Source organism: Theobroma cacao, chromosome 10 (genome assembly GCF_000208745.1).
Source record: "Theobroma cacao cultivar B97-61/B2 chromosome 10, Criollo_cocoa_genome_V2, whole genome shotgun sequence".
Classification (NCBI taxonomy): Eukaryota; Viridiplantae; Streptophyta; class Magnoliopsida; order Malvales; family Malvaceae; genus Theobroma; species Theobroma cacao.
The window spans coordinates 10,617,505-10,689,593 of NC_030859.1; the positions used below are offsets into that span (position 1 = coordinate 10,617,505).

The following is a 72,089-nucleotide window of genomic DNA, read 5'->3' on the forward strand; positions in this document are numbered from 1 at the left end:
TTAAATTATAAATAAAATATTAATATTTAAATTATTAATGATTAATATTTTAAATAAATTATAAATTATAAATATTTAAAAAATAAAATAAAATAAAAATAAATAGTCATAATAACATTTGAATTATAATAAAATATTAATATTTTATAATGTTACTTATCAAATTATAAATAAGATATTAATATTTAAATGATCAACTATTAAAACTTTAAATGGATTATAAATTATTAATATTTAAAACATAAAATAAAATAAAAATAAATAATCATAATAACATTTAAATTATAAATAAAATATTAATATTGCGTAATTTTAATGAATACATTATAAATAATATATTTTTATTTAAATTATCAATTATTAATATTTTAAATAAATTATAAATTATTAATATTAAAAAATAAAATAAAAATAAATAATCTCATATATATAAAATAAAATGTATTTTTTATCTTCAATTCTTTTTTTTATTCCAAAGTTATTTTTTACCAACCAAATACTGCAATAAATAATAATAACTATTCTTACTTTATTTTATTCATCGTATTAAATTACGTAATAACTATTTTATTCTATTCTTATAAAATAATTATTTTATTTTATTTTTATCTATTCCATGAAGTAAATATATTTTAAAAGAATACAACTAAATTGCAATGCCCATTCCATTATACCAAATATGCAATGCTTGTGTTGAGGCTGTTGAGCCTATTGAGGGTGAGCCTCTTTGACCAGTTGATGCACCAGGATTTTCTTGGACAGCTAAGGCTTTTTTGCCTCTTAAGGCACTTGGCCTATTGGACCTCTTTGGCAAGTTCTACCTCTTGAACCTCTTGGTGTCCACCTTGCATGAGCTCCACTTGTAGAGTCTTCTGCCATACTAATACCTATCTTGTACCTCAAAACTGGGCAACCACGAGGAATGTGCTTGACCATAAAGAGCTAAATCTTGATGCAAGTTTCGCACTTTGTGCATCTTTCGGATGCTAGGGGTTGAGATTTGTCAAGTTGTTTTAACAATATTTTAATAATTGATGTAATTATCATCTTGTTGCCATATACATCTTATAATATATATTATTTATTTAATTATATTGAAAAGAATTTTAGAAGTCGTAGTTTTGTATAATGCATCTTTATAAGTTTTTCCACTTATTAATATATGTTTCTGCAGATGATTACTTACCATTCTTGTGATTAAGTTGTTAAACATAGTGCAAGACATTGGCAAAAGAAAAACCAAATTCAAAAAAGTTATATATTCTCCTCTCAACAAAAAGAAGAAAAGAAAGAAAGATTGTGAACATTTTGAAAGGAGATGCTTCTCTTTGATGATAATTCATTCATTGCTTGTTGGTTGGGAAATGCTTTAGAGCAATGATAAAAGGGGAAGAAAGTAAAAGGGTTTAGATTGAGTTTTACTCTCCAATGAAGAAATCCAAAAAGCAAATTTATAGCTCAACACAATTAGATAATGCTGCAACTATGTACAATTAGAGAATAAAGTAATCCTTCTTTTCTTTTTCTTTTAATCCATTGCTTGTTTTGGATGTAAATGTTTCTGAGAAAAGATAAAAAAAAAAGAAAGAATAAAGTAAAATTCTTTCCTTCAAGGTGATCCATCCATTTAGAAAATTGTATATAGTAATAGATGTTAAGTAAACTTTGAATATACTTATCTTAGTATATACTGATGTTAAGGAAAGGACTATATATTATCATTATTTAGTCCACTTCCAAAAACCTTAGAAATATTACTTTAAGCATATTAGAATATAAAAAAAGAATTTTAAATAATAAAAAATAAAAATAAATGCTTTAAGCCATTACATTACTTTTATGCAAAAATTAAATATAATCATTCATTAAAATTTATTTTTGTGAGGATTATTTTACAACTTAGAAAAAGGAAAACAAAAGAAAAGCCTAAGTAAGTAGGAGTCATTCGCATTAATATTTATTAGTGTTGGTGTTGCAAAGTTTGGATTGTTAACACACACAAGAAAAGAATAAAGAGAAAGAAAAAAGAATAACAAGTTTTTTTCTTTGGTTATAAATGTTGATCAATAGCCTAATCTTTCTTTCTATGTCTTTCCTTGCCATCTCAAATTTATTATTTACTTATGGAGAAGGAGAAAGAGAGTGAGAGAGTTGAGGAAATTCAACATTTTAGCCATCCACATTCCTTGGTAGTGTTCAATGATGAAGAGCAGAGTGAAAAAAGTAAAGAAGCTCATTGCTCGGCATGTTTGGAATTGTTATTGGGCTGCCCAAGTTTTGGCTGTGGAGAATGCAAGTTTTACCTCCACAAAAAATGTGCCGAGGCACCCTCCAAAATTAGTGGTTCCCCTTTTCATCGTAAGCATCCTACTCTTACTCTTAGGTTGTCCTCCATTAGTTGCGATTTGTGCAAGCAAACACGTAAAATGTTTAAATATTGTTGCACTTCTTGCTCTGCTGCCCTTGACATCAAATGTGCTTTACTATTGCATAACATGGTTGAAGATTTTCGTGAGTTCAAATATATTGGTCATGAACATCCATTGACCTTCTTTGAAAATCTCAAAGATGAACTCAAAAGAGTCGATTGTCACTGGTGTCAAAAACCTGTGATAGATTCCGTGTATGTTTGTCTTAATTGTAGATTTTACCTTCATAAGCAATGTGTTCGGTTACCCACTCAACTTTATCACCCTTGTCATCGCAAACACCTTCTTTATCTTGAAGATGATCACCTTGTTTGTAGGCTATGCCAGTGGGGCCATTGGAGTTTGTTTTATCAATGTCTTCCTTGTAAGCTTGATATTGACATTGAATGCGTTCGGTCAAGGCCAGGGTCTATTATTGAATATAATAGTGATCATGAGCATTCATTCACTCTACTTGTAAGGAATGATCCGTTCATTTGTGATGCATGTGGTACTGAGGGAAATTATTTTTCCCGTATATGTTCTACATGCCACATTATGATCCATGAAAAATGTATTTCACTGCCACGCATCATCAAAATCACACGGCATCATCATTATATTTTTCACAACTATTTCTTTCAGAAACAAGATCTTGAAAGTCATGGTTGTGGAATTTGTCTTAGTGAAGTGAAAATAGAGTATGGCAGTTACAAGTGTTTCAAGCAAGATTGCAATTATGTTGTCCATGTGAATTGTGCGTTGGAGATGGAGATGTATGATATAATTGATCAAGTAAATGATGAAGATGAAGAGTCTATTGAAAATTTAGCTGTGAATTCTTCCATCACTTGTGTCATTGAAATGAACCAAGAAGGAGAAGCCGCAAAGGTAAAACACTTTAGCCATGATCATGACTTAACATTAGGCAACAAGATCAAGGAAGATGATGATCAACGTTGTGATGCGTGCATGCTATCCATCTCAACTTCCTTTTACTACTGTTCACAATGCAACTTCCTTCTCCATAAAACCTGTGCTGAATTACCCAGGAAAAAGCATCATTGGTTTCATCGATCTCTCACCACTCTCAATTTAGTGGACATTTACAAATGTGATCGGTGTATGCGTCTCTGCAGTGGTTTTGTTTACAAGGATGACAAAGGATATGCATTCTGTCTAAGGTGTGCTGGAACTTCTCATACTCTAATATGTCAAGGACACGAACACTTTCTCTTTTTTGATTTTAAATTCAGGGGGCAATGCAGCGGTTGTGGTGCCACTTGCGAAAATGGTGGATACAAATGTAAAGATTGCAGTACTTTTGCTTTGGATGTTGCTTGCATTACACTACCACAAGCAACTCGCTACAAGGGTGATAAACATTTTTTAAAACTTAGTTTTCATGATGAGCTTGATGATCCAGAACAATATTACTGTGACATATGTGAAGAAAAAAGAAATCCAAACTATTGGTTTTATCATTGTACAGTTTGCAATAACTCTGCTCATCCAAAATGTGCTCTTGGAAGATATCCATATATGAAGATCAAGAGAGGGATCACTTTCCCATATCACCATCATCTACACTATCATCCTCTCTTTTTTGTCAAAAAAAGTTATGACACCTGCTCTTATTGTCATCAACTTTGTCAAGATGTAGCTCTTGAATGTACAGTTTGTACACCCAACTTAACCATCCACTACGATTGTTGGGACCGCTACACTCACCGAGTTTGTTAGCTTTCGTATAAAGTGGGGGTTGCATTTGAAAAGAGTGCTTGATTGTTTTTCATTGTATGGGTTTATATTTTCCATTGTTAAATGAGCTTTTGTAGCAATAATATCGAACTTTAAATTTGTTTTGAAAGGAATTTGTTATTGAGCCATAGCCGTTTGGGCTATCATTGTTGGTTTTGCTGGCATTTAGGAAACTATATATATTCTCATTCCGAGTCTGCTCCTACATGTCTTACAATTCCTAGAGGCTCTCTCAAACAGGTTGCTTCAACCTCAGTCCCACTCTTGTTTTGCTGCATTTGAACAGAGCCGTGATAAAAAAACTTACATTTCTGTACAAGGATCACATACACATTTTCTAATTTGAATAGTAAAATTAAGAAAGCACAAAATGAAACAATATATTTTGCAAAGACTAAAGCTATCTTATCCCATTTGAAAGTTAGTTCCTGATAGGTTTCTTAGTGGAATTTCCTCTTAAAGTTACCTTTTAATAAATCCATTCTTACAATGACTAACGCTAACAAGGAAGTTGATAGTCTTTAGCTTCAAAATGAAACTAGTTCATTGGCAACCAAGGGAAACGGTAAAGAAAAATGGAAGCAAGAAAAACCAAAAGCTTTCAAGATTAAAGATTGAAGATTAAAGTAAAATTTTCTTCTTCCTTTTGTCAAGTTTCAAGATTAAAGTTCAAGGTGCATCCATCCATTTAGAAATCTTATTTTCTTATATTTGTTTTCAGGCTTATTATGAACACCATCCATTTCCATTTGTAATTCACTTGATTTATAAAATTAAATTATTTTTTTATCATGATCATCCAATTCTGAAAAATATCTTTTTAGTCATTATCGTTGAATTATAGGTTTTAGTAATTTAACAACTTAACAATTAGATAAAAAAATCTCCACTTGTGTGACATTTAAACTTGAGTTACCCTAACCACGTGAACATGTCTTTTTCATAAAAAATATTATTATTTTTAAATTCTTTTTTTAAAATCATTTTTTAATTTTTTTAACTTGGCAAGAATAACTGACATGGATGATATTCGCATGGCAAGAGCAGCTAACGAGGTCAGTGATGTGAAATACCACGTGAAAGCTTGTCATTTTTTAATAATAACATTTATTATCGCTGGCGATTACAATGATGTTTTCTAAATTTTGGGTTATCAAAACAGAAAATTTTTTAAAACTTAAGTGATTGAAAAAATGTAATTTACTCTTTTATATACATTATAATTGTAAATTGATTACAAAAAAAATATAAATGGTAATTCCAATTTCATTTTCATTAATTTCAATTTGTTGCCTTAATAAAAACATATAAATATTTCAATTCATTTTCATTACTCTTCTAATATCACATGAGAATAAAAATGTTTTTATCAAAATTTAGTTTTTGTTGCCAGAATCAAAATTTGTTTCTAAAGGATTGCACATAATGATATTAAAGAAGAGAATTATTACAATTATCTTGTGTACTTTCAGAAACCTTAGAAAGACTATTTCCATGACATTAAATTTGTAAATACTAGAAAATGCATATAATTGAGACTATTTATACGAACCCATCAATAAGAATTTGAGACTCTAATTTATTAAAATTTATTATTGTGAGTATTGCTTACAACTTAGCAGAACAAAAAAAAACATATAAAAAAAAGCCTAAGTGACTAAGAGTCATTATTATTAATGTAAAATACTAATGTGTTTGGAACACTTGATGCTGACTGGGAAATTATTATTTCATTGTGAATCAATAGTAAGTGTTTGGAACGAATTCCAATGTCTTGACTTGGAAATTATGGACTTTATTCTATTCTAGAAAGATGAAGAAAATAATTAATCCAACGATTTATGTTAAACATTTTACCTTAATAATATTTAATAGTATTTTTATCCATTGGTTGTTGGCTTTAATTATTTGTAAGGTGCAAATGTTTTAAAGGAAAGACCAAAGAGAATAAAGTAAATCTCTTTCCATTCTCATTTTTGTCAAATTTTTTTATAAATATATATTCTTGGTCAAAAAATAATTGTTTTTACAATTATAGCTTTTTAATTATGTACAATATATTAAAATCTAACCTATGCATTTTATTTAAGGTGATAATGACAAGTTCTTAAGAAAATTATACAAAAAGTTAATGATAAACACATGTTTGCCATTTTCCAAAGTTTAAGTTGTCAAGACCAAGTACTCATTTCGAACCCATGACAATCGCCGCGACGTCCCGATAGACATTCATTACACAGAATGCCAACCGAAACCTCGCAAGGCTTTAATATCAGTTTTCACACCTCCCTTGTGAGCAACAGTTGTTAAGTATCATGTTTTGAGAGATTACAAACTATTTCTAAATCAAAACAATAGAAAAATAATTTTTTTCTCACAAGGGCATTTTGGTTATTTTTTCTCAAAATCTCGAAACTAGCTAATAATGTAGTATGCGAGTGGAAAACACATATTTCATAATAAAAAATAAGTTTAGATGTCTAAAACATTCATTTGAAGTGAAACTATACCTATTTGAATATAATAAAAATATTCAATAAAATATTCTATTTTCTTATAAAACAATATTTATAGAGTTACCGGTAAATAATTTTTGTAGCGTAAAAGCTAAATAAATTTATACATACTGTAATACAGATAACTAAAGCATAAGATTTAATTTACAATAACAAGTGGGCCCCCGAATAACCAAAAGTAATAAAGGCTGTGAACTTACAGTTTGGAGGATGCAAATCCAATGGTAGCTCTCGATGAAATGAGCTATCTACCGATTATCCTAAGTCTGAAAGGGGTGGAAAGGAGGGTGATGAGATTATATAATCCCAGTAAGTAAACAAACATCATCCAAAATATCTAAAGTTGAGTAAATGGAGACGATTAAAATATTCCATCTCAATATGTATTTCATAACATAAATATTCATTTCATTTAAATAATCAACATGGTTTATGAGTATCTTAAAAGCTTGGCTCCTGCCAAAATCATTCTCGGGGATACCTTGGCCGAGGCATCTAACCGAGTCCGCCAAGGCTGTTAAAATTTTTGTATACCCGTAAACATATTTTTAATTTAAAAAAACACAGCCGTTCCTTGCCGTTAGCGGAGTTCATCATCACGAGGTGGTTCGGCATGATGTGAACTTTAACCATACCTTAAAAGATACCCTACGTGCCTCTCCGACCGAGGTATATATATATAATCAAATTCAGTGCCCTTCTAATAGGTTGGTCCACAGAACCCGCCCACTGCAGCAAGCTAAACCCACCATACAATAAAATTTTGACAGCATGACATGACTAATACAATACTATCCAGCCTGTAAAGGTAAAACAGAACAATTCATACAGTTCACAAAACCACAACCCAGCCAGTCATGCCAACACATTAACATAAGCCATAAATTCAAATCATAAATTTACAACACATCAAGGGGTCTCCAATTACTCTATTTTCAAAATCATCATTCAATTTCAAGATAATTTATAAGATCTTTTCATTTAAACACATTTTGTTTATCAAACATAAAGATTTACCATTTAAACTCATTTTCATAAAATTCACCAAAACTGAATAAAAACATACTTTAGATAATTAAAATGATGATAAGGTTACTCACTGTATCAAGAGTTTGAAATACTCATATTCTTAATCCTCTGACACAACTTATTTACCTTTGTTAGAGGGCTTACCACCTATATACAATACACGACACATAATTCAATATACTGTGTCATACCATTATAAATCTATTTCAGGCTCTTTACTAATGCATGAAATGGAATGCAAATTGTTCGGATTATCGTCTAAACACGGTATTCTACACAATTTCAATTGTGTACCTAAATAAAACGGTATTGGCCTAATTCGATCTATCACCCGATTAATTGGCCAATATGTCCAATTCAACACCAATTAACTCCATTTTTCTACCAATTAACTCCATTTTTCTTCCAATTCTCCAAACCATCAAACACAAGTCAAATAGCATAAAATTTAGCCAAAATCATCTTCACATTTTCTCTTGAGAATTTCGGCCACGGTAGGTGCATCAATACTATGATTTTTCCTACTTGATTTTCTCACCATAATTCATCATTTCCTAACCAATTCACTTGAAATAAAATCAAATCCACCATCAACACTCTACAAGAAAGATTCGGCCAATGATGAACTCATGAGGAATATGTGAATTTCAAGCTTAATTCTTACACTTAACACCATAAACAACTAAAAACATCCATATATCTTAAAAATCTATCTAAATCATCATCAAATTCTCTCTCCTAGGGTTTGATCAGCAAGATACCCATCATGAAATCATGTGATTCAACCATGGAAAATGCAAAAGAATGCATGGGAAAGGTAGATCACAAGTCAAAATCAAGAAATTTTACCTTTGATTGCTTGATTACTTGAAATCCACCAATTTTCTCTTGAATTTTCACTCTAGGGTTTTTGTTCTTCTTTTCTTCCTTTGTTCTTGCTATGGCCAGCCATAAGAATGATAAATGGGCTGATTTTGTGCTAATTCATAAGGAAAATAATAAAAAAATAAAAGCTTGACACTTGTCACCTTACCATTGGTCCATTTTTAAATTCTTAACTATTAAGCTTTCTTTCTCCACCACATAAAATCCTTCAATTATCCATGATAATATTGGGTAAAATCCATGTGCTGGACAATTGTTGGGTGGTGTAAAATTACAATTTTGCCCTTGGGGTGGCAAAATGACTATTTTGCCCTTTATGCTCAAAAAATGTCAGAATTAAAATTTTTCACTTCTCAAACTCAAATTATGTTCTAAATAGTCAATCTTAATCAAAAAATTCTTCCAACATTCCAATTTTAACCTCAAGTGATAAAATGACCATTTTACCCCTAGGTCATGAAAATTCTAATTTAACTCTAAATCGGTCCTCGAACTCCGAATCACCATTTTAAGTCATTTTGGGTTTTAAAATTCTCAATTTCATCTTAAAATCTCTATTTGGACTAGTTCGAGGTTTAATTCAACTTAATTGTACCATTTGGTATATTGTCGTCTTTTAACGATTTTCGAAGTATCCAAGTAAGCAAACATGCATTTTTATATAAGAATGGCATAATAAACATATTGTAGAGTCGTGCTTGACATAAGTATTTAGTTTTTGACATAATTTATGTTAACTAAAATCATAACAAGTATGAATGATTATAATTCCTTAATACCATTGTATGTAATTTTATTGCTAATTATTAAAGTCAAGTCCGATTTTGGACTTTAATGAATATAAAAGAAATTAGAAATAAAGCAATTAAACAACTTGAACACTCATAATATCCAAATATGGAGAGCACTTAATCATTTGGCTCATTGATTGGTGCATAATCCCTTCCTAGAAAGCATGGTTCGAATCCCTTTTCCCCCAATAAAAAAAAATCCAAATATGAAGAAATTGGATACAACAATACCACCTAACACAATTACAAATTCGGACCTTATCTTTTATTAATCTCATTTGACTTTCATGAAATTTTAAATAAAAATTTTATTTTTAATGTATTTTGTATTAAAATTAACTTTTTTTAAAAAATTCATGCCTTTTAATGTCGAAAAGTAAAAGAGAAATCTTGAAAAATAAACTTGAAATATATACCCAAAAATCCATGCTTTTTTGTCCCAAGTGCATCTATTTTTTTTTTCCTTTTCATTGATCTTGATTGGCATCATTGATTAAGTTGACTGTTTGTCTTGTTTGGGATTGGTGGTTTTGTTGAGGCTGTTAAGCTTATTAACCATGATAGGACAGTTGATGAAGGAAGAGGATCCTAATTCGGACAGTTGAGCACTTGGGCTATTGGACCTTTTTGGCAAACCTCTTAAAATCATTCTTGCTTTAAGATTCAATTGGAGTTTATTCTTTTTTACTTTCATTTAATTATTTAAAATAATATTGCTTGTTATATCAAATTTGTATAATTTTTTACTTCGTAATTAGTACCTTTCTTAAATTAAACTCTATTTTTTTTTGGACAAAAATGCACTGATATTAAGCATTAAATGTCGTCATCCACCAATCAAAGGTTACACCTAAATATTTGACTCATTAGTTGGTGCATGATCTCCTTGCTAAAAGTACAGGTTCGAATCTATGAGACCTAGATCTTTATAGACTCGTAACTAGGTATAGACGCGATGACACGGGTTAGGGGTAATTTCGTCATTTTCTTAGTGAGCCCCTAGAAGTAGACTTTCAAACAATATTGAGGCCTAAGTAGGCCTGAGGCATAGATGAATGATGAAAATAAGGCTAAAATGACGAAGGAAATAAAAATAATGATGATTTTCAAGGTAAGGGCAAAATGGTCATTTTTCATCTCAAGTCAAAATTTTTTTAAGTTTTCGTAAACCCGAGTATTTCTAGACTATTATGGACTTTGTCTTGATGTCAAAAGAGTAAAGAGATTGCATAAAGGATTTGAGGAAGATAAAGCTAACTTGTTAAAGGCATTTTCGTAATTTAAGAAGAGATTGGATAAGCTTGAGCTATAAATATCATTCTTTCCAGCAGCTTCTTCTTTTTCTTCTTTCCATCTCATGTTTGTTTCCCTCTCCATGGAAGTTTGTTATGAAACCTCCATAACCTCTCTCAAAATAGCTCCAATTTTCATGCTTTTGTGCACTTTTGCATAGAACCTTTGTGCTCTTTCACTCTCTCACTTTAAAACCCTTGAAGATCTTACTTCTATACTTTCACTCACTAGCTAGGTGTTTAGAGAGAGAAAGAGGGAACTTCTAAAATAGCTTGGAGGAATTTTAAAAAGGAATTTCATTATAATCCACCAAGGTGAGTGATGAATTAGGAGTGGTTTTAAGTTGTTGATAATGGCTAGTAATTGAAGTAATGAGTTATGTTATTGCTGAAGTTGTTTATCTATTTCTAGTGTTACTAGAGAAGAGAAACTAAAAAGCTAATCAAATGGTAATGGGAAGGTAGATAGAAAGGGCTATTGAAGTTTGATTTGGGAAATAGCTTTTGGAGCAATATTAATGTAAATTGGATTGGCTGTGATGTTTTTGGTGTGATAGGTTCCAACGAGGCCCCTCAACCCCAATTGGACCATTAGGGAAGTTAGAGTCGACTAAAGGTTCAACAAATATCGGTGAGTGAACTTGCATCAAAGTGTTTTTGGGAAATACATATGTGTTGGGATGAAACATTTAAATGATTTTACTTGGCTTTTCTTTAAATTATGCATGAGAATAAGCCTTTGATAAATTGTCTCTAAGTTTTGATATGTGGCTGTTATGGATTCATGTACTACTACATTATGTTGGTATATATATGTGTATATGTTGTGCATTAATGGTTGACATTGTGTGATAATCATAACCGTGAGTGTGCACGATGTGGGGGGATGCACATGCTGGTGATGACGGTGGTGAGGGAGATAGATGGTGATATTGCCCGTGTGCACGATGTGGGAGGATGTACACGATGGCATTAACTGTGCACGATGTGGGGGGATGCACGGGATGACTCCAACTAGGTGCACGATGTGGGGGGATGCACATGAGCTGGGTGAGATGGGATGGTGTACAAATTGATATATGTTTAGGTATATGTATATGCAATAGAAAGACCATGATTATAATATGTGATTGTATGGCATGATGAATCTTGAAAATTTCCCATTTACTTACAAATTGATTTTATTGCAGCATTAAATGGATGTTTAGTACAAAGGAGGTCCCTCATTATTTAGATTCCTTATTTCTCGTTGCAGCGAGAAACTTTCTATTTTGCCTCTTGAATTTTGCTGCAGCGAGACTGAGTTCTTGTTGCAGTGAAAAACTTTATGTTTTGTCGCTTGAATCTCGCTACAGTGAGAAACTTTCTATCCAGCATGCTACCTTGTTGGTTTTTGCCACATTTTCCATTTCTTTAACATCATGGTTGAGCATGGACTTCCAATATCAAGGAATAAATTAATTAAGTTCGAAATGAGGGGGTTTGGTGAGAAACCCTCGGCCACTTGAGAAACCCTCGGCCACTTGAGAAACCCTCAGCTAGTTGACAATTTGAGCCAAATTTCGCTGCAGCGTAAATTCATTCTCACTACAGCCTTTCAGCTGCAGCGAGGACCCGTTGTTTTACTTGACTGGACTTGCTTGAATACTATTAAAGTTTTCACTCTTCGAATCTTTTGTTGTGTATGGACCCTTTCCGTCAAGTAATTAATTCATTAAGGGTTTAATGAGGGGTTTTAATAAGAACTAAACTAAATTGCATTGCTTTTGAAAAATAAATGCATTATGATTTCTTTAAATTTTCCTTATCGTTTGCTTGTTCCCTTCCTTTGTTCACTCACTGGGTTTACACTCACCGTTTTCAACTTCATGTTTTCAGATCAAGAGGTAGTCGGTAACCAGGTCGAGGTATTCGTATCCTTGGAAGGTATCTTGGCATTCCGTAGCCGCACCTTCACCTTGGTCACTCTGCTGGAAGCCCAGAGTCATTTTTGTTTGTAAATTCGTACACGTGATGTAAAGTACTAAGATGTAGGCCTTAGACCATATATGTATATTTTGATTGGTAAAGCCACCATGAGTGGCAATAGTTAATGTTATTTTGGGCTAACATAAATGCAGTTTTTTGTTGTTATAATTTACTATTAAAGTATTTAAGGGTTGAGATTATGAGATGTAAATGTAAGAATAGTTGACGGTATGATGAGCAGGAGTATACAAATAGGCTTACTTGGGCTTAGCGGGCTACGTCCATTGGGCCCATGCACCGGTCATGGCCTGAATATTGGGTCGTGACAGAATCCCCTTTTCCTCAATTGTTTTAAAAAATCCACCAATTGAGGCTAGTAAAATGAAAGTTATAACAAAAAATACAACCTTATTTGTAGAAAAAAATATTCTAATATCCTCAAATTTTTGTTCAATAATGAGCTTATTCTCTTCGCCACCAGCTCTTCACTAGGTATTTTGTGCCTTAAAACTAGACAATTTAGGCATTAATTACAAGGAAAGTTCTTGAAATAATGGCCATTGACTAATATAGCCACTACTAAAAAATTAGGTTTTACTGACTGAAAATTTCGTCAATGAAGGTGTGCATCTGTCAATGATTAATAAAAAATACCCTTATTGGTAAAAATTTTTCATCAATATTTAAAATTCTGTCGGTAACTTCACCGACTAAATTTTTTGTCACTATTTTAGTTGGTAAAGAACTTGATCCGTTGGCTGAAAAATTCGTCAGTGATGTAAAAAATCCGTTGGTAAATTCCATCCGTAAAGTCATCGACTGATACTTTACTGTTAGTAAATCCGTTGGTTAGTTCTAGGGAATTCCTGATGGAATTAGTAACTAAAATTTGTTTTATGTTCCGTTGGTAATGTGCATTATTTTGTCGATAATGAAGTAAATTTTGTAGGTAATAAAAAGGGATATGTTGGTATTAAAAGAATTTCGTTGGTAATAATTAACTTTTTGTAATTTTTTTCGTGTTTCTTACATTTAATAAGAATAGTATTAATATATTAAAAGTAATAATTTTGTTTGGAAAATTACTCCAAATGTATTATATAATGGGAAAAACATACAAAATATTTTGCAAATTAAAAAACAAATGTTATCCCAAAATCAGTGAAAAATGTTAATAGAAGGAATTTATAGTACAACAAAAAAGAATTACAATTCTCCATTGGCCAAATCATTAGGAAAGGGAGATTGCCGTTGTGACTGTTAGGATGATGAAGACTCGCTAGTTGGACTTGGAAGCCTTTCAAGGATAACTTTCATGATGGACTTAATATCATGCATGTCAGTTTTCAACTCCTTTACATCGCTATTCATATCTTGATAGCCCTCAAGTTCAGATGCTAAAACTCATGTAGCAGCAGCAGAAGGCATTGGACCACAGGTAGACTCAGATGTCACAACTAGAGCAAATAATGTAGCAGGTCGCATCCTGGTGCTAAACCCGTAGACGTGGGTCTAAGTGGTTTGTAGCCTTCCAATTGCCTCGGACCATGCTACTGGATTGAACTTTGGCTCGGGAGATGGATCATCACCATACTTTTGCAATATAGCAGATGTATATGATTCTTACAAATAAAAAAGGAAACGACATTATATATTAATGAAATTCTTAAGTAACATATGCACATATTCAATGATATAATGAAAATAATCTGACTCATTCCTATTACTTGCACTAACAGTCTTCGATTTGTTGTCCACAAAATCTTTAGTACTTTGTTGTTGGTTGTGAGTGCACTCAAAAACCTCAAAGAATTTCACTAGTCTTTACAGCATCTCGGGTTGAAATCACAATAAGAGAAAAAATACATCATCACCAATATGCATGTTTCTGCAATCCTTAATAACATAATACAACATGTTTTAAAATCGTAAAACAACAACAACACTTAACACACTTAGAAGAAAAACAAATGCATCATCAGAACATATGCATGGATTTGGTTCGTTGTCATCAACAACACAATGAAAATAACAAAATGCTCACATTATTGACTTTACGAGTTAAGAACACGTACCGTTTTCTTCTGATGTAAAGAAAAAGGTAAAGAACTCCCTGTGTGCTTTGCTATACTACCGTCTTTTTCTGTCTGGCAATTTTGATGGGCCTTCGAGAATCGATGTTGCCACTTGAGCATGGCCTAGACATTATCGACTAGCTGGTCCCACACCTTTATAGTGATCTAAGTACGTGCCTTCCCTTTAGTCAAGAGGATATCGTGATGAGTGCTCGCATCCCTCTTGGCTTTCTCATGCTTGCCAGCTAATAAATCTTTTAACCGGTCTTTGCAAATCTTCTCCCATATGTTATGAACCGTTGAAGCATCAATATCAGCACATGTAAAAGACTCATGCATTTAAAATAAAGACCAAAGAGAATAAAGTAAACCTCTTTCCATTATCATTTTGCCAAATCTTTTATAAATTATAGTTTCTTACTAAAAAAAAAAGTAAAATAATTAGACGTCTAGAAGTTTTGATCAAAATTACACAGAGTTCCATTGATTTAAGAAATAAACACTCCGGCCCGAAAGCCTTAAGATCGTTAATAGAAACTGTGAAAAAGGCTAAAATACCCTTTATTTTTCATTTTTAATTTTTTTTCCTTAAAAAATTACTTCCAAGCCAGATTCGACTGGATATGGCATTCTTCGACCAGATCTGGCTGGATCTAAGGGAGCCTAAAAAATAATGCTCTACTAGGGAGGTTGAGGGAGCACGACAATGGCATTCCCCTAGAGGTCTACTTTCCCTCAACTAGATCCACTTAGAGAACGCTAGATCTGGTCGAATCTGGCTTGAAAGGTAAGTTTTTTAAGAAAAAAAATTTTAAAATGAAAAATAAAGGTTTGTATAGTATTGTAATTTTGAACATGTTCGAGGGTAAAATTGTTCGAAAAATATTACCATGTCAGTAAATTAACAAAAACCCTAACGATTTACTAACAATTAGACTTTTGAGTCCAAGAAAAGACATTCTTTTGAGACAGAGTGTCTATTTCTCAAACCAATAGACCTCCATGAAATTTTGATCAAAACTTAAGGGTGCTTGGCACCCAAGCATTTGGCTCATTGGTTACTGCATTATCCCCCTGTTAAACGAGCAGGGTTCAAATCCCCTCTCCTTCAAGTATTAAAAAAAAAAAACTTAGGGGTGTTTGGGTATTTTACCCAAAAAATATTATTTTTATCCAGTGGTTGTTAGCAATAACCTAGTCATGCATTAGCTCTACTTATTCATCCTATCTAGGATTTCTTTTTATTGAAAATATCTGAAAAAGCTTATCTCCCTTATTCGAAATTAATACATGATATTCTTTTTTACATATCATATATACTTTTGGAAACTATCTTGAAAAATATTTATTTCAAGGCTCAATCATTTCGTTCATAAGATAGCATGGCAATCATATAAAACTTGAACTCAATAAATCATGCTTAGTTTTTATATGTAGCAAATAGTTTGAAGTTGTTGCATCAACCTACTCCATTGAGTCGTTGACTGGCATACAAGCAAAACATCAATCCTAACTCCAGCTAAATCCTTGGAGATAGTAACAACACAATCATAACCATAACTTAGACTATCAATCTCATATTTGAATGCTATACTATCATTAACCAAACCAAATCTATATTAATCTAACTCTTAGTCGTTTATCAGTTATCAGTGTAATATAAATGATTTGTAGGCTTTCACCTACCATTCCTTTAACTTAGTGAGCTTGTAGGCTAGGAAAATTGATTTGGGTTCAAAATCCTTGGAGAAAGAAACATAAATATGTTGAAAAGCATAAATAAGAAGTTTGAAACCAAGCTTAAAGGGTTTAAAAGCTAGAATATTTACTTTTGTGTTTTTTAAAATTTGAAACCAACCAAAACCAAGCTTTAATCTATAAAAATGGAGTTTTCATGAACAAGAGAGCTTGAAAAGGGCTTAGAGCCTCTCAAAATGGTTAAGGGTGGCGAACTAAGGTTGAATAGGAGTTAACTTAATGAGGTAACTTTTAAGTAAGAAACTACTATTTTATCTTTTTTATTTTTCTAAAAATGACGTCAAGTATCGTTACTTTTGGGAGAGTATCACAAGGGATGGTTACTCATTCAATTCATGTCTAACTCCACCTTCACTTTTTATGGTTTAATCTTTTTTTTTCTCAATTAGCATCTTATGAATAAGTTATATTCCAATAAATGTTATTAGTTTATCTAATAAAATATTTTAAATTAAAATATCTTGATAGTTTGATTGGGTGAAATTAACGGTACAACCTTTTTGGAAATTGAAATTACCTATAAGGTGATAATCTATAACCCTAGCCCTAAAAAGACTCCCAAAATTGACCACGTAGCTATGTTGGATGAGTGCCACGTGGCTTCTAATTTAAGAGATCCATAAGATGACTTTGGTTTTTCTTTACAAGAGGTTATTTTAGGAATTCTCAAAAATTAGAATGGTATTTAGGGTGCGTTTGGTATAAGGGATATAAAGTCACATTCCCTGCGATGTGCCCAATTAAATTACATTGCAGTGTTTGTTTTGTAATAGACCACTGCAATGTAAGATTGCAATGCAATCACATTGCAGCCAATGGATGTAATGTGATTGTAGTCCAAAACCAATGCAATCACATTACATTGCACTCTGCAATGTCCTTAAGGACGTTTTTACCCATCATCTTTTAAAAAAATTACTCATAATCAGAAGCAACATCGTCATTTTTTGGGTTTAGGGTCTGCTGTTTCTTCTTCATTTTGCTAAAGTTGCTCCTCCTTCTTCTAGCTCTACTTCTTCATCATCTGAAATTGTGGGTTGAAATCTCCCATTCTTCTTTTTCTTTCTCCTTTTTTTATCTTCTTCTTGTATTCTTTAATCTGACTTTTTTCTGTTAATTTGGGTTTTCTTCATATTTATATTTTAGGGTTTATCACTAAAACAATTTGGCCCTTGATTGGCAAGAAAAGTTAGATTTCTGGGCTAATCTTTAACTAAAGGCAAAGGTAATTGTGATGAAATAAAACGTTGCGTGTTTGGTTGCAATTTTTGGTTTTTATTCCCTCAACAAAATATGGGTAATCAAATAGTTTTCAAGTTCTATCCAATTAGAACTTTTATCCAATTAGAAATGCAGAAAATAACAGAACTCGTACCTAGCATTGCCAAATCCATGATGTCATCAAGACATGGCCATCTTCTTTGTGCTTGGTTGGATCATGGCTTTGTAGTTTGACTGAAGATTTTAATGTCGGTGGTTGAGCTTGAAGTTAGAAGCCTGTCAATGCTCTTTTATGATTTTCGTTTCTCTCCCGAGGGAAATTTTAGTTTACTCTGACGTTCATATTTGTCCAACTATTGCTGATAATCTTCTGTGTGTTCTTTAGATGGGAAACAATTATTAGATTTGATTTCAGTGTGCTCCTTACTACTGAACCATAGATCTGATCTTTGGTCTCAGATTTACCATGCTTTCAAAAAAAATAGTTTTCAAGTTGTATGCCTAAAGGAATTGCTTTTACTTTTCCTCTTTGTCAAGGATTATCATTTTAATGACCTCGAATTTTCAACCATCCTTCTATTTCAAGGTTGTCTAAAACTAGTAAATTAGATAGATAAGCTAACCGTATACAATAATCTATGTATCCAACAAGACATTGAACATGGGAGTCTGTTTGGTCTCAATCTTTTATTTGTTGTTGTTCCCAACATCAGATTCTTTTGTTTATAACACCCTTTTTCTTATGTTACACACCTGTTTTGTCTACATCTTCCATGCAAAAACCTTTAATACTTTTTTCTTGTTAGTAGGTTTAAGAACCATTTGAAAATCTTCCTGTTTAAATTAACATTTACCAATTGTTTACAGTATCCCTTTCTAACATTGAACAGATGAACAAATCAACATCTTTTAAATTGTCTTAATATCTTTTGAAAAGCTAGCTTCATTACAGTAGCTAAATTTATTACTGCAAAGTATTTGGATACACTTGCGGAGATTGGCATTATAATAGCACCAAAATGGGTTTGGACAATTAACAAAAGGTACCAAAGAAACAAGCTAACCTAACCAACAGAAGAACAAGAAACAATAGGAATTGTCCAACCAGAAAATTCTGCAGCTTAGAAGAAGAAAGTAGTACAATTATTGAGCTAATAAACCTAAACTCGAATTCTAATCCTCTCATATGTAGATACTTGTAGGTTAATTAGTAATGTTTAAGTTGGATAAACATGATTAAAACTAGTAATAGTATCTAACTTTTAAAAATCCTTGTTCTGAGCTCATTAGCAATAATATGTCTCCTAAACATAAAAGTCCGTCTCGATAATGTTATTTATTTTCTTATGTGATGAATGAGTATATGTTTTTTCTTGTCTTTAAATTCTTGTTAATGTTCTTTTTTTTTTGAAATATCAAAACAAAAATGATTTCTATAATTGTTGAATCTCAAGTGACAGCTCAAAACCAGTATACATCCCATCAACTGCTGCACTTACAATCCCACCATCATAACCTACTCCTTCAGTTGTTAATGTTCTTTAATGTCATTGTTTAATCTGACAGTTTGGGTTTATTAATTGAACTTTATGCTGCTAACTCATTGTGATTTTGTGAACATATAACAATAATGTGGTGATGGTGGAGGTGTTATTTTAGCCATAATTATGTGTTATTGTTTAATTTGGATATTTGTGGAAAAATACTATTTGACCTTAGAATAGAATATTTGTAAGGTGGACATGAAAAGTTAACTTTGTGCTTACTATATGTTGTTTTTATATAATGTTTATATTTCATTATTTTAATTATTTTTTTATATTGTTAATTCACATAATCGAAGGGTTTTCTCAAGAGCAAACTGCAACGATCGTGTCTGCTATTGTATTTGCCATTGAGCTGTTCAACATGATAATTCAGCTAATACTTTGGTTTAAGGATGTTATCATATTTTAATGTATACTAGAAAGCGTAAAAGATCCAAAACTAGTACTTATAGGAGACATATTATTAGGCAATTGAATTTTAGGAGAATGGTGTTTGATTCTGATTTAACATACATTGAAAATTTTAGAATGGATAGAGCTGTATTTTATAAACTATGTAATATGCTTCAATGCATTGGTAGGCTTACACCAACAAAAAACATGAATGTTGAGGAAATTGTAGCTATCTTTTTGTACATCATTTCTCATCATGCAAAGAATAGGATCATAAAGAGAGAATTTGTTAGAAGTGGTGAGACAGTGAGTAGGCATTTTGGTTTAGTTTTGAATTTTGTTTTAAGATTGCAATCAATACTGCTAAAGAAGCCAGAGCTTGTACCCGAGAATTCAACTGACTTCAGATGGAAATGGTTTAAGGTAAACTAAAATTTCTTAAACATTTATAGCTTGAGTATAAGAATCTATTAAAAATGCAACTAAAGGATAATTTTTGTCATTATTCTATTGGAAACGATAGAATTGTTTAGGTGCTTTAGATGGAACTTACATTAAAGTCAATGCACTTGAAATTGATAAGCCTAGATACAGAACAAGGAAGAAAGAAATTGCTACAAATGTGTTAGGGGTATGTTCACAGGATATGCAATTCATATATATCTTACCTGGATGGGAGGGTACTCCAGGGTTTTTCGAGATGCAATATCTAGAAGAAATGGATTGAAAGTCCCAAAAGGTATGAGGAAAATATACATTAAATTATTAACTATTTTAGCTCGACATTGTTTAGAGTGATGTACTAAAAATAAATTTTTTATCATAGGTTTTTTCCACTTATGTGATGTTGGGTATACAAATGGAGAGGGATTTTTAACTCCATATAGAGGTCAGCGTTATCATTTGAATGAATGGAGGCAAAATCGCACTCCTTGTTCAAAAGAAGAACTGTTTAATTACAAACACTCTGGTGCTAGGAATGTTATTGAGAGATGTTTTGGATTCCTTAAGATGAGATGGGCAATACTTAGAGAGAAGTCTTGGTACCTAGTGAAAATAAAATGTAGAATTATCTCTGGTTGTGCATTGTTACACAATCACATTAGGAGAGAAATGACACATGATCCACTTGAGGATGAAATGGATGAAGAGTATATGGAATCAGAAGTGATGGAAAATGCAAATACGATCCAATACATTGAGACATCATATGCATGGACTACTTGGAGAAATAACTTGGCACAAGAAATGTGGAATGATTGGATAGCTTCTAGAAATGAAACTTAATTTTTTATTTGGTTCAACAGATGTTGTATGCTTTATTTGCAATAACTCAAATTTGTGTTGATTGAGACATATTTGTATTTGTTCTTAATTAGATAGGTTATGTTTCTTCTTTAATTTTTAATTAAATATTGTATACTATATATTTGTTATTATGCCGTTTCTATATTATGTTTTACACTTGTAGATGGAAGTTGTATCATCTCAAGGATTAGGGAGGACAAGCAAAAGATCCACCCATCAGTGGACACCTACTGAAGATGGAGTCTTAATTGACTGCTGCATTTGATCTTGTGAATGAAGGAAGTTGGGGTAGAGATAATGGGACATTCAAGCCTGGTTACTTGCAACAACTTGAGAAATGGATGAAAGAAAGGATCCCAAATTGTAACATAAAGGCTATCCCCATATTAACTCTAGAATGAGGTTGTTGAAGACACAATATAGGGAAATTGCTAAGATGATATCGCATTCCGCTTCTGGATTCGGTTGGGATGATGTCAAGAAATGTGTTACTTGTGATGATGATGTTTGGATTGGTTGGGTTAAGGTAATGATTCTAATTTATTTTACAACATTGTTATATTCTAAAGTAGGCATATATTTGTTTTGCATGGTTTTTTGATGCCTTATATTTGGTTATATATAGAGAGTCACCCAGCCGCTGCAGGACTTAGAAACAAGCCTTTCCCTTACTTTGATCAATTAGCCATTATATTTGGGAAGGATAGAGCTACTGGGGAAGGAGCAGAGTCACCAGCTGATGTAGTGGAGAACATAGAAACTGATGAAGTTGCATTTGCAGCAACAAGGGTAGCTTCAGAAGCTTTCAGTGCATTGAATGTTGATGAAGATGACAATGGTGATGATGATGTTTCTCCTGCTCAAGCTACCAATAGTGAGGGATCCACTGCTGTTGGAAGAAAAACTATAGAGCAAGGTGACAGAGAGGTGAGTCGCAAAAAAGCTAAGACAAAAAGTAATGGTGACAACATTGTTTATGCATTCCAATCTAGTGTGGATAAAATTGGAGAAATCTGTCAAGGTGCAAGGGAAGGAATTGATAAATTAGCAAGTTGTTTTCAATCATGGCTAAAGATGAGAGGTTGAAAAAGTGTGTAGTTGAGATAGTTCAGGGAGTTGAAGGTTTAACTCCTGAAGAAATTGTTAAGGCTGGACATATCATCTCTAGTGATATGTGGAAGATAAATTATCTATTTTCATTGTCAAAGGAGTTGCAGAAAATTTATATGAAGGCTTTGTTTAGTGGCTCAATCTAAAGCAATGATGGGTATTGTTATTGCAAAGAACTAGTTTGTGAGACCCTAACCTCTATAGACTTATAACTAAGCATAGATGTAATAATACGAGCTAGGGGTAGTTTCGTTATTTTCTCTAATAAGCTCCTAGAAGAAAGTTTTATGATATTTTATGGTCTAAATAGGTATAAGACTGCATAAATGATGTGTACTGATGAAAACACGAAGAAAACTAGAAGTTTCAACAATTTTCATAATAGGGGCAAAATGGTCATTTTTCACCTCGGGTTAAAATTTTAAGTTTTTATGAACCTGAGTATGTTTAGACCATTATGGACCTTGTCCTAGTGTTAAAAGAGCAAAAAGATTGCATAAAAGAATGGAGGAGAATAAGTTAATTGGTGGAAGGGCATTTTCGTAATTTTAAAGGAATGGATAAGATTGGCTATAAATATCTTGAATTTCCAGTAGCTTCTAGAGATTTTCCAGCAGCTTGTCTTCTTCTTCTTCTCCTCTCTCACGTTTCTTCAAAACTCCATGGAAGCTTGATATGGAGCTTGCATAATTTTCTCTCTATAGCTCTAGTTTTCATACCTTTGAAACATTTTGATTAGAACTCAAGTATTCTTTCACTCTCTCATTTCAAAACCCTTGATAAAGCTTATTTCCAGACTTTCTCTCACTAGTTGGGCATTCTAGAGAGAGAAAGAGAGAATTACCCTATTGATTTGGAAGCTATTGGAAGAGAATTCAACTACAAAGAAACCCAAGGGTGAGTGATGAACTAAATTCAGTTTTTAGTTATGAATAATGACTAGTAATTTAGATTAAGAATTGTTTTATTGTTGAGTATGTTCATTACTTTTTTAGTGATTAAGATAGTGAACATAGATAGTCATTTAATGTGGCAATTGAAAGCTAGCTAAGAGATACCTTTTAGGGTTCATAGTGTGTGAATTGACCTATTGTTTATGCTAATGTGATCCTAGGTTCTAATGAAGTCCCATCCTTCCAATTGGATCATTAGGGGAATTAGAGTTAACTAAAGGCTCAACAATAAATCGGTGAATGGACTGCCTTCAAAACTTGTTTTGGGAATATAATGTATTTGCCAAACATTTGAATGAATTATCAAGCTTTTCATGAAAACAAGTGCCTTGGGAACAAGCTTTTGATAGATTGACTCCATGTTGTGACATGTGACTATTATTGATTCATGCACTACCACATTGTGTTGATATATATATGTATGTGAATAAATTGTTGTTTAATGACATTGACTCGGCTATGTGCGAGTAGGGAGTGCGCATAAGCCAAGGATGACCCGGTTATGTGTGAGTAGGGAGTGCGCATAACCCGGTGATGACCCAGCCATGTGCGAGTAGGGAGTGTTCATGAGCTGGTGATGATGATGATGGGATGGCGTGCATGATGATGATGGGTATACGTATACATATATACATATGTAAATATGTGTGATATAGGAAATTAATGAGTAATGGTATATGGTTGTAATGCATGTGAAACTTGACATGTTAAACTGTGGAAAATTGTTATGCGTTTCATGTTGGTTTGGACATTCAGCAGGGTGGTTTTCCTTTGGGAAGAAGGGCATATTTTTCATTGGTGCCATGTTTCTCGTTGCAACGAGAATCATTTTTGCTGCAACGAGAAACTCTCGGGTTTGGAGGGGTAGACTGGTCGAAAACTCGCTGCAGCGAGTATGCATTTTCGCTGCAGCGAGAATGACACTGTAGCTTTTCATTGCAGCGAAATTCATTCTCGCTGTAGCGAGAAACTTTCTATTTTCTAGGTTGCAATTTTGCTGCAGCGAGAAATTTTCTGTTTTTGGGTTACAATTTCGCTGCAGCGAGATTCAATCTCACTACAGCAAAAAACTTTCTGTTTTGTCTCTTATCTTGTCCAATTGCTGCCCTATTTTTCACTTATTTGCTACCATATCTGAGCATGGACTTTCAACATTAAGGACTACATGAGTTAAGTTTAAAATGAGGAGGTTTAGTGAGAAACCCTCGGCCAGTTGAGAAACCCTCTTTTGGCTAATAACTAAATCCCAACGTCGCTGCAGCGAGAATGCCTTTTCGCTGCAGCGAAGATTCGTTGTTGTATTTGACTTGCTTTCGTATCATTGAGGCTTTCATTCTACAAATGGTTCGTTATGTATGAGTTCATGATTTCCAAATGATTAATCATTTAAGGGCTTGATGAAAGGTTTTTAATATGAATGGAACTAAATTGCATTGTTTTAAAACAAGTGCATCATTATTTTAAATTCTCCTTAATTGTTGCTTGTTCTTTTCCTTGTTCACTCACTAGGTTTATACTCACCATTTTCAAATTCATGTTTTCAGATCACAAGGCAGTCGGTAACTAGGACGCGGTGTCCTTGTAGACTTGTGTCCATATTTTGGTAGATGTCTCGGCATTCAGTAGCTGTACATTCGTTCGAGTCCCTCCGCTGGAAGTCGAGTATTATTTTGTGGTATATAGACGAACCTAATGTAAATTGTTAAGATGTATGTTGTAGACAATGTATATACACTTGGTTGGTATGCTAGCATGAGATGGCAATGTGTAGTAATATTTTGATTCTAAGTTATGANTTATCAATTTAGGGTAAATTTTAACAGTGTTATTAACTTTGAACTCTTTTGTTTTTTAACAATGGTGTGTCTATCCTTTAGGTGACTTCAACTTTGGTTTTATTAGAACTTTATGCTTTTGGTTTAGAGCATCAATCAAGGAACTTCATTTATGATTTTCAATTATATGGTTTTGGTGATGCTATGCTTGATATTTTGTTTTAGCTTGATAGCAAGTTATTTTGAATTTATGATATTTTCAGAAGAAATTAATTGGAGATTGAGAATTATGGATATTTTGTTGCCAATTTGCTATTGGTTAAAAGAGAGGAAGCTATCACATTAATATATACATATAAAACGTATTAAGAAATAAAATAAAATATTATCTTCTAAAGAAAAAATTTAAAATAAAATATAGAATATAAGAAATTATATTAAAAATAAAATATATACTTGTAATAAGAAATGAAAAATAAAATATATTTAATTAAAAATATATTTAAAAATGACATTATATAAAAATTAACAATAAAAAAATACATGTTAAACTTGTATTTTAATATATAAGGGTAGTTTTGGAAATTAACATTACATACCCTGTAAAGTACTTGTAAAACAAACACTGCAATGTTATCTTCTCTGCATTTTAATCATTACATCACTTATATACCAAACACTGTAATGTTATCTTCTCTACAATCACATTACTTGTAATCACATTATATTGTAAATTACCAAACGCTACCTAACTTCTTTCCATTCTTGTGCTTCCAAAGCTTTCCTTTTCCCTTGTGGTCTCTTCTCTATCTCTATTTTCTTCCTTTCCTTTTTCCCTTCTTGGATTTTACGACCTCTCTGTTTTTAATCTTTCTCTATTCTTTTATTTGCTTTCTTTTTCTTCTTGGATTTTCCGCTTTCTATCTTCTCTTTTTTTTTTTTTCTGTATTCTCTTCCTTTCTTTCTTTTCCTCTATGGCTTTTCTTCTCAGTTCTGAATTGATTTCCTTTCTTTTTTCATTTATTTTGGCGCATTTTTCTTGGCTTCCTTCGGTCTTTGATCTGTGCAGCTCCTATTTCCTTTCTTTTGATCCATTTTTCTTGGTTTTCTTTGGTGTTTGATCGATGCAAGTACTATTCTTTTTGGTTTCTTTGAACCCTAATTGTAAATGTGGTAGAATTTACCGTTCTTGGTGAGAAATAAGTTGATTGTTCAATTTTTTTTCATAAAGATCAGATATGAGGTACGCGAAGCCTCTAGAGGGGTTCCATTTTGCACAGCTTCGCTGGGTTCCAAGAGTTTTTTTATTTCCTTTTTCTTCAGCTTGGGGAGGGGAGAGAGACTTGTTTAGTTGTAAGCATAAAGCAGCTGCTTAGAATTTCATTTGGGCATCCTATTAAACAATTTAGATAAAGTCTTGAGATTGAAATGGGAAAATTATAGTGGTGCCACGGAGTAGATTAATCACCACTGACAAGCTTTTAGGCAAAATTGAGTAAGCAAAATGGTCATTGATATTTCGAGAATCATGTTGAAAGTAAAGCTCATGGAATTATGACGATTAAAGAAACAAAACTCCTTTTCGAGCATGGTGAATCTGTTGGTCTTATCCTACCAACATCTGTCATTAGGTTGACTATCCTATTTCATTTTTTTAATTTATTTATTTCTTTATTTTTTGTTTATTGATATTGTCTATTATGTCAAGTTAGTGCTGGGCTTTTTAGAAGATTAGTATAACATCTAAAAATGTGGGCATGCATTCGTTTACTTTCAAAACTACATGTGTCTACTTGGCATTTTGTTATCCTTAATGGCTGAAGGCCATTTACAGAAATTATATTTATAATGTACGAATTACAATGCATCACTTATAAATTTATGTCATAGCTTTTTCTTATCATCTGATTGTTAGATAGAATTGTTTTGTTTATTTAATGACAAAATCTCTTGATTACTAAATTCTGATCATGACTTTTTCTTATTATATGATTGTTAGATAAATCTGTTTCACATATTGTTTTTCTTGCTGAATTTGTTTGCTTTGTTTAATTGCTCTCTCTATAGTTGATTGAAAGCAATGTAGAAGATTAATGCCACTACACTTAATGGTATTTGTTTCTTGTTCATATATACTTTATAATTCATCAGCATCACTCTACACATGCATATATAAATCTCATGTACAAATTTTTATACGTACATATGCAACACTTCCTGTGCCTTCACCATTTACTCAAAAACAGTGACTGACTGTGATTGATTCATAAAATTCAATTTCTATTTTTTATAGAAATTATGTCTACTTGCACAATAATGCAACATTGATAATAAACTCTTTTGTTTGGATACAAGGATTACTCCAAACAAACACATTGCCTCCATAGCTCGACTGCAGACTTTTGCTCACCTTTTGTTCATGAACACGCCACTGAAATTCAATTACGAATTACATAACAGAATGTCTTATCCTTCTTGCATCAAGGCAACAGTATTTACCAGATGCTTTAATCATAACTTCTGTGTATAACTACAATACTGGCAATACATTAGCAAAATCACTAATCTTTGGTGCATATTTTTTGTAACAGAAAGCACTGTATGGATTCAAAATTAGTATCAAAACCTTTGTAGCAACAACAATATATGACACATAATAGTCTTAGTATCAAAGCCTTTGTGCAACAACATGTGATACGCAATAGTCCATGTACTTCTTTCATATCTTCTCCAACCCAAATCTATCTAATAATCAATGCTACGACTGGTCTCTTAAAAATATGAATTTTACCTTAACGCAATGCACGGGTGTTTTTCTAGTTAAAAGACAAGAAATGACGAGATATTGTGTGAAAAAAATTAAAATCACGGAGAAAGGGGTTGAAGTTTACTCTTAAAGACTATCAATCTTGTATTGCATAGAAAAAATATAAGCAAACCTCATGATTAACAATATGCTCCCAAGGTAAGTGAAAGAGAAACTAAAGTGAATTGTCAATTTATAACAATAATTAACAAAAACCAAAGAAAAGGCCAATGATTTTGTGACTGATACATCAAGATAAATTCATTGTTAGTTATGAACTTTAGTTTGATCTGTTTTCATGTTACCATACCATGAAGTGTGCAAGGTAGTGTAGGGCATTTGCAAGTCCCATGGCCACATCACAAAGGCGTCAAATACAGTTGGATTCTTCTTTTTTATTAGTTTAGTTTATTCATTTTTCTTGATTTATCCTTTTGTTTCTTTACCAAATATTGGTTACTTTATTCTATGGATATTAATCAGAATAATAAATTTATTCAATGGATTTCTGGCTTTTATTTGATGAAATTTTCCAATGAAACTACTGTAGCTGGAAATTGATTGATAAAAAAAATATGTTTTAGTTTGGACAATTATTTTTTGATAAAAATTTTCATCCAAATGTAATTTCTCGTCAATCATTTCCCTCCACTTGCTATCGCTCCCTCCCTTCCTCCTAGCAGTTGCCTTCGCCAACCTTGCTGACCTCCTCTTAGAGTCACCGATGCCACAGGCCTCTAGGACAGTCAAGGCACTGGGGCCATTGGACTTCTTTGGCAAAACCTCACATAACCAATCCATTCAATTGGAGTTTATTCTGTTTTACTTACTTTTAATTATTTTAAATAATAGTGCTTGTTATATCAAATTTGTATAATTTTTTATTCCATAACTGTTACACTTCTTAACTTGAACTCATTATTTAATATAAATTTTAGAATTGGTCAAGTTCTTTACTAATATTTTAGTGATTAATGTAATTATCATCTTTTACCATATACATGTCTTATAATATATATATATATATTTATATTAAAAAGAATTTTTTAGGTCTTAGTTTTGTACAGCCTTTACCATTTCTAAACCAAATAAGTGCTTGACTCACTGAGTTTTGCAATTAGACATATATTCCATAATATCTCTTTATTCCTTTGTTATTGGTTCATGCATTTTTAATTATCAGATTTTCCATTTATTTACTATGTGTATGCTGACGGTTACGTACCATTCTTGTGATTTAGTTCTGAAACATAGTACAAGACATTGGCAAAAGAGAAGCCAAATTAAAAAAAGTTATATAATTTCCTCTCAACAAAAAGAAGAAAAGAAAGAAAGATTGTAAACATTTTAAATGGAGATGCTTCTCTTTTGATAACAATTCATCCTTTGCTTGTTGCTTGGGAAATGCTTTAGAGAAATGATAGAAAAAGAGAATAAAGCAAAAGGGTTTAGAATGAGTTTTACTCTCCACTGAAGAAATCCAAAAAGCATATTCGTAGCTCAACACAATTAGATATTGATCCAAAGAAAATAAACTAATCCTTATTTACTTTTTGTTTTAATCCATTGCTTGCTTTGGATGTAAATGCTTCTGAGAAAAGATCAAAAAGAATAAAGTAAAATTCTTTCCTTCAAGGTGCATCCGTCTATCTAAAAAATCGCATATGCTGATAGATGTGAAGTAAAATTTGTATATACTTGACTTAGTATATTCTGATGTTAAGGAAAGGATTATATATTATCATTATTTAGTTCATTCCAAAAAACCTTAGAAATGCTACTTTAATCATATTAGAAAATCAAAAAACAGAATGTCAAATAAATACTTTAAGCCATTAGCATTATTTTTATGCAAAAATTAGAAATAATCATTTATTATTGTGAGTATTACTTTACAACTTAGCAAAAAGAAAACAAAAGAAAAGCCTAAGTAACTAAGGGACGTTATTATTAACGATTATTAATGTTGGTCTTCCAAAGTATTGCTTGTTAACAAATACAAGAAAAGAATAAAGAGAAAGAAAAAAAAATAACAAGATTTTTTCTTTGGTTATAAATATTGATCAATAGCCTAATCTTTCTTTTTGTGTCTTTCCTTACTATCTCAAATTTATTACTCACTTATGGAGAATCAAAGTGAAAGAATTGAGAAAATCCAACATTTTGGACATCCACATTCATTGGTGTTCTACGATGAAAAGCAGGGTGATCAAAGTAAAGAAGCTTGTTGCTCGGCATGCTTGGAATCGTTATTGGGTTGCCCAAGTTTCAGCTGTGGAGATTGCAAGTTTTACCTCCATAAAAAATGTGCCGAGGCACCTTCTGAAATTAGTCATTCCCCTTTTCATCGTAAGCACCCTACTCTTACTCTTAAGCTATCCTCCTCTCTTTGCGATATGTGCAAGGAAAAACGTTTGATGTTTTATTATTGCTGCACTTCTTGCCTTACTACCCTTGACATCAAATGTGCTTTACGATTGCATAACATGGATGAAAATTTTCATGAGCTCAGATATATTGGCCATGAACATCCATTGACTTTCATTGAAAATCCAAAAGATGAACTTAAAAGAGCCTATTGTCATTGGTGTCAAAAACCTATGGTTGACTCTGTATATGTTTGTTTTAATTGTAATTTTTACCTTCATAAGAAATGTGCTCAGTTTCCTCCTCAACTTCATCATCCTAGTGATCGCAAACACCTTCTTTATCTTGAAGATGATAGGCTTGTTTGTTCATTATGCCAAAGGCAACATTGGAGTTTGTTTTATCGTTGTCTTCCTTGCAATTTTGACATCGACATTGAATGTGTTCGATCAAGGTCAAGGTCCATTTTTGAATGTGAAAAGCACTCATTCACTCAATTGTTAAGGCATGACCCATTCATTTGTGATGCATGTGGTACAGAGGGAAATTATGTTTCCTATATATGTTCTACATGCCACATTATGATCCATGAAAAATGCATTTCATTGCCACGTGTCATCAAAACCACACGGCATCACCATAATATTATTCACAACTATTTCTTTCAAAAAAAAGATCTTGGAAAACATGATTGTGGAATTTGTCTCAGTGAAGTGAAAATAGAGTATGGAAATTATAAGTGTTTGAAGCAAGATTGTGATTACGTTTCCCATGTGAACTGTGCAAGGGAGATGGGGATGTATTATATAATTGATCAAGTAAATGATGAAGATGAGGAGTCTAGTGAAAAGTTAGCTACAAATTCTTCCATCACTTGTGTCATTGAAATGAACCAACATGAAGAAGCCACAAAGATAAAACACTTTAGGCATGACCATGTCTTAACACTAGGTAACAAGATCAAGGAAGATGATGATAAACATTGTGATGCGTGCATGCTATCAATCTCAACTCCCTTTTACTATTGTTCACAATGCGACTTCCTTCTCCACAAAACCTGTGCTGAATTACCTAGGAAAAAACACCATTGGTTTCATCAATCTCTTACCACCCTCGATTCTGGGGTCTTTTTCAAATGTGCTCAATGCAATCGTTTCTGCAGTGGATTTGTTTACAAAAGTGACAAAGAGTCTCGCAGTAAATTCTGTCTAAGGTGTGCTAGAATTTCTCATACCCTCATATGTCAAGGACATGAACACTTTCTCTTTTTTGATTTTAAGTTCAAGGGGCAATGCAGCGCTTGTGGTGCCACTTGCAAAAATGGTGTATACAGATGTAAAGATTGTAGTACTTTTGCTTTGGATTTTGCATGCATTACACTACCACAAGCAATTCGCTGCAAGTGTGATAAACACTTTCTAAAACTTACTTTTCATGATGACAATGATGATCCAGAAGAATATTACTGTGACATATGTGAAGAAAAAAGAGAACCAAACCATTGGTTTTATCATTGTACAGTTTGTGATAATTCTGCTCATCCTAAATGTGTTCTTGGAAAATATCCATTTATGAAGATCAAGATAGGTGTCACTTTCCCAGATGATTATCACCCTCATGATCATCCTCTCGTTTTTGTCAAAAAGAGTTATGACACCTGCTCTATATGTGGTCACCCTTGCCAAGATGTAGCTCTTGAATGTAAACTTTGTACACCCAACTATACCTTCCATTGCAATTGTTATTGGGGATATTTGAGTTTCTTAGGTTTGTTGTAAAATGGGGGTGCAGTTGTTGTATGTTTCATTGTTTTATGTGTTTCTGTTCAATAAATGTAAGACTTCTCAATTTTGATGCTTGCTTCCTTAACAAAGAAAAGGAAAGAACACTATAAATCATAATTATCAAAGTGAAAGGTTTCAACATGCATTTGTACTCATTAATATCAACACTTTACAATGGAATCTTTTGTCATCTCTTTGACAAACCTATCTTGCTTGCTATCTGCTCCCATCCCTATATAATGCATTAATGTCATGACCCATTTCTGGGAGCTTGTGACTAGTGTAAAGACCTATGTCGGTCTAGCCCATTAGGCCCAATCAAGCCTTAATCAACATGTATGGGTTTGACATCCATCGTATTCATACAACATCCATACAGTATAACATAAATATTAACATTGGCCTATTAGAATTTAGAAGTAAGTAAACATCATCACATCATTATGAAACTTCTCAACATAATGTGTGGAATTTCATTCATTCAATATCAATATTCACATAACATATAATTCTGTGGTCCAGCAACATCCGTGCCTTTATCAGCTATGGTCCTTTCACCATAGGAACATTATTCATATGCATCCATTCCGAGGATCAACACAATAATATTCACAATCATAAAACAAATAAATGTCTATTAATATTTGTTTACATCACCATGTACCATTGTAAATATAAACACTTAAAAACTTAACTCGACACACTACGAAGTGTAGTGATATGGGTGGCTGGAAGGAAGACACTACAACACCTACCGAATAAGAGTTGAACTACTCCACAAGGCACCTAGCCAAATGAGCTACTGATCTGTAAAACAAAAGTAAGAAAAAATAATAGGTGAGTTACAAAGATTCTGTGAGTGGATACGGGAAGGGGACAAGCCAAGAGGAAGATTTTTTTTTTCAATAAACCATACTTTAGAAAAACATACATGAGTTTCATTAATATCAACATAATTCCTTTCAAATGTCGAACAACCTCATTTCAATCATTTTCCACAAATGCATTTGAAATCCATGGTACATTAATGATTTGATAAAATAGTGATAGTTCCAAATACAAATCTTTGCAATGAGAAAGCAAGAGATTTCCCTTCATGGGTAATAGTATCTTCACCTTGGTTAATGGTATCATTCTTACTCACAACCCCATCATCTGACATTATCTCACATGTGGAAATTTAAAATGCCATTCAACTTCGTACTCATTAATACCATAACATCCATTCAAGTCATAGTCACTAATTTAAACAATCAATTCACGTCATCAATCATACAAGTACAATATCATCAACTCATTCACATATACTTCACAATTTTAGTATGGTATTCGTACACCTATAGTGGGCTTATTCATGTGTGTGAAATCTAACCCTAAGTCAGAGGATAAGTTAGAAAATCCTTAGGCGAGCATATAGATTTTATGTTTTGAATATCAAACTTAGTTTTAACCTTCAAAAAAAAATTCATTGATACTTTGGTTGTTTGTCACTTTTGAAGCAAAAATTTTTCTAAGTCTAGAAAGGGTCAACATATGTGATTTTTATAAAATAATCTCTTAAACATAAAAAAAATGGCGATAATGATTCCCTTGTTATTTAGATGACCAAATATGAATTTTTCGTACTTTTTGAAGTACGTTTGCTATGGTAAATGGGAGTTGTAAATTTAATTTCAGTAGAACTTTTTCAATTTTGTTCTTGAAACCAAAACATTGATTTTGATTCTTTTGAATTTAGAGTTTTTTAATATTTTTATTAAATTCAAATGGGGGGCTGTTTGCTTATTTATATTAAATATCTTAAATACATGGAGTGTGAAAAGGAAAGAAGTAAAAATGAGAACATTTACTTAAATGGTATTTAATGAAAATAAGTTGGGCAGGTGTTATAGGTAATCTCTCTCAAAAACTACATTATGTTTCAAATGTATTGATACATGATCATAATGTATCAATGCATATGGTCATGTCTTTATAAATGTTCATAATGTATAGATATAATTTTTCCAGAACTAAATGTATTGATAGATGGCCCAAATGTATCAGTACATTTCATCGTTTTTAGAAGAATAAAAGAGGCAAAATTGTATTTTCACACTTAAAACTATAAATACCTCATAGTCTTTAAGGATTTTCAACAATCAATCGTTTTTCTAAGGTATTGCTCTCAACCCAACCCCTTTCAACTCATGTTTAACTTAAATCTTCATTTTTGATGATTAAATGATGTGGTTTTGAGTTGTTATGAAAAATGTGACATTTTTAAGCTTTGTAAACTTGAAATCTTGATTTCTAGTTTATGAAAATATGATTTTATTGCCCAAATTTTCTGTTAGTGATGAAAGTTTAAAGGTTTTGTGATTTTCTTAAGCATTTAAGCTCATCTAAGGTAAAGATGAAAGATTTATGGGTTTTTAAGCATGGGTTTTAGCTAGAGAATTAGTTTAGCTAAAAGTGAATAGTTTTGAAAGTACCTAGAATGATTATTTCGAGATTTTTTTTAGGAAATTATTGTGATGATTGTTGTATGACAGGAAAACTTGAAAATTTCACTGAGGATGCCAAAAACAAAGTTGTGATTAGCATTAAGAAATTAAACCTCTAATTAAGTGAATGGATACACCTTTTCAAGTATTTTAATAGTAAAGTTAGCATGATTTCTATGAAAATGATTGTTTAAGCATGTTGAAATATTATTTCCGTAAATGGTTTATCAAAGAATTTGAACTACAAGGTTGTTATGAATTTTTCAAGGAAATGTTTAAAGGACTAGATTTGATAATGATTTGTGAGATGTTTGACATAATGATTTTCAAATCGTGTGCGAATCTATTATGTATGTAAATATGCTACTACTTATTAGTTTTTAATAAGGGAGGACAAGCCCTTTTAAATGTTTTCCTTCCAAATAAGATGCATGGTATGATATACATGCTAGACATGAAGTAGCATGTAAGGTATGATGGATGCATAAGTTACATTTATGAGATTATGACATGTATGCCTTGAGATGTATGTGTTAAGAATATCATGTACACTGTGGGCTAAGCATGTGAGTGATTTATGAGATTATGCAATGCATGCCATACGATGTATTTGTTGAGATAATCTTATGCACTATAGGTTTAGCATTATGATGATTTATGAAAATGTATTATGTTTATGATGCAAGCTAAGGATGAGAAAGATCCTAAGCTTAAGAGATCTTATGATGATTATGGGTGAGGCTGATGTGCCACTTACACAACTATGATGATTGTTCATGTGAGGTGAACTATATGGTAGTGAGGACTTTGTCCATCACTCGCCTTAGTGGGGTGGGATGACTCGATAGTTCGCGGATGAGGTTGATGTGCCATTCACCAGAGCACGCTAAGAACCCGAATTAGTAAAGGTTAAACCACTATTCTTTGGAACAAGGCAGACCCGCTCACAGATGGAATGTTATGATGAATGAGTTTAATGAGTTTGAGGAATGATTGAATGAGTATTGCTTATTGCTTAATGCTTAAATGCTTATTTTATGATTAAATGATTATCGAAAATGTTATTCACATTGTAATGTGGTGATATTGGCTTGGTTAGATAGAACCTTAGCCTAGGGAATGATCCTTCAATGTTAGAAAGACTTATGAATGGTTAGGTTTAGAATATTACACAAAAAATTAAATTATGTGGCAAAAGTATCCATACATGTGGAGCATGTATCGATACATTTTCAACAGAATGCTACAGGATGTGTTTTATGTGAAATGTATCGATACGCTCTCAAAAGTATTGATAGATTTCTTGCATGTATTGATACATTCCAGAATGTATTAATTGAAATGTTACAGAAAAGGATTTTCAAGTGATTTTAAAGAGGTTTTTGAGGATAAATGAGTTCTAATGTTTTAAGCAAAGTTATTTTCATGCAATGTTATTTAAAAGATGTTTAAAATGCTATCTTATATGATCATTATGGTAGTTATGTTGAATTTATTAATCATATGTATTTACGATTGCATGGTTATGAAAAACTCTTCCTCTTGTCTTTTTCCCTTCCCTGTATCCATTAATAGAGTCTTTGTGACTCAAACGTTATTTTTCCTCACTGTTTTTGTTTCAGATCAGTGATAGCATTTTAATAGCATCAAGTGTTGTGGATTTAAGTGTTCGGTTTTCATCCATTGGTAGATGTCTAATAACTACTTGATGCCTAAACAACCAGTCATATTCTATCACGAAATGGGATATGACAAAGTTGGTATTAGAGCTCTAAGTTCATAAAGTCCTAGGTTTTCTTTGGTTGTCAGTGGATTGTTTGGTGTCGTATATAGGAATCTTGTTTTTGTTTTGTGTACTCAGGCACAAACTAAAAATGGGAAACCTTCATATAATTCCTTGTTTGTTTACCACATTATGCTTAAGAGTTATGTCTAGTTTTGTTGTGAGTCTACAGTGTTGAGTCTTAAAGTATACGTTGCTCTTGTCTAGGTGAGATATGCCGCCTAAGACACGGGTTAGTACTAGAGGTGAACTAGTGCACGAGGCTCCTGTGGAGGCTACTAATAAACCATGTACACCTACTATTAGAAGTCATTGTAGACGCGACAGGCCACCAGTTTTGAGAGGACTAATAGCCCCACCAATGCATAGACAGAGGGACAAGGCCTTGATACAATAGTAGATGAATGAGCTTCTAAGGTTGTAGTGCCCTTGGCGATGGTAGTGACCTTAGAAAACTTAGCTACAGGCTTACAGGGAGTCAGTCATACTATAGAGCTTCTTTCTTAATAAATCTTAGATCAAAGATGACAGAGTGAGTATTGTCCTACTGTTCAAGCATCCTTCAAGTCACAAAGTCAAGGTGACTAATAACAAGCTAGTGCGGTTAAAGTTGGTATTGAGGTTCAACTATTTGAGTTTATGAAGTTGAAACCTCCTTCATTCTCTGGATCAAATACATCACAAGATGCACAGGATTTCTTGGATGACATTGAGGTCATATGCAACGCTTTAAGCTGCACTTGTAGCTAAACGCATTTAGGTTGGGTTGGGCAACCCGCCACTAGTATGATCAAAGGTAGAGCACCTACTGCTGCATCAATTGCTTGGCAATAGCTTAGTACAACTTTGTGGAGCGTTTTCTACTTGTCAGTGTGAGGGAGACAAGAGCTTATGAGTTCAAGATGTTGGTATAGACTCTAGGATGACGGTGCCAGAATAAAATATTAAGTTTATTGAGTTGTCTCAATATTGTGCCTTACTTGGTGGCTACTGAAGAGATGAGAGTCATGAGGTTCATTAATGGATTAGTACGACCTCTATATAAGGCCATAGTGACCTAAGAGTTCACTGATTACTCTAAGGCCGTGAACTGTGCTCAAACGTTAGAGATGAAGGATATAGAGACCTAAGGAGGTCAAGATAAGCCCAAAATGGCTAGGATCGAGACTAGTAATGTCAAGCCCAACTCTATTATATACTTGCCATGTCATTTATGTACTTGATAGCATATCTGCATACTTGGATGCCTCAAAAAATTGTTAAAAGTCGGTATTGTACCTAGTGGTACAATTAAGTCGATTAAAACCTCGAACTAGTCCAAATAGAGATTTTGGGATGTATTTGAGAGTTATTGAACCTTAGAATGTCTTAAAATAGTGATTCGGAGTTTGAGGATTAATTTGGAATCCAATCGAGAATTTTTATAATGTATGGGCAAAATGGTCATTTTGCCACCCGAGGGCAAAAGTGGAATGTTGGATGAGATTTTTGACCGATTTTGACTATTTGGAGCATAATTTGAATTTGAGAAGTGAAAAATTTCAATTCTGACATTTTTCTGAGCATAAGGGCAAACCGGTCATTCCACGTGTCCATAAGGACGTAATAGGAATTTTTAAAATTTTACACCACCGTGACACTTGTCAAGCCCATGAATTTCACCTATTATCATTTTATACTTTGGATAATTAAGGTATTATATGTGGTGGTAAGAAAATACTTAATAGTTAAGTTTTAACCATAAACCATTCACACGTTGACACGTGTCAAGCTTTAATTCTTTTATAATTTTCTTTATAAACCAACATAAACCTCTCCCAATTCTTCTTTCATTGCCGTGCAAGCCAAAGAAAAGGGGGAAAGAATAGAAACAAGCCTTAAGGAAGAAAATTCAAGAGAAATTAATCGATTACTGAAAAACGAAACGATCTGAGGTAAGATTTCACGATTTTAGCTTAAGATTCACCTCTCCCATGCTTTCTTTTTCATTTTCTATGGTTGAAACCCAAATTTTCATGAAGGAAGTCATGTTGGCCGAATCAAAGGGGGGAGGTTTTGATGATGGTTTTTGCTAGATTTCATGCTATCTAGGTGTTTTTAGTTGTTTTGTGATATTTGGTATGAAAAACAAGCAAGAAAACCACATGTCCTTCATTAAACCCTCCTTGGCCGAATTTAATAGGGGATATATTGATGATGAATTTTGTTATATTTCACATTATTTAGCTCGTATTTGATGATTTATGGTGTCGGATATCGACAATGGTTATCGAAAAGTATAGTCCTTTAGTAAACGACTTGAATGACAACGAGAAAATCATGGTAAATGGACTTGAATTTGATTTCTAAAGATATATACAGACTTATTGGACTGTGTTGACACTGATTAGCACGTTAGTTCGGAATTGGAATGAATTTTGGATGTGATAATTTAAGTCACAATCAAGTTCATTGAGGTACTTTGGGTGTATTTGGAGTACCGAAAGTGCAAGGAATCTATTTGGAGTTGAATAAGATGTTTTGGCTAATTAAACAGCGTATAGTGTGAGTTAGGTCGAATACCATTTCAGTCCAATAACAATTGAACCTACGTAGAACACCATCTTTAAGTGATTATTCGAACATTTCTCATTCAATTTCATGCATTCATATAGAGCCTGAAATAGTTTTATAATAGTTTGACACAAATGTATTAAATTACTTGTTGTGTATTAGGTATAGGTAGTGAGTTGTCACGACCCGGAATTCCCATTGAGCCCGTGACAACCGCCGCGAAGTCTCGACAGACATTCTTCCCCCGAATGCCTTTTGAGACCTCGCAAGGCTTTTGTACCAGTTTTTCCATTCCTCTCTCTTTCTTTTTTTAATAATAAAATAAAATAAAAATATTAATTAAAATAATCTATTTTAATGTAAAACAATATATATATATATTTTTGAAACATCAAAAATTAATTTTCTGCACATAAAAACAAAATAAATTTATACATACTGTAATATAGAAAACTGGAGTATGCAATTTAAATTACAATGACACGTGAGCCCCCAAATAACTGAGAAGGTTTAAGTCTATAACCTTGCTTTCTAGGATGCAACTCCGAAATTTACTTCTCGATGCAATTGACAGTCTACTGCCTATTCTGAGCCTGAAAAATGTATAGGAAGAAGGGGTGAGATTATAAAATCCCAGTGAGTAGACAGACATCATCAAAATAATCTAAAGTCGAGTAATAGGAGACAATTAAAATAATTCATCCCAACCCATATAAATAATTGGATTTCATCCAATTACTCAACATGGCTTATGCACTTTTCAAAAACTTGGCCCTTGCCAAAAATCCATTCTCGGGGATACCCCGCGAAGGCATCTTACCGAGACCGCCAAGGCTGTTTATTGTCACACACACAAACACATTTCACCTCTGACAACACAGCCGTTCCTTGGCGTTGGCTGAGTCCCAGTTTCACGTGGTGGCCAGCGTGAAGTGTACTCAAATCCTACCTCGGGAGTTATCCTACGTGCCTCTCCAATCGAGGTAAGCTCAATAATTGGGAATCGTGCCCCTCTAATTAGGCTGGCCCACGGAACCCCCGTCACTGCAGTGCCCACTTTATAATCCACCAACCAATAAAATCACAATAGTATGACATGACTCACTTAACACATTCAAGGCAAATCAAAGCAGTTCACATATTCTTTAAATCAAAAAAATAACCAGTCATACCCACATTTATCATAAGCCATTTAATGTAAAATCATGGATAAACAACACAATCATAGTATAGGTCTCCAATTACTCTATTTTTGAAATCATTATTAAATTTTCAAAAATTTTATAAAATTATTTTATAAAATCTCATTTTCCCATAAAACACAATAATTTTCCAATTAAACCATTTTTCCATAAAATCACACAATTAAATAAATCTACTCTAGATAATTAAGACGATAGTAAGTTTACTCACTGTACTAGGAGTAGATATACTCCTATTCTCGGTCCTCGGGTGTAGTCTTTTACCCGTATCAGATAGCTCACCACCTATCCACAATACATGACACAAAAAATTCAATAATTTGTGTCAAATCAATATATATTATTTCAGGCTCTTATCCATGCGTATGCACTAGATAGGGTGTGAAATGTTTGGACAATCGCTTAATCACAGTGTCCGACCTAACTCGCCTATACACGGTGTAAATTTCTAAAATCTCCAATTCAACTCCAATTCCATCCATTTCAATTTCAATTATCCAATTATATCCACAATACCTCAATGACTGTGAATGTGGTCCAATTTATCAGTTCGGACCACAAATTACGCTTTTACCCCTAGTGGGTAAAAATTTCAATTTTTTTGCACCAAAAATTCCCATTTAATTTCCAACCTCATAATTCATCATTTTTCCATCTAATTCTCTTAAAATAAAGTCAACCTCATCCTCACACACCATTGGCTAGATTCGGCCTAGAGAAATTCATGGAGAAAATGAATATTTTTCTTGTTGTTTTACTCATAAACATGCTAAACTAACACTAAACACTAACATAGTTCAAAATCAAATTAATCTAACAACTTTCTCTCTCTAAACCCATATGATCAGATTTGAATCCATCATCAAAACACATAATTTAACCATGGAAAATAAGGAGAAATGCATGGAAATGATAAATCTTAAGCTAAGCTTGAAAAATCATACCTTTAAACACTTGATTCCTTGAAAAATCACACTTTTTCTTTGAATTTTCTCACTCTAGGGTTTGTTCTTATTTCTCTCTCTCTCCTGCTGGTTTTGGCTGACCATCCCAATGAAGAATTCTGGAATTTTCAAGCCTTTTAATAGGCTTAATAAAATATTATTATTTTATTTACCTTTTGAATATTTTATTTTTTTTTTTTTTTCTAGCCATCTTTTTGACTTTCTTTTTCTACCACTCAATCCTCTTCACTTATCCATGTCTTCCATGAAATTTCTAGACTTTTCCAAAGTTTTGGTGGAGTAAATTTTTAAAAATTACACTTTTACCCCCATAAAAGTAAAAAATTACATTTTTACCCCAAAAATTGAAAAATTACCAAAATCCATAATTTTCACTCCTTATACTCATATCATGCTCCATTTAATCAAATTTGATCTAAATTCTCTCAAAAAATTCAATTTCGTCCTCGAGTGGTAAAATTACCATTTTGCCCCTATACTCTAAAAATATCAAAAATTCATATATTTTCACTGCTAAATCTTCCAATTGTACTTCAATACTCATATCATACTCAAATATGCCAAATGGGTCTAAGAAAATCTTTTTCTTTTTTTTTGAAAATTCCCATTTTGTCCTCAAATTGTAAAATGACCATTTTACCCCATAATCGGTCAAATTTCCTGATTGATTCCAAATTGATCCTCGAATTCCGAATCACCATTCCAAGTAGATTTTGGGGTTTCAGAACTCTCAAATTCCTTTTAAATTTTTCATTTGAACTAGCTTGAGGTATAAATCAACTTCACAGCACCTCTAAGGGCAATACCGTCTTTTGTCGATTTCTCGGGCTTCCTCAATATACAAACATTCTATCGAGCATGTGAATAACATCATAATTATTTTACAAAGCAGGGTTTGACATGAGCCCTCTGGTATGGGTAAGGATATTGTACCCGAGGACCAAGAGTAGGAGTACTCCCGTTATTGTGAGTAAACAGACTTTCATCTTAACTATCTAAAATAGTTTATGCTCGTTTTTATTATTTTAAAGAATAGTAAACTTAAATTGTAAACTATTATGTTTTATAACTGAAGTGTTGGTTAAATGAAATAAGATTCATAATTTGGTTTGAAATTGAATCCTGGTTTTGGAAATTGAGTAAGTGGAGACTATACACTTGTGTTATATATATGTGTTTTGACTATTGTTAGTTGTGCTGACCTTGCTTTGTAATAAATGTATGGGCATAACGGGATTTGTAATTGACATATGATTTGAATTGATGGCTAATGACAATGTGATGGGATGAATGGCTGGATTTGTGTTTATGTGGAATATATGAACTGTTTTGTTTTACCTTGACAGGCTGGGTAATATCATATTAGCGATGTCATATATCAAAATTTTATTAATTTGGTGGGGTAATTGATTAGCTTACTGTAGTGGGTGGGTTTTCGTGGACCGACCTATTAGGGGGGCACGATAAACCCCATCATATTTTACCTTAGTATGAGAGGCGCGGAGGATATCTCCTAAGGTAGTTTAGAGTTCACTTCACGCTGAACCACCACGTGCGGGTGAAACTCAATCAACGTCAAGGAACCGTTGTATTTTTAAACGTAAAAACATGTTATATGTGTATATGTTATTTTAACAGCCTTGGCGGACTCGGTTGGATGCCCTGCGCAAGGTGTCACCGAGTACAAGTTTTGGCACAAGCCAAGTTTTTAAGAGTCATAAGCCTTGTTGATTTTTTTTTTATGAAATGTAACTGTTTTATATGTGTTGAAATGAGTTTTAATGTTATGAACCATATTATGATAAGATGTTTTAATTGTCTCTATTTACTCGGCTTTAGATGTTATAGATGAACTTTGCTTACTCACTGGGTTTATAAAAACTCACCACCCTTCTTTCACCCATTTCAAGCTCAGGACAGTCTGTAGATCGCCGATTTTATCGAGAGTTTGCTTTTGGATTCGCACCCTTAGAAATCGTAGGTTTACAGTCATGTATATTTTTGTTATTTTGGGGCTCACATGTCATTGTAGAATATTTTTGTATACCTTGGCGAAATGTGCTATTATATATATGAATTTATTTTGTTATTACTTTTCATTAACTGTTTACTTAGAATTTTACAAATATTGTTTTATATGAAAATAGAATATTTTATTCAATATTTTTATTTAGTTTGATTAGCTATAATTTCACTTTAAATGGATGATTAGATACCTAAATTTATTTTTAGATATGAAATGTATATTTTTCATTTATATATTATATTTTTAGCAGGTTTCGAAAGTTTTGGGTAAAATGATAAAAATACCCCTGTGTGGTAGAAATTACTTTTTGATTGTCTTTGATTTGAAGATAGTCTATATTCTTTTAAAATATGATATTTAGTAACTGCTGCTCACAGGGGAGGCCGAAGACTGATGCTAGAGCCTTGCGAGATTTCAGTTGACATTTCGAGTAAGGTGTGTCTATCGGGACATCGCGGTGGTTGTCACGAGCTCGACGAGAGTACCGGATCTTGACAAGTAAGGCCAATAAAGAGGTTCACAGTCATTCCATCAAGGGACTGGCTTAGAGGGCAATTTTAAGAAGGCTAAGAAGGATTCCAAACCACCTAGAGAGCAAACTACTAGACAGTCTCAAGGAGATAGATCACCCTATTTTTTATGTGTAAGAGGTACCGAGGGCAGTGTCTTCAAGGATCCACTTCATGCTATTCTTGTGGGTTGACCGGTCATTTTGCTAGAGATTGTCCCAATGGTCAGAGATCTCAGGGAGTGACTCAAGGACAAACACAACCAACTTTACCTACCTTGTCTGTTGTTACACAGATTGCTAGAGAGGTTGGAATAGGTAAAAGTTGAGGTGCTAGTAGTTCATCCTAGGGTAAAGGATTTGGAACGTAAGGGATAGTTTGTCAAAGATAGGTAAGAGTTTATGCCTTGACTCAGTAGGATGCACAAGCATCCAACGCAATTATTACAGGTGCTCTACCCATTTGCTTTGTTGCTGCATGTGTTTTGTATGACCTTGTGCTACGTATTCATTTGTATCCCCAAACTTTGCACCTAGATTTGGCACAGAGTGCTCCAAGAGGGAGTAAGACTTGGTAGTTACCATACCCTTGAAAGAGATGTTTGTGGCAAGACAAGTGTATACAGATTGTATGGTTTAGATTGGGAGTAAGGACACTTCAGTAAATTTAGTTTTACTGGACATGTTAGAGTTTGATGCGATATTAGGAATGGATTGGTTGTCACCTAATTGAGCTAGTGTTGATTGCCACTACTAGATGGTACATTTTAAATATCCAAAAGAAAAACCATTTAGCATCTAAATGGATCGTAGTACGGTGCTAGGTAATATGATTTTAGCCTTAGAGGCTAGAAGATTGATTGGCCATGGATAGATGAGCATGCATTTAAATATCTTGGTGAATAAGTGCATGCCTTTTTTGGAATGATATGATCGAAAGGTTAAAGAGCCAATAAGTGATGAAGTGTTTCAGGAATGCATAAACATCCTGGAGAAGGAATTACCAATCATACGTGGCAAGTATAACATCTAGAAAATTGAAACTTGCTAAAAAGCCTAACGGCTAAACCACCGGTTAAATAATTATATGTAGTGAAACATAAGTTAAAGGTAGGCATCTATAAGGAAATACTCAAGAGGCATCCCACTTGGAATCTTGTGGAAACAAGCATTAAGTTACGTGGTTACAAAAAGGAAGTTGTAAGCTAAGAGTGATACTCACATTGACATTAAGAGGTACTTGAGAAGAACCTTGTTCCAAGTCTTGTAATTTCAAGTACATATGGTAAATTGGCTAAGGAAGAATGATGTTATATTTATGTGAAAGAGTAATGCCAAAGATGATTGAAGGTAATCTTGATAATAAAGTCAGATAATGAAAACCTCTTAATGTATGATTGGAATTTGAAAACGCATGAGGCATGCATGATCTGAATGAATCTAAGTCTTAAGTGACTGGTTAATCCCGAATTGTAAAAAGGATATAATCCATATGTTAAAGGCATGAAAGATAATTGAGAAATAAGGATGACTTGTAGGGATTGTGGTATTGTATAAGATGCAATGATTAAGTAAGAGATAAATCTTTGAAGGATCAACGAGATTATAAAGCATATACGAATACTGGATTACAATTTAATGAAAATGACATTTGACAAGTGAGAGGTGACTAATGACATTATGATGCAAGGATATATAGTATAATGATATTTAAGCATATAATTGGAAATGATAAGAAAGGAGTATGGGCATGTAAATGATGTGAAGTTATGCATAGGCATAATGAGAATTCGTATGGATTACGTAAGAGATAATTTGTGCTAGACGCAAGTGGAATGGTCATTTAAACTTATAAAAGGGTAATCTGAAATTGATTATACCAGTGATTATAGATTAAACATGAGAATGTTGACATCTAAATGTGCATGTATATACAAATGTGTGGGGCTGATGATGTGATGAACTAAAGTGAAGAAATGTTCTTAGAGATTCGAGATTTGAACTCATATATTTGATGAGTTGTATGGATAATACAATGATAAGAAATTTCGTCAAAAGTGGAGCTATGTTGATATAAGAAATTTTGGAGAAACAATCGAAGAAATGATGCCAAGGAAATGTCTTTTATAGCGTGGTTAAGCCATACAAGATGGACTAGTACGATTAAGAAGATTTAAGTTGTGTAAATGCAAGATAAATATGAAGTATGAGGGAATGGTTGAAAGATTCAACTCCCTATACTGTTGGAAAAATGTATAAGAATGAATAGTGTGTGTTTATGATGCCATAAGATATGCAATAGTGTAAAGGGGATAAGGTGAATAAATGACAAGAGGTTTGACAAGAATTGAAATAAAGATATGTTTAAGGTTAGTAATGAAATTTAAGGCATACTTAGGATCTTAATGATAAGAGAAAGAACAATAATGACGAGTACCATGGTTCTGACTCAAAGATGACAATAGAGATAAGTTACGTACCCTAACCTTGGAAAGTGTTTTAGTCGAACGAAAGGTAACGAAGTGCATAAATCAAAAGTCCCTATGAAGAAGGAAATGAACTAGGATCATTAAGCGAGATTAACAACCCGACATCGAAGAGAATTCGAGGACGAATTCTTTTAAGTGGGGGAGACTGTGACACCCAGTACCCTCGTATAGAAGTCAATATGACCTTATCAACAGGATTGAGACGGGTGAAAAGAGTATTTTAAGATAAAATATTTCGCACGCAAAGAAATAATAATGAAATAATAACATTTTTATCAGGGAGAAATTTTGCGAGATAAAAGGTGATTCAAATGTGAATCGGGGCAAAGTAAGATATTTTGGAGTCTAAGAAGGCTAGTGGAAAATTTTGGAATAAAATAATATTAAAATATTAATATTTTATTTGATGTCGAAATTTTTCATGAAGGAGAAATATATGGTCAATCTAAGTGGGGGAGAAGAAGAACTAGGAAATTTTAGAGAAAAAAAATGATATTAATAGGGCCCGCATGTTTTTATTAAATAAAGATAGCGTGGGTAAATAAATATTTAAATATTATGGAGATACCGCGTTGAAGTGTAAATTTTATATTTTGTTTGCACACATGTAAAGGAAGAGAAATAGAAGGAAATTGGAATTAAAAGATTGTGGGAGGATACAATTAAAAAGGGTGAAAACCTTGGAGGGTAAAATGATAATTTTACCATTAGTTTGGTCAAAGCTTCCAAAGGAAGCTTTGACTCTTATCTTCTTCTTCCATGACCTTTCTTATCCTCCTAGAAAGGTATCTTCTTCTTCTTTCATGCTTCCAACGCCATTTTCATGGTGGAGTGAAAAATTAAATTTTTCTTCATTTTCTTTGCCTTGTTTTCTTTCTTTCCTTTTCTTTTCTTGCTCCTAACTTCTTGGGCATCAAACTGCAGCTTTTAACCCCAATTTCCAGCACATCTAAACCCTAGGAGAGAGAAAGAAAAATCTCTCTTCCTTTCTTTTGTTTTCTATTTCTACTCTACTTTCAACAACATTTGGATATTTAGCTTCAAATCTTCATTTTTAAGGCTAAAAGGTATATATTTTCAACCCTTGAATTTTTGAATTTATGGGTTTATAATTTCTAGACTTTGTTTTCTAAGTTTCTCCAAATTTTCTTTCCTTGAAATTTGCTAGGTTTGGTTAATCTTTATACCTTTAAGCACCAAGGTAAAGAAACTTCAAACTTGAATAATTTGTTTAAAGGGTTTGTGAATTAGACTAGAATTCTAGGTTAAAAGTTGAGTTAGAGTGTAGATTGTATAGTGTATATTTATTAGAATTGTTAAATTTAAATTATGACTTAATGGAGGTTGTTATGACTTATTGGGAAATATAGGTTTTAATGGTATTTCGAGACTACCTGGATTGAGACTTTGTGGGCACTAGTTTTGTAAGGTGGCATTAAGGTGAGTGAACTTGCATTAAAATGTTTTGGAATAAATGATTATATGCTTGATTGAACCACTTGAAATATTTTACTGGTTTTTCTTCAAAATTTGCATGGGAACAAACCCTTGATGAAACGTTGTATGTTGTGAATGTGTAATATGATGAATCCTTGTGCTCTTATATTATGTTGATATATATATATATATATATGTTGTGTATTGATAGTGAATATTTTGTGATAATTATAACTGCACATGTGCTGATGTGGGGGTACGCATGCCGGTGATGACGGGGTGCGGGAATGTGAATGATGATATTGCCTGTGCGCGATGTGGGGGTGCACATGATGGCATTAGCTGTGCGCGATGTGGGGGTACACATGATGGCCTTAGCTGTATGCGATGTGGGGTGCACACGATGACTCTGGCTATGTGCTGTGTGGGAGTACACATGAGTTGGGTGAGGCGGTGGTGGTATACGTGTTTATATATATGTATATATATTTACTATATAGAGAGGTTTGGAATTAATATGTGATTGCATTAACTGTTGAAACCTAATTATTGTCAAATGTGTTTAATCTGATTTTCATTGCAACAGGATTGGATTTTTATAGCAATGAAAAATTCCCCTAATTTCATCTACTCGGGTTTTTGCTGCGGAGAAATTCATTCTCGTTGCAGTGAGAAAGTCTCGGGTGGATGGCCTTAAGCCTTGCTCTGGATTTTACTATAGTGAAAATGCATGCTCGTTGCAGCGAGAAACTCTCGGGTGGTTGGCTTAAAATTTTGCTCTGAAGTTCGCTGTAGCGAAAATTCATTCTCGCTTGCTCTACTATGCTTGCCTTGCTTAAACTTGCTAAATGTTTTAAAATGAGTTGAAAAACAACACAACATCGAGTTTTGTTCATAATATACAAAATTGCATTGTTTTTAAACAAGTGCATCATTTTTTCGTAAAGCTCTCTGAATCGTTTGCTTGTTCCCCTCTTATGTTCACTCACTGGGTTTATACTCACTCTTTTTAACTTCATGTTTTCAGATTCGAAGATAGTTGGATTTTAGATAGAGGAGCTTCCTCCTGTTCATCATACGATAGGTTTGCTAGAGCACTCCATAATATTATTCGCACCAGAGTCACTCCGTTGATAGTCAAGGTCGTTTGGTATCTGTATACGGTGGTTTAAATGTAATTCATAAGAATTGTTGTAAACACCATATGATTGGTTTGAATGATAATGTTGCCACAAGTTGGCAAATGGTAATATTATTTTGTGAATGGTATTGTTCAATTGCCATGATTTATTTTCGAAAGAAAATTATTTTTGAAAACAACAAATTAAGAACCTTAAAGGTAAAAGAGGGACTAGTGGTCTAATAAACAAGTTTTCATATAAAGGCTTGCTGAGGCCCAATGGGCCATGCCTATTAGGTCCTTGCACCGGTCATGGCTCGGGAGTTGGGCTGTGATAGCACCGGTGCTATTTATAAAGATTAATGATGGATCAATGAGACTATGTATAGATTATAAGTAGTTGAACAAGGCCACGTTGAAGAATAAGTATCTTTTACCATGCATTGATGATTTGTTTGATCAGCTTCAAGGAGCTTAACATTTTTCTAAGATTGACATTAGATTAGGCTACCATTAGTTAAGGATTAAGCAAGAGGATATGCCTAAGACTACCTTTCATACTAGGTATAGGCATTATGAGTTCTTAGTGATGTCGTTTGAGCTTACGAATGCCTCAGTTGCTTTTATGGACATGATGAACTGAGTGTTCAAGCCATTCTTGGACAAGTTTGTGGTAGTATTTATTAATGATATATTGATATACTCGAGAAGTAGACAGAAGCATAAGTAGCATTTGAGGATAGTGCTCCAAACTTTGAGAAAACACAAGTTATATACCATGTTCTCCAAATGTGAGTTTTGGCTTGATAGTGTTAGCTTCTTAGGCTACATTAGGAGGGTGTAATGGTGGACCCAAAGAAGATTGAGGTTGTAGAGAAATGGCTGAGGCTTACTTTAATGACTAAAATATAGAGTTTCCTAGGGTTGCTCGGATAGTATAGGAGATTCATTGATGATTTCTCCAAGATAACAACTTCTATGACTAAGTTGACACAAAAGGGTGTCAAGTTTATATGGACAAACGTATGTGAAAAGAGCTTTGGGAAGCTCAAGACTTGCCTTACAGCAGCTCTAGTGTTGAGTTTGCCTTGTGGTACAAGGGGTTAAACAGTTTATTGTGAAGTATCACGAATGGGACTAGGATGTGTATTGGTGTAACACCGCAAGGTGATTGGGTATGCTTCTAGATAGCTTAAGATGTATGAGCAAAATTACCCCATACATGATTTGAAGATGGTTGCAATGGTGTTTGCCTTAAAGATTTAGATGCATTATTTGTATGGTGAGACTTGTGAGATCTACACTAACCAGAACAGTCTCAAGTACATCTTTAAGCACAAAGATCTCAATCTTATGCAACATCAACGGATGAAATTGCTTAAGGATTATGATTGCATTATATTTTATCATTCTGGCAAAGCCAATACGGTGCTAGATGCTTTAAGTTGAAAGTCCACAGGGAGTTTAGCCCACATCTCAGTAGAGAGGAGATCATTAGTGTAATGTATGCTTGAGTTGGCTGATATGAGCATTTGATTTGAGGTTGATGATACTAAAGCATTGCTAGCCCATTTCAGAGTGACACTAATGATGATGGATCACCTCAACGAAGCTCAAGACAAGGATGATTTTGTGGCAAAAACTCTAGAGAATCTTCAAGGGGGAAAGGAAAAATGTTCACTAGAGGCATTGACGGATTATTCAAACATGGATCTAGATTGTATGTGCTAGATATTGATAATTTGAGCTCGGAGATCTTAGAAGAGGTCCGTGTGGTAGTGTATGTAGTACATCCAGACACCACCAAAATGTACCATGACTTAAGGGACATGTACTGGTGGGAAGGCTTTAAGAGAGATGTAACTGAGTTTGTGGCCAAGTGTCTAATGTGCCAACAGGTTAAGGCCAAGCATCAAAGGTCTGTCAGATTGTTACAACCATTATTGACTCCCGAATGGAAGTGGATGTATATCTTTATGGATTTTATGACTAGGTTACACTGAACGAGTAAGGTGTATGATTCCATATGGGTGATTGTGAGTAGGCTGACTAAGTTTGCTCATTTTTTACCAATGAGGACCACCTATGGAGCGGCACAATATGCTAGATTGTATATTGATGATATAGTGTGGTTGCACAAAGTTCCAACCATAATAGTGTCAGGTAGAGGCACATAGTTTACTAGTGGATTTTTGGGGAAAGTTTAAGGGGCTTTAAGGAAAAAGTTAAATTTTAGCACTACTTTCCACCCACAAATAGATGGACAGCCTGAGAGGACCATTTAGACACTAGAAGACATGTTGAAAGCACATGTTGTAGACTTTGGAGTTGCTTGGGACCGACACTTACCATTAGAGAATTTGCCTACAATAACAACTTTTAATCCAGTATTCAGATAGGGCCTTATGAGGCATTATTTAGGCGTATATGTAGATCACCCATATGTCAGCTTAAGGTTGGTGAAAGGAAGTTACTTAGACCAGCGATAGTTCAAGAAACCACCAACAAGATTCAATTGATTTGAGAGAGGATGTTGATGACACAGAGTCATCAAAAGTCATATGCTGACCATAGACGTCGAGAATTGGAGTTTGAGCTTGGTGACCATATGTTCTTGAGGGTTTCACCAACCAAAGGCATTATGAGGTTTGGTAAAAAAAGCAAGCTAAGCCTAAGGTATATTGGATCTTTCAAGATTTTAGAGAGAGTTGGTGCAATGGTGTATTGACTAACACTTTTGCTAGATCTCGTTAGTGTTCATCCTATGTTTCATGTTCAGTACTACAGAAGTACCAACCGGATCCATCATAAATGATTCAACATCAGTCCTTACAGTTGGGACCTGATTTGCGTTACAATGAAGTATCAGTAGCCATACTAGATAGGCAAGTGAAAAGTTGTGCTCCAAAAAGGTAACATTGGTTAAGGTGCAGTGATGCAATCACTTAAGTAAGGAGTTGACTTGGGAGGCCGAGGATGATATGCGAGTAAAGTACCCACACCTTTACAACCAAGGTTATTATGTTATTAAAATTCAAGGATGAATTTTCATAAGGGGGAAGAATGTGAAATCCCACCTTGCGTAAGAGGATAAGTTAGAAAATCCTTAGGTGAGCATATAGATTTCATGTTTTGAATAACAAACTTAGTTTTAACCTTCAAAAAGAAATTCATTGACACTTTGGTTGTCTGTCACTTTTGAAGCAGAAATTTTTCTAAGTTTAAAAAGGGTCAAAATATGTGATTTTTATAGAACATTCTTTTGAAAATAAAAAAATGACGATAATGATTCCCTTGTTATTTGATGACTAAAAATAATTTTTTTATAATTTTTGGAGTACGTTTGCTATGGTAAATGGAACCAAATTTAATTTCAATCAAATTTGTTCGATTTTGTTGTTGAAACCAAAATTTAGATTTTGATTCTTTTGGATTTTGATTTTTTTATATTTTTATTGAATCTAAATGGGGGGTTGTTTGCTTATTTGCATTAAATATATCAAGTAAATGGAAAGTAAAAAGGAAAAAAGTAAAAATGAGGACATTTACTTAAATGGCATTTAATGTAAATAAGCTGGGTAGGTTTTATAGGTAACTGTCTCACTAACTACATTCAGTTTCAAATGTATCGATACATGTTCATAATGTATCGATGTGATTTTTCTAGAACCAAATGTGTCGATACATCCCATCGTTTTCAAAATTATAAAAGGGGCAAAACTATATTGTCACACTCAAAACTATAAATACTTCACATTCTTCAAGGTTTTTCAACCCTCAGCCATTTTTCTAAGGTATTTTCTCAACTCAAACCCTCTTAACTCACTTTTAACTCAAATCTTCATTTTTGATGATTAAATGATGTGGTTTTGAGTTGTTATGAAAAATGTGGCATTTTTAAGCTTTTCTTTTATTGCCTAGATTAAAGCTTAAAGGTTTTGAGATTTTCTTAAGCATCTAAACTCACTTAAGTTAAGGATGAAGGATTTATGTGTTTCTAAGTATGGGTTTTAGCTAGAAAATTAGTTTAGCTGAAAGTGAATAGTTTTGAAAGTACCTAGAATGATTATTACAAGATTTTTGTTCAAGGAAATGATTGTAATGATTGTTGTATGATAGGAACACTTGAAAACTCCATTGAGTACGTTGAAACGAAGTTGTAATTGGAGCTAAGAAATTGCACCTCTAATTAGGTGAGTGGATACACCTTTTCAAGTATTTTAATATGTAAAGTTAGCATGATTTCTGTGGAAATGATTGTTTATGCATGTTGAAATATTATTTACATAAATGGTTTATCAAAGAATTTGAACTACAAGGTTGTTATGAAGTTTTCAAGGAAATGTTCAAAGGACTAGATTTGACAATGATTTGCGATATGTTTAACACAATGATTTTCAAATCATTCGTGAATCTATTATGTATTCAAATATGCTACTACTTATTAGTTTTCAACAAGGGGGGATAAGCTCTTTCAAATGTTTTCCTTCTAAATGAGATGAATGGTATGATGCACATGCTTGACATGATGTAGCATGTAAGGTATGATAAATGCATGAGTTCCATTTATGAGATTATGACATGTATGCCATGGATGTATATGTTAAGAATATCATGTACTCTGTGGGCTAAGCATGTGAGTGATTTATGAGATTATGCAATGCATGCCATGAGATGTATGTGTTGAGATAGTCTTATACACTATGGGCTAAGCAAATGATGATTTATGAAAATATTATATGTTCATTATGCAAGCTAAAGATAAGAACGGTCCTAAGATTAAGAGATCTTATGATGATTGTGGGTGAGGTCGACGTGCCACTCACATAACTATGAGGATTGTTCATGCAAGGTGAACTAGATGGTAGTGAGGACTTTGTCCACTACCTGCCTAAGTGTGGTAGGACGACTCGATAATTCGTGGATGAAGTCGATGTGCCATTCATGAGAGTGTGCTAGGAATCTAAAATAGTTGGGGTTAAACCACTATTCACCAGAATGGGATAGACCCACTCATAGATGGAATGTTATGATGAATGAGTTTAATGACTTTGAGGAATGATTGAATGAGTATTGCTTGATGCTTTATGTTTAAATCCTTGTTTTATGATTAAATGATTATCGAAAATGTTATTCACACAGTAATGTGGTGATATTAACTTGGTTAGAGAGAACCTTAGCCTAGGGAATGATCCCTCAATATTAGAAAGACTTATGAATGGTTTAGGTTTAAAATATTGCCCAAAAAATTAGATTCTGTGACAAAAGTATTGATACATGTGGAGCATGTATCGATAGATTTTCAACCGAATGCTACATGAGATGTTCTGTGTGAAATGTATCGATACGCTCTCAAAAGTATTCGATAGATTTCTTGCATGTATCAATATATTCCATAATGTATTGATAGAATTGTTGCAGAAAATGATTTCCAAGTGATTTTAAAGAGGTTTTTAAGTATAAATGAGTTCCATTGTTTTAAGCAAAGTTGTTTTCCATGCAATGTTATTTAAAGAATGTTTAAATGCTATGTTATATGATCATTATGATAATGATGTTGAATTTATGAATCATATGTATTTATAATTGCATGGTTATGAAAAACTCTTCCCCTTGGCTTGTCCCCTTCATGGTATCCACTCACAGAGTCTTTGTGACTCACACGCTATTTTCCCTCACTATTTTAGTTACAGATTAGTAATAGTATTTTGATTGGAGCCAGTGTCATGGATACAATTGTCTGGTCTTCATCGTTTGGTAGATATCTAGCAGCCACTTGATACCTAAAGGGTCGGTCTTGTTCCATCACATAATGTGATGCGACAATGTGGTATTTTTGCTCCCACGATGGGCTTTATGTATGTGGTATTCTTACCCTCCACGATGGGGTTTATTCAAGCGGTATTCTTACCCCTCATGATGGGCTTTATTCATGTGGTATTCTTATCCCCATGATGGGCTTGGTTCATGAGGTATTCTTACCCCACAATGGGCTTTGTTCATATGATATTCTTATCCCCACGATGGGATTAAGTCATTTTATAGTATACAATGGAAACTCATATATAATACCAACCAAATCAAGTACCTTATGTCACATCTGTCATACATTTCTTGAATTTATTAGTGGGCATCTGTACATCTACATAAAATTCTTAAGTGGTGGAGACTTACTCATCCACTTTCACATTCTATATTAGTGGGCAATCTATCATCCACTTTCACCTTCTTATGGAGGTGACTTTAACCATCCACACTAGCACATACACCTTGGTGGGCTTTCTAACATTTCATATTCACAGTTATTTGGGTGGATATCTATTTGTCCACCTAAGCATTTACCTAGCCATGCACCAATCTTGCTTCATACATCCATAATAAGAGATTTTAAATGAAAACATTTCAAAGGGCTTATCCCCCTTTGTTGAAAACTAATGCATAGTAAAGTTATTTACTTACATAATAGGTTCAGAAACTTCATTAAAAACACTTGAGCTCAAAACATTTAGATTTATTGAAATCAATATGGCACTCAAATAATGCAAGTTAATCAAGTTGAAAAATCATACTTAGCTTTATTATATAAAATACTTTAAAGAGGTGTACCCACTCACCTTGACAAGAAACATCTTCCTCTAAGCTTCAAGTCGTCAAACCGTGCTCATTCTACGATTTTGAGCTCTGACAATCACCTAACACAATAAATCTATAGTAACTCTTCTAGTTTCTAGCAAAACCCATTTTCGAAACTAGTCAAGTTATTGCAATGTTCTTCATTTTAATTCCAATAATGTTCCAAACATCAAACCCAAACCATATATTAATCAACCTTGAGTATCCTTACCTTTTGTATGTGATGATGAATAGAGAATAAGAAGTGATGTTTCTAGATCAACTTATTGTTTTGTCAATTTTATTCATAATGCGAGATTGGTGGATTTACCTATGTCTAGCGGCAAATTCACTGAGAGGCAAATTCACTGGGTGTAGTAGAAGAGAAGAAGTTGCTTTCAATAGACTCAATAAGTTCCTAATTGATGCAAATCAGAAAGCATGTTATGATGATATTATGCAGCAATGTTTTCCTAGTTCTCTCCCAAATTATAATTTGGTTCTTTTAAGAAGTAAGAATATTAACTTGGGTTCTTAGTGTTTTCGACTTTTTAATTTTTGGCTTGAAAATAGATCGTTCCAAGAATTAATTAAGATTAATTAGGAGAAAGTAAAAATAAGCAATCACAGGATACCAGCATTATCAAGATGTTTAAAACACTTGAGGCATCTAATTTTTGAATGGAATAAGCGGCAATATGGGGATATTCCACATAAGATTGAAAATTTAGAAGTTGAGATACATGAATTAGAACTAAAGTAGCAATTAGATGGGGAGGAATGGGGGATAAAGGAAAAAGTTATGAGAAAGCATACAAAATTATGGACTTTATACAAAGATGAGGAACACAAATGGAAACAGCTATCCCAGATTAAATGGGTTATGGAAGGGGATGGAAATACTAAATACTTTAATGCAATGGCATTTACAAGGAAGAGATCTAATTGAGTGGCTAATATTTGTTGGAATGAGCCTTGAAGCCAATCGAATTGGTCAAGGCCTAAATCTAATCATGCCATTATATCATTCATGCCAAATGATTAGAGGTTTTCCTTTATCAATAAGACTATGCCTGCAATTCTATTGCATGAAATCCATGAGATTAACATGGCTTGCAAGGGAAATATAAAGTGTTGCAATTATGAGATTCCTATGCATCAAAGCATAATCTCTAAATTGTTCCTAGTTGATGTATCATTGAGACCGAACATCAATGATGTTTAAAGACTAATACATTCTATGTTCCTTACTTTAGAAGTAAGTAACCGATCTCGTAGGTTGAAGTATAGGGATACTTGGAACTAGGATATAGATGCTTGTTCTAAGAACAAGTTCACTGAACATAACCTAACATAAAGATTCCATTTGGTATTTCACTCTAGTGTCAATGGAGTATATTGTTGGCCCCGTTAATGTGTGCTAGAGGGGGGGTGAATAGCACAACTTGGATCTTGACAATGTGTGAAACTAATTTCCAAAACTCAAGAAATTAAAAGCAGAGTATAAGATGCACAATAATTTAGAGTGGTTCGGTCCAAGACCTACATCCACTACCTTGGTTATCCAACCAAGGATTTTCCCAACGATTCACTAAGAATTAGGTGAAATTCACAAGCTTTCACCAAGCTTTTACAATGGCTTTTCACAAGCTCAACCAAAGAACCTTTACACTAGTTTTTCACGGGCTTAACTAAAATCCAAAGTGGTTTTCCAAGGCTCAATCACAACCTATAACATTCAAGCTTTTTCGAGCTTGAACAACCCCTTACAGTGACTTCCTCACTCTAAGTATACAAGAAAAAGTGGTAAAAGAAAGTACCTATGATCACAAGTTGATCTGATTGGTATAAGATTAGTGCTAAATATAATGACAAAGAGTAGGCATTTAAGTGCAGATAAGTGCAGTAAGCTTTTCTGGTTTTTCTTCTTTCTAAAGCTCAAATCTCTTTCAAAGCTTCTCTAAACTTGTTTCTCATTGTTGGAAGACCCTTTTATACTTAGAGATGTAACTCTGATGGCAATTTGACAGTTTATGGCCGTTGGAAACAGTTAAGGATGAGTTCTAGTCGTTAATCTGTCTTGTAGTGTTCTGGTTCAAATTGCAGATAGAGAGCTCTTAGTCGACTAACTTGGTTGACTAAATTTATTCTGTTTCTGGTTTGTAGATTCTGGCAGAGAGCACTTAGTCGACTGACTTGGTTGACTAAGTTGGTTCTGTTTCTCAAACTCTTCAGCCCGCCATTTCTTTAATTTGAAATTTGGTCCACCAATGTTCTTCCTTGTTAAACCAACAAGCTTTCTCCTTGTTATTCAGTTACATCTTGTTGATTTTATCCATATTTTTCTTTCAAAAATACTTTTAGAAGATTTAAGAAAATTAATTCGATGTATTAATTTCCTGCACACTTAAGTAAAGGAATTGACACAAATAAATGAGGATGTTTTATTATCATCAAAAACTAATGGAGCCAACAATCTCCCTCTTTTTGATGATGACAAAACACTCATTGATTAACAGTATAATGTCATTTTAAATTCTTTTTTAGTTTTCTGCAGAAATTTAGGATTGCTCCCCCTAAGTATGAGCGTCCCATTAGTGTGTGCATATTTTGCTTATTTTATTTCAGCCAGTTTTATTCTCATCATTTAGAAAATGGTATTGTATATTTAGAGAATATATGTGCAGCAATATAGAATGATTTGTATCCAGAGATTTTCAGCTGCAAAGTTTTGACAGGATTTTATCTATGTTTCAACAGTTGTCAACAGTCACAATCTACATCATCCACATTTCAATTAATATGCTATATGCTTCATCCATAACTTATTCTCATCAGACATTATATAAACATCATCTATCAGCATGTAAATCCATATCAGCATATTAGTAGCAGATTTTGTTCATGATAGTTAACATATCAAAACATCAGCATTCTTCAGTTTACAACAGTTAAATATCATGAACATATCAGCATTCATATTTCACATACATCCACATAAATAACAAAGTTAAAGCTGAGTGTTTAAGTGCCACTAAGGCACAAATAACAGTTGAATAAAAAGTATTCTAAAAATGCCCCTATCTCCTATTTCTCTAATTTCGTGCTCCCCTAGTTTTGCTTTTTTTTCCTTTCATAGGTTCTTGGTTCCTCTATCCTAACATTTTTTAATTTTTAAACATTATTTTCTAATTTTTGATCTCCCTTGTACCATACTACTCCCCTTTTTTGTCAGCATCAAAAGAGGGGGATTCTACTCATCGGATGAAGCTGAGGGAGAGGATTCAGTTCCATAGAAAGGGTTAAGAGGAAACGGAGAGGGTTCTTGGAGAGGAGATGACTTTCTAGGAGAGGATTCTGGAGTAGATTTGTCTGACATATGAATTGGATTGTGAGGAGAAGAGGCTGAAACTGGTTTGGACTTTTTTGCCAATTTGAAAGACTTTTTTTTTTTAGAAAAGTTGTCTTGGTTGGCATAGTCTTCCTTCCTTTGGTTGGTTGTATTTCCTCAGCTGGTGGTGCTGTGGTAGCTTCTGGTTTCCCTATTTTTGTCTTTAGTTTGGGAGTTGAAGTAGGTTTTTTTCTTTTTCCAACCTTCTAAATTGTTGTCTTGCCAGTGTCTTTTTCAGCTTGTTCTTCTCTGACCATCTAATGAAAAATGTCCATAATAGAAATTTTCTCTGAATTTGGAGAAGAGGCTTGCTGTTTCTCAGTTTCTGCACCAGCTACTTCAGTCCCTTGTTATGAGTCATTTTTACTTTGAGGTTCAAGGGAAGGTGATTTGGCTAGCTGTTTAACTCCTTGTGGGGAGTCCTCAGTTTGTATAACATGACTGGCAGACTTGTAGGTAGAGCCTTCTGCTTGAGTGTCAGAACTTGCAGACTTCTCTGCTGGCTCTGCTGAATCTTTAGCACCTTGCTGTGTAAGTGCAGTGCTGGATGTGGCAAAACTGTCTGCAGCCACAAGTTCAGACCCCATGTTTTCCTTTTTCTTCAGCTTGTTTTCTAACTCAGTGATTTTGTCTTCCATCTTCTGTATCTTCACTCCTTAGTCAGTTAGCTTACCATCAATCTTCATAAACAGATTAAAAATCATCTCATTCAAAAATCTGGAAGGAGCTTCTTCAAGTTGAGCAAGCAGACTGTGATTTTTCCTTGGGCCAATTTTGGAGGTTTTGATAAACTTCTCCCCATCGAGCACATACCCCATCTTAATTAAGTTGCTATAATAAATGGCTTGGTCTCTGGTTTTCACCAGGTCCATATCATACCTTTTAGCCCATATTCTTTTTTTCTGCACAAGGGATGTAATCACATTCCCATATGGCGGATTTATCTTATCAAGTCTGCAGGCATTTCTCATTTTCTTAATCATAAATCTCCCCAAATTTAGAGACACTCCATTAAAAGCATGCTCCATCAGCTAAAGATCTTGGAGGCTGATGTAGCTAAGACTTCCACTCTTCCCTTGAATATTTGCTGCAATGAAGTAATGTAGTATCCTAATCTGTGGATTGATTATTAGACCAGAATTGCTTTTAGAGGAGTATTTTTCTTTTCTTCCAATGATAATCTCCTATAGTGAGGATGGATCATATTTTTCTGAAAGTTCAAATTCACCTATTTCACCCTCTATTTTCAGCAGATTTCCTAAATCTCCAATAGTCACAATAAACTCTTTTCCATTTAAATAGACATTCAGCCCATCTTTTACATAGTCATCAGATTCAACTATTTCCTTTTCTTTCAGAGCAATGTCAGAGTAAAATTCTTTAACCAGACTTGGACTATATAACCTATTCTTGAAGGTGCTGTAACCTTTAAGTTTAAGCTCATCAAAATACTCAGATAGACTGGTCTGGATTTTAATATTTTCCTTAAAACTCTTCTAATCAATAAACTTTCCGCAGGAGATTGGTGCATTTTCTATATTCTTGAATCTATACTCATGCAGCTTATTTCTAAATTTCGAAGAAGAAGAGGAGCTAATACCTTTTTGGAGTGAGGGTTCTGTCTCTTTCTTCTTGTGCATTCTTTACTTGTTTTCTCTTAGTTTTTCAACTATTTTCTTCATTAAGGCAGGCACAATTTTTTGTTTCTTTTTCTAACTTTTTGTTCCAGTTTCTTCCTCCATTGGCCTTTTTCCTTTTTTCTTATCTGAAACTTCTTTACTCTAAGATGTTCTAGCCATTTTGGTTCTAGAAATTTCTGAAGGTTTGGGTCGATTTTAGAGGTAACTAGGAAGATTTAGGTTTTTGTTTTTAGAACAGCGGGTTGCAGAGGAGAGGGAAGAAAAGGTTGGCAGTAGTTATTGTTCAGAAAAACTTCTCATCTTCCTTTAAGAATCGCCATACTTGTATTTCTTTATATTTTCAAATCTCCCTCTAAAATTTTGATTATTTACCTTTGGTAACTCTGCTCTTTTCCTCTTTACACCCGATAAATCAAATTTTTACCATAATTTACTTCTTTTTCATTAAACTCACTGAGTCTTATTATTTAAAGATGTCAGGCCACTCTTAGTTGACTAAGAATTCCTTAGTCGACTGAATGCATTCTGTTTTCAATGTGAGAGTCAAAGATTTTCTTATAATTCCTTCTCATTAAGCATCCCCAAATTTCTTTTAATCTCGCAAAATCTATTTTCACTCAGTGGTTTGGTAAAAATATCTGTTAATTGATGTAGAGTATTCACAAAGTCTATTTTAATGTCATTTTTCACTACATGGTCTCTAATGAAATGGTGTCTTGCACAGGATTTTTTGATATATTGATTGCACTTGTGTTATCACAATATATTGATACATTATGCATAACTATTCCATAGTCTTTTAATTGTTGCTTGATCCAAAGGATTTATGTACAGCAGCTACCTAATGAAACATATTCAGCCTCTGCTGTAGATAGTGCTACTGAGTTTTGCTTCTTGCTGGACCAAGACACAAGCATCCTTCCTAAAAATTGGCATGTTTCACTAGTGTTTTTCCTATAAGTTCTGCTGCCAGCAAGTCAGCATCTGAATATCCAACTAAGTTAAGAGTTAAGTTTCTAGAATACCATATTCTTAGTTCTTAAGTGTTTATGAGGTATCTAAAAATTCTCTTAACAGCTGTTAGGTGTGTTTCCTTAGGCTATGACTGAAATCTAGCACATAAGCACACACAAAATTGTATGTCTAGTCTACTTGCTGTTAAGTAAAGAAGAGAGCCAATCATACCTCTATAGAGCTTTTGATCTACATTTTTTCCTTTTTCATCTATGTCGAGTTTGGTAGATATACTCATTGGTGTGGATATTGATTTTAGCTTCAGCATATCATATTTCTTGAGCATATCATGAGTATATCTTTCTTGATTGATGAAGATTCCTTCCTCACTTTGCTTAATTTGAAGACCAAGGAAGTACTTCAACTCTCCCATCATGCTCATCTCAAATTCACCCTTCATTTCCTTTGCAAAGTTCTTGCATAAAGCTTCATTAATTGCACCAAATACAATATCATTTACATATATTTGCACAACAATTAAATCATTTAGATATCTCTTAATGAACAATGTAGTATCAATGCTGCCTCTATCATATCCTTTTTCAACTAGAAATTTTGAAAGCCTCTCATACCAAGCTCTAGGAGCTTGTTTCCATCCATACAATGCTTTGTGAAGCTTAAAGACATGATCAAATTTTTCAAAATCTTCAAAACCAGGTGGTTGTTCTACAAAAACTTTTTCTTGAATTAGTCCATTCAGGAATGCACTTTTTACATCTATTTGGTACAACTTAAAATTCATGAAGCATGCAAACGCTAGCAGCAACCTTATGGCTTCAATCCTAGCTACGGGAGCAAAGGTTTCATCATAATCTATTCCTTCTTCTTGATTGTATCCTTTTGCTACCAGCCTAGCTTTGTTTCTAACTACATTTCCTTGCTCATCTACTTTATTTCTAAATACACATTTAGTACCAACAATTGGATGATTTGAAGGTCTAGGCACCAATGACCATACATGATTCCTAGTGAATTGATTGAGTTCTTCTTGCATAGCCATTATCCAACTTTTCTTCTTTTCAGCTTCTTCAAAGTTTTTAGGTTCAATTTGAGATATAAAAGCTGAAAACTCACAAGTTTCTCTAGTTGCTTTCCTAGTTCTAACTCCTTGTGAAATGTCACCTATTATTTGGTCTTGTGGATGATCTCTTACAAATCTCTAACTCATTGGTAGATCATCATGTTGATTTTTTGCTCTTTGCAGATTTCCTAGAAATAGAGTTTCATTTTCTTTTCTAGATGAGCTTTCTTCATTATTTTTATTGTTCTCTAAGTTCATTTCCTCCATTTGTTTTTCTAGGATTTCTATATCATCATCATCATCATGAACTTCTTTTTGTAATGCATTTGACTCTTCAAAAACTATATGGACTGATTCTTCCACGGTAAGGGTCCTTTTGTTAAAAGCTCTATAGGCCTTTGAGTTCAATGCATATCCTAAAAATATTGCTTCATTACTCTTTGCATCAAACTTCCCTAGGGGCTGTTTTCTATTGTTCAATACAAAGCATTTATAGCCAAAACTCCTAAGGTGAGAAATATTTAGTTTCCTACCTTTGTAAAGATCATATGGAGTCTTTGAAATCAAGGGTCTTATTGAGACTCTATTAAGGATATAAGCTGCTGTATTTACTGCCTCAACCCAAAGATATTTAGGTAGGTTGTTCTCACATAACATGGTCCTAGCCATTTCTTTTAATGTTATGTTTTTCCTCTCTACAACTCCATTTTGCTGGGGTGTTCTAGGTGCAGAAAAATTGTGATCTAACCTCTTTTCATTACAAAATTTCTCAAACTCATCATTCTCAGATTCTCCTCCATGGTCACTTTTTATGCTAACTATGGCTAGTCCTTTTTCATTTTCTACTTTCTTACATTAACTTAAGAATGCTTGTAGAGCATCATTTTTATGAGCAAGGAAGTATACCCAAGTATATCTAAAATAGTCATCAACTATTACAAAGCCATAAGATTTACCTTCTAAGCCAGTTGTGCTTATTGGACCAAATAGATCAATGTGCAACAGTTCAAGAGGTCTTAATGTTGACACTATTTTCTTAGTTTTAAAGGATGTTCTAACTTGTTTTCCTAGTTGGCAAGCATCACATATCCTATCTTTTTCAAATTTCAATTATAACAGTCCAGCAACAAGATTTTTCTTTATTAATTTAGACACAGTATGCATGCTTACATATCCTAATCTTCTATGCCATAACCAGCTATCATTCTTAGCATTTGCAGCAAAACATACATCACTATTCACATCAAGGTCTTCTAGAAAAATTACATATATGTTTTTCAACCTTTTTCCTATAAATGAGATTTTATTTATACTCATATCAATCACTTCACACTTAGTTGAATCAAAACATACTTTAAATCCTTTATCACATAATTGACTAATACTTAGTAGATGATGCTTTAAGCCTTTAACTAGCACCACATGACTAATTTGAGTTTGGGAACTCTTACCAACCGTACCTATACCATGGATTTTGCCTTTTGAATCATCTTCGAAGGATATGGTTCCTCCCTTTCTTTTTTCTAACAGAGCAAAGAAATTTTCATGTCCTGTCATGTGCCGTGAACAGCCACTATCCAAGTACCAAGGTTGTTTCTTCCTTAGTTGAGCTCTTGAACATGTCTATTTTAAGTCCAGCTCAAACTATAAAACACAATTTCAATTTTTCTTTATAGGTACCCATACTTTGATGGGTTCTTGAGTGTTAGTTGCAGCAAAGGATCCTTTAGGAACCCAAACTTTCTTAACTTACTGCACGTTTCTTTTCTCAAAACAGTCATATGACAAATGACCATGTTTACCACAATTATGACATCTAGGTAATGCTTTAGCTGAATATTTATTGTGGTATGCATCTCTTTTTGAAGATTCATTTTTCAAGCATTTAAGAGCTATGTTTTCATCAAGAGTTATTTGCAAGGCCTTAGACTTATTTTCCAGCTCTTGTTTTAAAGACTCAAAGTCTGTTTTTGAGTGTTCTAATTCAACTTGCAAAATATTTCTTTGCTGAAAAATAGAGGTTAACTCTTGTTTGATTTGTTCCAAATCATTTTTAAGTAATGCAGTATTTTTCTTCAATGACTTGTATTTTGAAAAAAGTTTTTCAAATTCATCATAAAGGCATTCATATTCATCTTGTAAATCATCATAAGAATTAATGCAGGGGGATGAGGGTACCTCTATTTCATCCTCTTGTGCCATTAAGCAGATGTTAGCTCTTTCTTCAAATTTTTCATCATTAGTTTCAGAGCTTGATGTGTCACTGTCCGACCATGCAACAGCCACCATTGCTTTCTTGGATCTCTTGTTTTTCTTGGGGGTTTCATCTTTCAGCAATGGACACTCAGACTTGAAGTGACTAGGTTTCTTGCATTCGTAGCAGATCATCTCTTCCTTTTTGTTGGAATCATTTTTGTTCCTTATTTTCCATGAAGGACCTTGGTCTTTCCTGAAACCTCTTCTAGTTAGCCTTCAATTTCTTCTGCTCATTAGTTTTCTGAATTTTCTTGCAACTAGAGCTAAATCTTCATCATCATCACATGAAAGCTTTTTCAACTCTTCTTTAAGAATGCTGGCTTTAAGTGCAATGCTCTTTTTCTTTTCCTTTGCTTCCCTTCGGTCTTCTTCTTCTTCTTCCTTAAGCTCCAGCTCATGAGTGAGAAGAGAACCACATATCTCATCGAGAGTGATGATGTTCAGATCTTTAGCCTCTTTAATGGCAGTCACTTTTGGTTTCAGGGATTTTGGTAGGCATCTAAGTAGTCTCTTAACTAATGCATGTTTAAGGATAGGCTTGCCTAGCTGACTTACTTTATTTGTAATGTTTGTAAACCTATCAAACATGCTGATGATGTCTTCACCGGTCTCCATTTTGAACATTTCATAACTATGAGTTAAAAGAGCAATTTTGGACTCCTTTACTTGAGAAGTCCCTTCATGGATTATTCTAAGTTTTTTCCACACTTGTTTAGCTGTTTTACAGCTTGAGACTTTGTTACATGCAGTGGGGGTTAAGGCACAATGTAATTTGTTGATGGCCTTAAAGTTTACTCGAACTTTCTTAGTTTCAGCCTCAGTCCATTTAGACCTTGGCTTGGGCATCAACTCATTTGTTACTACATTCACGGTTGAAGGCATAAAGGGTTCATCAGTTATGACGTCCCACATTTCATAATCTATAGCCTTAATATAGATTGACATTTTAGTGCTTCAATAAGGATAATTAGAGCCATCAAACAGAGGTGGTCTGTTTGTTGATTGTCCCTCAGCAACTATGGTTTTTTGTCAAGCCATTTGGATCCTCCCAAAGGATGTTAAGCCTTAAAAAATAGGGAACCTGCTCTGATACCAATTGTTAGTCCCGTTACTGTGTGTTAGAGGGGGTGTGAATAGCACAACTTGGCTCTTGACAATGTGTGGATCTAATTTTTAGAACTCAAGAAATTAAAAGCAGAGTATAAGATGCACAATAATTTAGAGTGGTTCGGTCCAAGACCTACATCCACTACCTTGATTATCCAACCAAGGATTTTTCCAACGATTCACTAAGAATCAGGTGAAATTCACAAGCTTTCACCAAGCTTTTACAATGGCTTTTCATAGGCTCAACCAAAGAACCTTTACACTAGTTTTTCACGGGCTCAACTAAAACCCAAAGTGGTTTTCCAAGGCTCAACCACAACCTATAACATTCAAGCTTTCCCGAGCTTGAACAACCCCTTAGAGTGACTCCCTCACTCTAAGTATACAAGAAGAAGTGGTAAAAGAAAGTACCTATGATCACAAGTCGATTTGATTGGTACAAGATGAGTGCTAAAAACAATGACAAAGAGTAGGCATTTAAGTGCAGACAAGTGCAGTGAAGCTTTTCTGGTTTTTCTTCTTTCTAAAGCTCAAATCTCTTTCAAAGCTTTTCAAAACTTGTTTCTCATTGTTGGAAGACCCTTTTATACTTGGAGATGCAACTTTGATAAAAATTTGACAGTTTATGGCCGTTGGAAACAGTTGAGGATGAGTTCTAGCCGTTAATCTGTCTTGTAGTGTTCTGATTCAAATTGCAGACAGAGAGCTCTTAGTCGACTAACTTGGTTGACTAAGTTTATTCTGTTTCTAGTTTGCAGATTCTGACAGAGAGCACTTAGTCGACTAACTTGGTTGACTAAGTTGGTTTTGTTTCTCAAACTCTTCAGCCCGCCATTTCTTCAATTTGAAATTTAGTCAACCAATGTTCTTTCTTGTTAAACTAACAAGCTTCCTCTTTGTTATTCAGTTACATCTTGTTGATTTTATCCTTATTTTTCTTTCAAAAATACTCTTAGAAGATTTAAGAAATTAATTCCATGAATTAATTTCCTACACACTTAAGTAAAGGAATTAGACACAAATAAATGGGGATCTTTTATTATCATCAAAAACTAATGGAGCCAACATATATTTTCATGTGACAATCATGCAAGTGACCTTCAGACTTGAGACACCAGGTTATCCTATGTGTGGAGTGTTGGAATGGCATGAAACTCAAAGATAACAATTATCAAACGCAACGAAAAATAAAAATTTAAGCATACCATGCCATGCCGTCACCCATGGATCACCTTGGTGGTTTTAATACAAACAAAACTAGAATAGAAGCAATCAAAAAAATAATATTACGTATACCAAGTGATGTGGCTATCATGATGGTACCTCTTCCTTGTCCAACCCATGTACACCACAAAGGGAGTAAAGAACTTGAGCCATTCAAATGTTTGGCCTCCAACGGTTGCATACACGATTGCACTTGAACCTTCACAAGTTGGGAGCTTTCTCAACTATGCCTTTGTACTAGCAAGGCGGACAACAACTTATCCTCCCCACACAATCACACTCCTCTTAGCTGAATCACAAAGTTGAAAAACTATTTTTCAAGTCACTCCAGAAAGTGTGTACCTAGGCTTTCTTGTTAGTTTTATGATGACTCAAAAACCAAACTTTTGTGTTTCACTTGTATTATGAGGAGTAGCTGAAAAGTGATATTTATATCTAGGTTAATTAACTTCTTAAATTGCAAATAAGGCCTCAATATTATGACCCTTTATAATATTGGCCCAACACTTAATTAAACATTTTTAATTAAGCCATTGTAAATTAAATTTAATTTTATGTACTTTATTTGTTTTCAATTAAGGCTTTAATATTATAACTAATTATAATGTTGGCCTTATACTTAATTAAACTATTTTAAGTAAGTCCTTAAAAGTTAAAAGCCAAGCGTATGATTTAAGTCCAACTTAAATCATCACACTTCCAATTTAATTCATAATGCAACTTATTGTGTGTGACCCATTAGGTTCCTAATATGTTGGCAATGAAATTGAATTATAATTTTTATTAAATTAATTTATTCAATTCCATAGACCAAGATTGGCATCTAGAAATGCATTATGGCCACCCAATTTTTAGAAGAGTTAAAAGGTTCTTTGACAACCTTTCAGTATACAATCTATCAGTGTAATTCATTCCCTCATCATATATCCTAGAAATGATAAGAGCATGGTGTAGTGTTTACTCTTATTTATCTCCATATTTGTTCTTGAAGTTAGATCATTTCTTTTATAAAGACTTATGAAACTTTTTTTTTTAAATCTCCTAGTCACCTTGGCCAGAGACTTCAATAAGCTAATATCAACCAATAATTGTTAGGATATGTCCCCAAGTCACTTGGGGTGATAATTCCATTCTTGACCACTTATTTGCCTTCACATGCTTCATCCTATACCTAAAAGTATCTTGTTTTGGCATCCTTGGTTAGGTAACTGTAGGGATGAAATCAAAGCATAGCACTCCACACATAAAACAACCTAGTGTCTCAAGTCTAGGGAGTATTTACACAACTGACACATGAAAAGCATTGCATAGACACTAAAGTGAAATACCAAATGCACTTCTCATGATGGGTCATGTTTAGTGAACTTGCTTTTCTAAGCAAGCACCAACATTCTAGTTCCAAGTATCTTTGTACTTCAACCTATGAGATCATTTGTTTACTTTTCAACTAAGAAACATAGAATGTACTAGTCTCTAGGTATCATTAATGTCTAGTCACAATGATACATCGACTAGGAACATTTAGATATTATGTTTTGACGCATAGGAATCTCATAACTATAACCCATTACAGTTCCCTTGCAAGGCATATTAATAACTCTATGATATAGAGTTATTTGAGCTTACTTTTGATAGTAATTTAGCTTAGTTCTTGTATTAATGCATAAAAATTAGTAGGTTTTATTTAATTATTTTAAATTAGTTATTTTAAGTAAGTCAATTTAATCTTAGTTAATTTTATGCTTAATTTTGTGTTAATGTGGTTAAGATAGGTTGTTATTGATTTATTTGTGTTTTTGTAAGTGTTTGATTAAGGAAGAATTTTAATGGAAGAAGTAAAGCAATTTTGAGGTGTAGACTTTTACTACACATGTTTTGGTATTTTGATCATAACTCTCTCTACAAAACTTCAAATGCAATAATTCTTGACCATTGGAAAGATAAGAGAAAAAGATACAACTTTCATGTTTAACACTTCATCTAGTTCAATCTGAAAGGTGGTAAAAAATCTTGTCGAAGTTACTGCATTGCAACAGTCCTAGACCAATTATGATTTCTGTTAATTAATTGGGCAAGGTTGCGACCCACGTACTCTGATGAGGAAATCCTAGCTGGAATTGACTTTTTCTTCACCTAACATGGCCTAACTTCAAAGTACTATAAAAGAAACCTTTCAAAGGACTTTGAGAGAAAAAAACTAACAAAAACACCAGATTGACAGTTGAGAGTCAAGCCACAAAGTTATTAAAACTAAGAAGAATTTGAAGGATTCAAGGAGATTTGGAGATCAAGAATACAATTCTTGAGTTTTTCCACCTTTTTGTTACTCTTTTATTCTCTTGGTTTTGTTTTTAATGTTTAAACTTTATTCAATGATGATATGTGACTTGATAGGAAACTAAAATTTTTATCTAAGATTATGATTGAACTCAATATGTAGTCTGATTTATTGATCTCTCTTTTACTTATATTTGATGAATTTAAGTTGTTTATTTTATTCTATTCTTAATGCTTCTAGTTGCCTGATCACCAATTAGATTGAATTGGAAACCTAGATTAAACCTTGACGAAAGAGATTTAGATAGACCTTGAATAGAATAGCATATGATCAAATGCACTTAGTTGATTAGGTGGTTTGATTTGCATAAAGGGTAGATATACAATTATAAACCATACGTAGCCTAAATTAGAGCACGAATTTAATGAGTCTTTCTTCAATTTAATTTGCATAGACATATAGTAAATTAATTGGGAGAGGTATATTTATGAGAAACTCTATAGAGACTTATAAATAATTCAAGACTCTAGATTAGTAACTTAATCCATTAAACTAAGTTAAGAGAGAGAGACAATAATCAGATGAAGTATTGAGAGACATCATAATCTTAGGTTTGGTAGTTACTCAAATAAAATAAAATAATTTTGCTGATAGATTTTAGATTAGTTTTAGTTATTAGTTTCAATTTTCTTTTTAATAATTTTAAATTAATTGTTTGGATAAGATTGTTTTTACAATTTTAGTAGTTAGCAATTAGGAATTAATTCAATTCTCTATGGGAATGAATTCTATTTACTATTATATTACTTGTTAACTATACGTGCACTTGCATGAGAAATCAACAACAAGTTTTTGGCACCGTTGCCGGGGAATTGATTTCTAATTCTTTCTTGTTAATATTAACACCAAGCATTCCTATCTTACTTCAAACTTTTCTTTTTATTTTCAATACTTTTGATTGAGGTGATGAACTATCAGTGGCCATCTAAACAATTTGTGCCTAGAAGGGATGCTAGTGATTATGCATTGGATGCAATCAATGTTTTAACCACCCAAGTAGATACTTCGTCTCAGAAAATTAACACTTGAGATGTTAATGCTTTTCAAAGTCCTTTTGTGACATGTGAGCTTTGTAGAAATAGGCATTCAAGTGATTATTATCTAGCCTATTATGAATCAATGCAATTTGATGGAAGCTTCGATGGGCAACAAAATAAGTCATACTCCAACAATTACAACTCAGGGTGGAATCACAAAAATTATTCATGGAGTAATGATCACGGTCCTACATATTTATCACATCCTATTTTCCATAATGGTTTTCAGTCACAAGTTAGAGCTCCTATGCTAGAGAAAAAGCCTTCAATAGAGGATATATTCATGCAATTCATGACAAAGATAGATGCCTTCATGACAAAGACTGATGCCATCATTTAGAGTCAAGTAGAATCAATCCAAAATCTTGAAACACAAGTGGGTCAACTAGCTAGTGCCATCATTAATAGACCTTAAGATGATGGAGATAATGTAGATCAAGGAAATACTTCCAGCAATCAAGTTCAAGATGAAGAAATTAAGCAAGAAGAGGAAATATCTACATCACCACAAGTCAAGCCATATGTGACTCCCATTCCTTTTCTGGATACAGTTGATGAGTTACCCAATGAGGTTATTGTCACAACTTGAAACTCCCATCAGGCCCATTACAACCGCCGCGACTTCTCGATAGGCACTTATTACCCGGAATGCCGATTGAAACCCCGTAAGGCTTAGCATCAGCTTCCGCATCTCTCTAGTGAGCAACAATTATTAAATCTCGCATTTCAAGAATTCATAAATCGTTTCCAAATCAAAACAATATAATATTATTTTCTGGCTCACAGGGGCATTTTCATCATTTTTCTTCGAAAATACCGAAACCTGCCAAAAACATGGTGTGTGGGTGGAAAACACATGTTTCATAATTAAAAGTAAATTTAGATGTCTAAAATAATTATTTAAAATGAAATTATAATTGTTTGAATAAAATAATGATATTCAATAAAATATTCTATTTTCTTAAAAAAACAATATTTATAGAGAAATCCGTAAATAATTTATATGGTGTAAAAGCTAAATACATTCATACATACTTTAAAGCAGATAACTGAAGTCTAAAATTACTTTTATAGTGACACGTGGGCCCCCAACTAACCAATAAGGTGCAAGTCTGTGAACCTACAATTTTGTCGATGCAAGGCTAACTAAATTCCTTGATGCAATCGGCTATCTACCGGCTATCCCAAGCCTGAAATATGGGGAATTGAGGGTGGTGAGATTATAAAATCTCAGTAAGTAAACAGATACCATCTAATCTATCTAAAGTCGAGTAAATGGAGACAAGATATTCCATTCCAGTATGTTTTTCATAACATCAATAATCAATTTACTCAAATAATCAACTTGGCTTATGTATTTCACAAAACTTGGCTCCTGCCAATATCATTCTCGGGGATGCCTTGGCCTAGGCACCTGATCGAGACCACCAAGGCTGTTCAGTGTAGTACACACATGAACATATTTTTACATTTGAAAATCTAGCCATGCCTTGGCGTTGGCTAAGTCTCACTCTCACGCGGTGGTCCACGTGAAATGCACTTAAATCTTTACCTCCAGAGACACGCTCCACACGGCTCTCCGATCGAGGTAAGGTATATCTGATTCTGTGCCCCCTCTCTTAGGTTGGTCCACAGAACCTCTACTGCAGGAATTATGGATTATTTTATCTACCACTTGATTTATAAAATCTTTATCTGCATGACATGGCAATTTATCGCAACTTAGCCTCTTAAGGCTGAATATACAGTACAAATAATTCTAACACCAAAAATCAGTTTAGCCATTCATGCTCATATATTGTCATAAGCCATTCAATTTAAAACCATAAAATTACAACACATCAAGTGGTCTCCAATTACTCTATTTTCAAAACCATAATTCAATTTCAAGACAATTTATAAAATCATTTTATTTAAACACATTTTACTTATAAAACATAAGGATTTACCATTTAACTCATTTTCCATAAAATCACAAAATCGGATAAAAACCACTCTAAATAATTAAGATGATAGTAAGGTTACTCACAGTATCAGGAGTAGAAATACTCCTAGTCCCGGTCTTTGGTGTAATCTCTTTATCCTTATCAAATAGCTCACCACCTATATATCACACATGACACAAAATTCAAT

The 72,089-nt window shown here is 33.4% G+C and overlaps 3 protein-coding genes and 3 long non-coding RNA genes across 8 annotated transcripts in view; 3 read left to right on the top strand and 3 right to left on the bottom strand.

Moving 5' to 3' along the window:
• Positions 2,104 to 4,278, top strand: LOC18586741. The gene has a single exon (XM_007010278.2). The coding sequence runs from the start codon at positions 2,124 to 2,126 to the stop codon at positions 4,149 to 4,151; it is 2,028 nt and encodes a 675-aa protein (XP_007010340.2). The 5' UTR covers positions 2,104 to 2,123; the 3' UTR covers positions 4,152 to 4,278.
• LOC108663686 lies at positions 6,911 to 8,602 on the bottom strand. Of its 2 annotated transcripts, none has more exons than XR_001929695.1 (3): positions 8,564 to 8,602; positions 7,786 to 7,861; positions 6,911 to 6,951 (listed from the first exon to the last, which is right to left on the bottom strand). It is a non-coding gene; the product is annotated as an uncharacterized LOC108663686 (long non-coding RNA). The 2 variants fall into 2 exon arrangements; XR_001929694.1 differs by lacking the exon at positions 6,911 to 6,951 and adding an exon at positions 7,222 to 7,485.
• Positions 20,317 to 20,931, top strand: LOC108663616. Its single transcript, XM_018128831.1, has 2 exons — positions 20,317 to 20,383; positions 20,471 to 20,931. The coding sequence occupies exons 1-2, from the start codon at positions 20,317 to 20,319 to the stop codon at positions 20,929 to 20,931; spliced, it is 528 nt and encodes a 175-aa protein (XP_017984320.1).
• On the top strand, positions 29,832 to 31,796 carry LOC18586743. Its single transcript, XM_018128950.1, has 2 exons — positions 29,832 to 29,945; positions 30,751 to 31,796. The coding sequence occupies exon 2, from the start codon at positions 30,755 to 30,757 to the stop codon at positions 31,739 to 31,741; it is 987 nt and encodes a 328-aa protein (XP_017984439.1). The 5' UTR covers positions 29,832 to 29,945; positions 30,751 to 30,754; the 3' UTR covers positions 31,742 to 31,796.
• LOC108663685 lies at positions 39,122 to 40,757 on the bottom strand. The gene is made up of 3 exons (XR_001929693.1): positions 40,716 to 40,757; positions 39,983 to 40,056; positions 39,122 to 39,162 (listed from the first exon to the last, which is right to left on the bottom strand). It is a non-coding gene; the product is annotated as an uncharacterized LOC108663685 (long non-coding RNA).
• LOC108663688 overlaps positions 71,110 to 72,089 on the bottom strand; it is an 8,843-nt gene continuing 7,863 nt past the window's right edge. Inside the window, exons 2-3 of one of the 2 annotated variants that reach the window (XR_001929698.1) lie at positions 71,986 to 72,059; positions 71,110 to 71,146 (exon numbers count right to left, since the gene is read on the bottom strand). This is a non-coding gene — a long non-coding RNA (uncharacterized LOC108663688). Of the gene's footprint in view, positions 71,147 to 71,263; positions 71,600 to 71,985; positions 72,060 to 72,089 lie in introns of those variants that run through there. The other variant, XR_001929697.1, reaches the window with a different exon arrangement.

What these genes read in the sequence shown, in the direction of transcription:
- LOC18586741 (XM_007010278.2), top strand. Translation starts at nt 2,124, where the DNA reads ATGGAGAAGGAGAAAGAGAGTGAGAGAGTTGAGGAAATTCAACATTTT.
- LOC108663616 (XM_018128831.1), top strand. Translation starts at nt 20,317, where the DNA reads ATGGGAGGGTACTCCAGGGTTTTTCGAGATGCAATATCTAGAAGAAAT. An exon ending in TGGATTGAAAGTCCCAAAAG is followed by an intron (nt 20,384 to 20,470) that starts GTATGAGGAAAA and finishes TTTTTATCATAG; the next exon opens with GTTTTTTCCACTTATGTGAT.
- LOC18586743 (XM_018128950.1), top strand. Translation starts at nt 30,755, where the DNA reads ATGGGGATGTATTATATAATTGATCAAGTAAATGATGAAGATGAGGAG.